Source organism: Camelus dromedarius, chromosome 2 (assembly GCF_036321535.1).
Source record: "Camelus dromedarius isolate mCamDro1 chromosome 2, mCamDro1.pat, whole genome shotgun sequence".
Lineage (NCBI taxonomy): Eukaryota > Metazoa > Chordata > Mammalia > Artiodactyla > Camelidae > Camelus > Camelus dromedarius.
This window is the reverse complement of record NC_087437.1, coordinates 27282688-27354776: the sequence shown is the minus strand read 5'-3', so window position 1 is coordinate 27354776 and position 72089 is coordinate 27282688. Positions and strand designations below refer to the sequence as shown.

Below are 72089 nucleotides of genomic sequence, written 5' to 3'. Positions count from 1 at the left end.
GTTCACATAGTCATATTTTTAGAAAATGTTTAAGTGGAAGATATGTTAGTGTTAATTTATTAAAATGACTGACTCTTTCCACTTAGAATTCCCTACCACGATCTTTCCCTTCTTGTCAGGTGGCATTCAGTACCTGTTGGAATTTTGGGGATCTGACTAATGAGAAGTTGAGTTGGGATCACACTAAATTTGGGTGCAGTGGAATATTTTTAGGTGGTTTGTAATCATCCCAGTGTAGGGATGGCTTCCAGGAATGCTCCTTTTGTCCATGGTGCTGATTCATCATGAACCGAAGCTCAGGGCCACGGATCATATCCGAAGACGAAAGTGACCTACAGCACATGGCAGTGGGTATGTGGTGTGGAGGAAAAACAAGATTTGAAAGAAACAGAGCCAGAAGCTAGTCTCTGGAAAATTCTTCCAACCATCAGATGTGAATTCTCATTGATGCCTCGACAAAACGGAAGTTCTTTCTTGGCAAGAAAACACTCTACAATTCAGTGCATACAATTATAACAGCATTGTACTTTTCCCTCTCATTTTTGATGGGAATTGTGTGAAACAGAATAGAATTCCTGTGCCTGTAGGACATGAACCAGTATCACCATGGATTATATACCAGTTATTACAAACGCTATATCTTACTATGTATTTTGTAAATCACGTAAGTAAAACTAGAGAAAAATATGCAAATCTGTTCTAAAATAATGTAATAGCTCATATTTACAAAGTATATACAATGAGTATATTAAGTACTTGATAGATAATTCATTTAATCCTCCCAAGAATCTTTTTTTTAATTAAAAAAAATTTAATAAAAAATGTGGGGGGCAGTAATTAGGCTTATTTATTTATTATTTATTTTAATGGAGGCACTGGGGATTGAACCCAGGACCTTGTAAATGCTAAGCATGCACTCTACCCGTGAGCTACATACCCTCACCCACAAGAATCTTTTGAGGTAAGTATTACTATTATCCTCTTCCTGGCTTTTATTTTCAAAAGCCAAAACTCATCGTTGAGACCAAAATTAGAGGTGAGAAGTGAGTACTTCTCCAGGAAGCACGATCAAAGAAGGACTTTTCCAGAACAAAACCCCAGGCACTGGAGCAGACCTCAGTGGCTGGGCCCCAGGCCGAAGCCGTGACTGCTAAGTATCAGCAAGGCCGAAGGAAGGAAACACTGGGGCTGGGACAATGAGCAAGTCAGCAGAAATTAGTAGAATATCTAGTAGGATGGGGGCCTGAAGTTATGATTAACTCATAAAAATTTTAAAAGTAAATTTATTGAATCTCTGAGTTTGAGGACTAAGATGTATATCTGCTATCTAAGTTTAACTCTGAAAATGGAACCAAAGAAATAATACAGCTTAGCTTCACCCCCTTTAGTATCTGGGTTAACTCACAAAAGAACATTGGCTTTGAGCCAAAAATAACTGGCTTCAAACCGCAGTTTTCCTATGTATGAGCTCAGTGACCTTGGAAAATTTATAAAATTTCCCTGAGTCTCAGTTCCCTCGACTGTCAAATGGGTGTCATTGCAGGAATTAACTTAGGCACTGCCTTTAAAAACTCCTAGCTTGCTACTGTATAACGGACACTTAAATATCGGTTCCCTTTTTAAAAGAACATAAAACTGAAACACATTTTCTGGAGGAAAGTGTTGCAGAAGCACAAATTACACAGTCCTGTTCCAACACCACCTAGCTAATATGTTTTATGAAGAAATCCAACTGCAATTTTAAAAAATTTTGACTCACCCAACATTTTCCCCCTGCTTTCTAAAACTGGAAACCAAGGAGGTAACGTGTATCCATCTGTGCACCCACACCCTTCTGAATATGAAATTTACATAAAAACCTCCTCAGTCTGTTTATCCAGGCCTCCTTGGCTTTGAGGCAGATATATCTGCTTCAATTAGAACCTAATCCTGCTTACCTCACACTAAAACCAGTGAGAAAGAAAAACAATAGTCCATTTAATTAAATTATGCTAAAGCCTGAATTCAATCCTCAGTGTATTAAGAAGGAAGATTTTGAATATTGATTACTGTTCCCTGCATAAAAACTCCACTACCTGATCCCGGCTCTCTCCCTAATAAAGAATGAAGCTCCCCCTCCGCACCCCACCCCCAATCCTGGCAGTTTTTATTTTATTTAAAAACAAATTAAATCGGTCCAGCTCTAGAAAAAAAAGAATCATATTGTTTCTCCTTTTCCCTTCTTTCAACTGTCTGTTTCCGGCTTCTGGAATTTCTCTGTCCTTACCCCAACCATCTGATGCTAGGTGGCCACTGTCCTCCTAGTCCCATGGTGACTTTTCATTCCTTGGGCAGCATCCTGGATCTCTTTCCTCTCTGCCTGTCCTCTTTGTTCTGCTAACAATCCTTAAAGAGAGGCTGGGCTCTGCCTGGGGCCACACCCTGAGTTGCGCTAGGCATCTCCAATGTTGTTTGCCTAGAAGTTACACACAGGGTTGTGCACAGAAACCTGGGTTAACCGATGCCCTGCTTCTCATCTATCCGATTTGGTGGCCCATGTAGAATCTGCACCCCAACCCAGCCCTGAATGAAGGTGCACAATAAACTTCTGACTCTAGACTGCCCTGTGTGAAAGAGTAAGAGCCTGCTCCTTGCAGTAACTGGCTAAGGAGGAAGAATTGGGTAGACAGATTGGATTCAGAATTAGAGATTAGGGTAGTTACTTGCAAACCTGATCGTACCATGGAATAATCCAGGGAGATTTTAAATAACATTGAAGTCCTAGCCCCATTTCACCTGACTTAGTTGATTTGGTTGGGACTTAGGTTGGGTATTTTTTTTTAACTGTGGTAAAAAACACATAAAATGTCCATCATCACCATTTTTAACTGTACAAATTCAGAAGTGTTAAGTATATTCACATTGTTGTGAAAGAGATCACCAGTTGTTTTTCATCTTGCAAGTCAGATTAAACATCAACTGAACATTAGCACTAAACATCAACTCCTTTTTCCCCCTCCCTCCAGACCCTGGTTACCACCATTACCACTTTCTGTCTCAATGAATTTGATTACTTAAGATATTTCATTTAAGTGGAATCATGCATTATTTGTCTTTTTGTGACTGACATATTTCACTTAGTATAATGCCCGCAAGTTTTGTCCACGTTGTTACAGGTTTCTTTCTTTTTTTTTTTTTTTAAGGCTGAATAATCTTCCATTGCATGTTTATACCACATCTTGTTTATTCATCTCTTGATGGATATTTGGTTTGCTTCCACCTCTTGGCTACTGTGAATAATGCTGCTTGTGAATATGGGTGTGCAAATATCTCTTCAAGACCCTGCTTTGGATTCTTTTGGATTTATATCTAGAAGTGGGATTACTAGATCATATGACAGTTCTATTTTTAACTTTTTGGGAAACCACCATACAGTTTTCCATGGTAGCTGCACCATTTTACATTCCCATCAACAGTGCACAAAGGTTCTAATTTCTTTACATCTTTGCCAACATTTGCTATTTTGTGTTTGTTTGCTTGTTTGTCTGCTTTATAATAGCAATCCTAATGGGCATGAGGAATGATGGTGATATCTCATTGCGATTTTGATCTGAATTTCCCTGATGACTAGTGATATTGAACCTCTTTTCATAGGCCTGTTGCCCATTTGAATATCATCTTTGGAGAAATATCTATCCAAGTCCTTCAGCTAATTTTTAATCAGGTTAATTGATTTTCTGTTGTTGTTTTTGAGTTGGAGGAGTTCTTTATGCTGATTTAGAGCACAAGATAGTTAGTCAAAGAGTGGGTGACCAGGAAGCCAGAACCCAGGCCAGCAGTCCTGGCCATGAGCTTCCAGCAACCAGAACTATGCTGCCCCTGAACAGTACCTGATTCCTGGTTGAGGCCAGTCTGCAATTCAAAAAAGTGTCCCAGGTTGCCAACCTTGCAAAAACCACCACAGCCCCCAAGCCCATCACATCTGACAGATTCTTGCAGTTACTATTCCCTTTCTCCCCTTCCCTTCCTCTGGCTCCCAGCACCAACCTATTCTTCCCATCAACACTGCTCTCAGGGAAAGATTTCATTCATTCATTCACACTAAGGTTTACATGACTCATATGTTCCTACTTGTTAGAATATCTACATTTCAAAAGGGAACAAAATATCCCAATAACAAAATTTCTAGTGATGGAATTTTTTAGCATGAGAGTAGTCACTTCTATAAAATTTTAAATTGCCTTGGTTCACTGTACCATCTTTGAAGCCTAACTCATTACAGACAAATGCATTTGTCTATGTCTATATAGCTCTATATTGATCATTTAACACAGTGATACAGTACTTTTTTAATCATTATAGAATACAGCAATGCACAGTAGGCTCATAGTTTACACTCCTTCTATGCAGAAAAGTGCAAAGTGCCCTCAAAGACATCAAGGAAACATCACCATCATCAATACTCATTGAACACTTATTACATATTCTGTATGCTAGGCATTGTTCTAAGAACTTTACACACATTATCTGATCTAATCCTCACTGGCACTCTATGAGGTAACCACGTGATGAATCACATATTGCAGCTGAGGAAATTAAGGTGCAGGGATGCTAAGCAACTTGTTCAAAGTGGCAGTTACTATTTGAAGAAAACTATGGAGCAAAAAACTATTAAGAGACACCAGGTGGAGCTGGCCTCCAGGGCTCCTCCAAGGACGCCCAGGATTCACAACCTGGAATCTAGTGAAATTGTGAATGGAAAAAAAAAGATTATTTTAGAATCAGATAAATCAGGAGTGTCCAATGTGCCATTAAAATGCAAGAAAAATGAGATCCAGCCCAAATATCAGCAATAAAACTAGACCACAAAGCTGGTACTTCCCAGTCTGGCTCTCTGCATTCGTTCATTCACTCACTCATTCATTCAGCATAAACATTCCATAGAAAATACTCATTTACTGCGCATGGAAAATGTTGGGGATGCCAAAATAAAAAATATAAACATATGAGCAAAATAAATAAATAAGCTCTTTGCTCTCAAAGAAACAATAGTGTTGGGGGAAATGTGTGACATCAAAAGTGTAACATCAGCTACTTAGAGAGGGAGGAGCCAGCTCTGCCTGGAGGTACCAGGAAAACATCACAGGAGAGAAAGAGCAGGAGCTTTCAAAGGAAGTCAAGGCAGGGAAGGGCAATCCGGGAGAGGAAACTGCAGAGGCCAGGAGACAGGGCGTGAGACAGCAGGTGAAGTGTCTGCAGAACTGCAGGGGCCTCATTGCTGATGGTGAGGCTGAGAAGATGGGCAGATTGGGTGGTGAGAATTCTTATGGCAGGCTGAGGATGGACTCTTTCAGGGGATAGTGAGTGTTCTTGGTCACATTTGCAATTGGAAACAGATCAAAAATTTATGTCTGTGGAGAAGGGGTTAGAGCTGGCTAGGCATGCTGGGTGGGGGATTTCAAACATGGAAGTGACCTGGTTAGATCTGCTCTTGGGTGCGGGCGGGATGGGATGCTTCTGAGGAGTAGGGAGAATGGATGCGGTTACAGGGGGTCGGGTTCAGAGGCCATTGCATTAGACAGATGAGAGCTCTAGGAAGTAAACTCACAGGGCTTGGTTACTTGGCACATCAAGTATGGGGTGTGGGTTGTGAAAGAGAAAAAGGCACATCTGCCTTCCTGGTTTCTGAGCTGGGAGACGGAGTAGATGGTAAGGCTGCCCACTTCTTTTCTGCACTAATCATTGCAGGCTGTAACCAATTCACTGATGCAGACCTGGAAAGACTAGCAAGTAACAGTTTCCTTCTCCTCTTCCTGCTTCAGCCCCAGTGCCACTCCCCCAGGCAGAGCCACGATTGTCAGTACTAACTTGGTGCTTTCCTTCAGATGTTTCTCTATACCCATGCTGAACTCAGTTAATTTTTTAAACACAAAGAACGATTCTGCTAAAAGATATCTTGCCAAATTATTGAAATTTCTAGAGAGAATGTTTGCAATCAACTATACCCATCACAGTGTTGGGCAAAAGTTCAGGAAGGGGCACCACTTCAGTGATGATATTTCTTTTAGGAACCACATCACTTGGGAGTTCATTTGAGGCTATGTCACAGATTCACTCCTTGTTACACCACAGTCAGAGGACAAAAAAAATTGCTGCACAACACCCGGGTATAATGAATCAGTAATGAAATTGATAAACCTTTTTTTATTAACAATTCTCCTACAATATAGGTACGTTCATCTCCACAGTTAAATATAAAAATATATTCTCTTTGTATTTAATGCCCTGGAAATGTCAGCAGGATTGTTTGTATGTACATCAGCCTTCAATTGGAAAATCAGCTTTGGAAATTTTTCTTTCCCCTGTGACCTACATAATATTACTTCTACAAATTAAAAATAAGGCAAATGTCATAGGGATGTGAAGAGATGATTTTGAGGCATATGCAACTGCAGCGGCATGGGATCTCTCTCACAGACACACAATACATAAAAGTTGCTCAAATTTTCAGAGGAAAAACAAAGCCTACCTTTTTTTAATGGAGCTAAAATAAATCATATTGCACACACTAAATTGCACATGTTCCTATAGGGAATTCACAGGCTGGGAGGTGTTATCAAGAGCTAAAATGGAATAAAGTAGCCCCATTTAAGGGCTCTAAATCTTTCTAAAGGTACAGAGATAACCTGTAACAAAAGATATATTAGAATAGTAACTAAGCACACTTTGGTGTTGGGCAAGAAAAAAGTCGAGTCTAAATTTGTCAGAAACTTAAGGCTCGTGTTTAATATTTCTAACTTGATGTAAAAATAGAAACTAATATGTAGCAAGTGTTCATTCTTGGTTCATTGGTTTTCTTAAAATGTGCTTCATATTTTAACTATTTCCAGTGTTGAACTCCTCAGTTCATGAATTAATTATAATATGAACAATAATTGTAATAAATAGAAGATATTCATTGAGCATTTTTTATGTGCCAGGCACTATTTGAAGGTGTTTATATCATTATTCCATTCGTCCTTGCAATCCATCATTATCCCTCATTTTAGAAATACGACCATTCCTAACTTCTAGTACTGGGTACTATAGACGCAAGGGCTGATTAATCAGGGTACTGTTTTGGGATGACAAAACATTCAATGGTATCAAACATCTGGGCAAGGGAGCCTTGCCCAAATCAGATACTTGAAGCTGCTTCACGGCTGAGAGTTAACTGCCCAGAGTGGTCAGAGAACCAAATAGAACTTGAGATCTTGGTTTCCCCCCTTGTACACAGAGTCCGAACTTGGAAACAATAACCTTTTGCATCTGAGACTAGAGGTTGCCAGGACGGTGTCCAGCATGGCAGAGAAGAACTGCTTCCAGATCTCAAATTAAGGAGAGAGTGTGTACACTCCTGCGAAGTTGCAGTGAGTAGCTGTGGATACGTGCATGGTCAAGGGTACACACATCATCAATGAGATCCCACTCCAGAGTTAAAAGTTGAATTTGTTGCCATCAAAACAATCAGACAGACCAAACGACCAAAACAATCATATATATATATGTTCCCATTAGAATGCTCACAAAGACATTTCATTAAATGGAAAACCCAGATGTAGAAGAGTCTGCATGGTATATTATCATTTGTTTAGAAAGCAGGTGGTGGAAAGATGATGTATTTACATCTATGCTAAAGTGGTCAGTGAATATAACAGGAAAGTTTCACAAGAAATTACCTCAGAGGAGAGAGCCTGGGAGACTGAACCTCAGGGATAGGAGAAGACTTGGTTTGCCCTGTTCACCTTTTTATTATTTCTCATCTTGTAAACCATGTATATGCATTACTATTTCACTTAGATAGACAACAGATGGGTGGATGGTTGGACAGATGGATGGATGGATGGATGGATGGATGGATGGATAGATGGATGGATGGATGGATAGATGGATGGTTATTGATAGAAAAATTTCTTACATTTGCCCTTTTATATCAATTTCCCCTTCATATTCATCTTCCACTCTTCTCCACCCTGCCCGATGCCCTGAGAGGCTGAACTTTGGTTTCCACTTGGGTTTGGCCAATAGGAGCACCAGTAGCAGATGAGAGGAGAGGAAAGGAGAGTGAGGTCATCTTGCTCCCTATAGGGTCATGGTGGACTCCAGAAGGAACAGATTCTGAGAACACTGCCCTCCCCTGTCCCCCTACTTCTCATGGAGGACTGCGTCATCCCTTGTGATTTCCCTAAACTCTGCCCACACCTCTGTAAAATATCCCTTTATTAAACTCTCCTGCTTAGATGACCATATTTGAGTGACCCAAAGGTTCCTGATGGAACCCTAAAAGATAGATAAAAGGAAGGAAGGGAGGGAAGAAGGGAGAGAGGAAGGGAGGGAGGAAAGAAGGAACTAGAAAGAAAATACATCTGAAAGGGGATGGTCTAGAGGTGTCACTTAACCAGAGAACAACACTCCAGAGTCTGGACCTCAGCAATGCAGATGCATTCACTTGATTTTGCTAGGACTCTGCGAATGGTTCTCTTCCTGGGGGTAGACTCCCACTAACTAAAGTCACAAAAGACTGAAGAATAAATCAGAACACCAGTTTCCTTATTTAAGGCAAAAACTAGAACTTCCAAAGGGACCAGTTGTTCATCTGCGCTGGACAGCACCTTCCTCCCAGCAGAGAAATCCATGGGTAAAGCCAGATTACCCCTCATCCCTACTCCCACCCCCCAGAAGCAGACAGCTGGGGTCAGAGCAGTGGAGTTCAGTGAGACCCATGTTTAAAGGATCAAGCTGTCATCATCTTTTTGTATCCATCTCTGTTTCGGAAATGTCTTTGTATCAGGGAACCAACATATAAGGTTTAAAGGCCAAAATCTCCCTCTCCCAGCAGTTGAAAGCACATTGCTAACTTTTTTCTCTCTCTGACATTCCCTTTTGTATTTTCTTTTCTGATCCTTCTGATTGACTCATTTTCTCTTTAGTCATGCTAATACCATTTATTCTGAAAAGATTTTAGACAGGCTATTATAGTTAGTTTTTGCTTTTTCTTCCTACTTCTTTTTTGAGGGACAGGGAGGTAATTAGGTTTATTTATTTATTTTTGGTGGAGGTGCTGAGGATTGAACCCAGGACCTCTTGCATGCTAAGCATGGGCTCTACCACTGAGCTATACCCTCCCCACCCCTCACTGACTTCTGATTTGGAGAAACATTTTCCTATAGGGTTTCACGTTGCATACACATGCACCCATTTACTCAGGTAATGGTATTTCTCGCGGGTCCACCTTGTGTCAGGAGATACATGTTCCATTCCCTGGAGATACAGTGGAAAACAAGAAAATTTCCCTGTCCTTGTAGAATTCTCATTCTAGTGGTAGAAACAGACAATAGCCAGGTTGACCAACAAATAAATCATATAATACAATTCTAGATGGCGATATGAAGAAAGTAAAACAAGGCAATGGGGTAGAGTGGCTGCTTAAGGGGTGCTGCTTAGGTAGGGAGAGCCAGGATTACCCTGAGAGGGTAATGTTTGAACTGATATCTGCAAGAAAGATGGGACCAGCTACTGGAAGGAGTCTGTGTGCTAGGCATGATTATTCCCCAATAACCATTCCTAGCACAGGGAAGGGCAAGGGCAAAGTCCCTGGGTCCACACAAGCACTGAGTGTCCCAGGAACAGAAAGAGGCAGGTGCTGAAGCCAAGGAGAGAGTGGTAAGAAGACATGTCATGGGGTAGATGGGTCAGACCCCAGAAGAGCTGGTAGGTCAGAGTCGAGTCCAGATTACACTATAAGTGCAATGAGAAATCACCAGGAAGCACCCATCAGGAGTGTGATAGCATCTGATTTACAGTTACATTTATAATCACTGTGTCGGCTGAACTGAGACTCAGTTGTACAAGGGAAAGAACTTAAGAGGTAATTGCAAGAACCCAAGCCAGAACCGATGGTGATTAAGACTAGGGTGACAGCAGACCAGATAGCAATGCGTGGTCAGGATCAGGATGTAACTTGGAGGTGGACCTGGAAGAACGTATTGATAGATTGAAAGTTGCAGAGTAGAAGGTGGTGGCAAAAACCAAGAACAACTCTGGGTTTTGGCCTGAGCTGAGGGGGGACAGGGATGCCATTAACAAGATGGGAAAGGATCAGGATTAGGGAGATGGGGATGAGGAGTTTTGTTTTGGTTTTGTCCATGATTCATCCAATCACCATCATATGATGGTTCACCTCTCAGAGTTCTGGGGGAGACTTGGCTTACATTCTTATTCTTGGAATTCCTTGTTTCCTCCTTTCCCCCCACCATAATATAAGGAACCAGAAAACACAAATAATTGGACTTTTTTTCCTTCCTTCTGTTTCTATGAAAAAGAAACACACGGCAAATAAACCCAAGTGGAATTATTCAATACAGAACTTTCAGGATGCCATAGGGTCAATATGGTTTCAGCCTAATCGTCTGTAGCATCTATACCCTCTGCTCTGCCTGATGGGAGCTGATGGTCTAAGTGGCCGTGGTGATGACCCTGGGACACTGCAGAGTATTAACATGTCTTCTGAATCATCACAGAAAGATGAATTTATGTGCAACATCAGCTTACTGTTAGGTAGACGCTGCCTTACCCATACTATGCTCTCAGCAGAATCCCAAAATGAACTAAAATGCATGGAGATTATTTAACCCAATAATTTTTCAAACAAGTGGAAGGTGACTCCCTCAGGAATTTCAGATGCATGAGAGCTTTTAAAATGCCTCGTCACCCCCAAAGGTACTACAAGGATCCCTTGAGGATTATTTTCTCCCTTGGCTGCTTTCCAACCCACTGAAAACCACCATCTGTGATAAAAGCTCTCCCCAGTGACAGCGGACCTGATCTGCATCTGTATAGGTAGAAAAAAGGTTGAGAACTATGAATCATATTAAATTTACTAGCGTGAAGTAGGGAAAAAAAAAGTCAAAGAGGAAAATTTCTCGTCCATGGTCACTGGATATGTTTGTGTCAAAACCACTAGTCAAACCCAGGTCTCCTGACTCTGCCACTTCCTCTAAAACACATTGAATGTTTATAGAACAAATTTTGAAAGAAATCGCTCTTGAATTATAATTCTTTTTTTTTTTAATTTTTTTAAATGTTTTTTTTTTCTTTTTGGTGGGGGGAGGCAATTAGGTTTACTTACTTATTTATTCTTAGAGGAAGTACTGGGGATTGAACCCAGGACCTCATACATGCTAAGCATGCATTCTACTACTTGAGTTATACCCTCCTCCCTTGAATTACAATTCTTTTAGAAGCAACGATTCCTGTTAAACAAAACATTGAATGGACTAGTATTTCCTGTTTTTGTAGTCTAAGAAAGAGGTTAATTCATGTTTAATTTCTTGCATAAGAAAATATATGCAGAGCTATATGCTGAGTGGTGGAATTTCAAAATATTCTAAGGTATAATTTCAATATAGTAGAATTCTCCCTTTTAGGTGTATGGTTCTAGAAATCTTGAGAAAAATTTTCAGGAATGCAACCCCACCACAATCACCACCCAAAGTTCCCTCCTGCCCCTCAATAGTTGATACCCCCACCTCCAGCTCCTGACAATCACCGATGTAGTTTTAGTCCCAATAGTTTTGCCTTTTCCGGATGTCATATAAGTGAAATCTTACAATGGAATCTGACTTGTTTCACTTGGCAAAAAAAAAAAAAAAATCATTTGAGATTCATCCATTTTGGTGTATGTGTCAGTGGTTTGTTCTACTTTGCGCCTGAGTGATGTTTCATTGTGCAGATGAACCACATCATTGTGCAGATGTACCACAGTTTCCTTATCCATTCACAAACTGGTGGACATTTGAGTTGTTTCTATTTGGGGGCAATTATAAATTAAACCACTATGAACATCTGAGTGCAGGATTTTATGCAGCCGTAGGCTTTCATTTCTCTTTGGTAAATATTTGGAGTAGATGACTGGGACATATTGAAAGTGTATGTTTAACTTTTCAAGGAACTGCTGAACTTTTTCCCAAAGTGCCTGCGCCATTTTGCCTCCTCACAAACATGCATTGGAGTTCCACTTGCTCTGCATCCTTGTCGGGACTTGGTATTGTCAGGTTTTTTTTTTTAAATTGTACTTATTTTAATGAGTGGATTGTGGTATCCCATTGTGGTTTCATTTTGACTAAAGATACTGAGCTTCTGTTCACAGGCTTATTTGCCACTCACATCTCTTCTTTGATGAAGTATCTTAAAATATTTTGCCCCCTTTTTTTAATAGGATGTTTGTTTTCTTATTACTGAGTTCTTTAAATATTCTGTATACAAGTCCTTTATCAGATACGTATTTTTCATACATTTTCTCCCAGTCTGTGGCTTATCTTTTCATTTTTTACAATGTCTTTCAAAGAATAGAAATTTTTAATTTATTCATTCTTTTGTCTAAGAAATCATTACCTGATCTGACGTTACGAAGATTTTCTCCTAGTTTTACATTTTAGACTCTACATTTAGATCTATAACTCATTTCTAATTAATTTTTAATAGGGTATGGGTCTTCTTTTAAAATACCTTTGTTAGAGTAATGTCATAATGACAAAACATTTCTTGTGTCATTAATATGAAAACGTCATTGGCTAGCCTACCTTTCATTCCAATAGAAATGAAGGCAGAAAGGGAAGCTTGGTTTGCCTTCACAAGGATCCCAGGTTCATCGAATTTACATCTAGTCCCCGTAGTGCCCATGGCTCAGTGCCCAGGCATTTTTACATCATTTGAAGACACAGTGTCATGTCTGATCTGGCTTGCTGGTGATGTTCAGCACAAGACAAGTCAAAGTGCTTTGTCTCCTAAGTATGGTAATTCCACAGACTGTTCCCAGTCCAGCTTGGCTTTCCCAGCACTCACCACCCCTTAATCCATCTGTGGCTGCTCATCTTGGAAAAAATCTTAAAGATAAGGCATTCATAGCCCTCTTGGTTGCTTTGTCTACAATCTGCCTTGATTCATTTTTCAAATAAGGACGATGCACAGAGAAGTCAGAAAATTAATAAAGATCTTATATTCATTTCAATCTGAATTTCCTGGAAAGAGACTCTTAACCTGGAAATTTTGCCTTGCTTTACAAAAGCTTAATGAAACTCCTGGCCACCAGGCTTAAAGTGTTTAGTCTTAACACTTTAATGCCCTAATGACTAGTCTATGCTTTACCATCCAAGGGGACAGGACTGTTTTGCTAAGGTGAAAAATATCCACTTTTTTCAAGATCTCACGGGTGAACAAAATATTTATTTTTCTAATTAAACTGAGAAAAAGAGGGGTGGGAGGCGGGGAGAGAATGGTTATGGTAGAAGGAAAGACATGGGAAAGATTCATTCATGTGTGCTCTACCCTGGGGCTGGACAGAAAGAATCAGACCTGAGTAGGGCATGCCTTGCTGCTTGCAGATTTGCTAAAGGACACTGTAGCTGGGAAGGTGAAGAAGAGGAAGGGACCTGGTATTCAGGAGAGGGTGAATAGGGAGACGGACTTGAGCTAGGGCCAGGGTGGATGTCAAGTTCCAGATCACTGTACCTAACTGTACTGTTATCCCATCCTCTCAGCCAGCTAGGGAGACCCACCACTGGATGCAGCCAGCACCTCACCAGCAGCAGACCCGCAGGAGGGTTGCCTGTCTGTGCCCCAGGACTCAGTTCAGCCCTCTGTACCCTCTTCTGTTCCTTTCCATAAAGCCAATCCCAGGAAGATCAGCAGTCCAGGACCTCTGTGGTCCCTCCAGTACTGGAGGGTGGGGCCCTTGACACCTGTAGGCGTAGCAAGCATGAAAGGGAAGTGCTCGTGCCTGGACCAGACAAGACCAGCCTGAGCCAAAGCTCCCATGAGCTAGAGCCGTGTGGGACACAGAGGTCCTGTGACTGAGACGGGTGGCACTGACACACGTGGGCACGTGGGCCACACGTGGGGTTCATGGCTGACACCACACATCCTTCACTCACGTGACCGTCCCAGTCAGTTTCACCTGGCACAACACACCAAGAACCAGAAGGTGGGAAGGGCTTAAATCAGTGCTTCCCAGGAGCTTTCTTCGGAAGGCAAACAGGCAAAAGATTAAGAAAACTTTGAAAGCAGAGACCTACATTTGACTTCCAGGAAGGAGACGGGTGACAGCTGGTAGAAAAACTGAGCAATCAGCTAGAGCAGTGGAGGGCAACACAAGGCTTTCTTTGTGGGGCAAGACTCTGCTTCCTCCTCTCTCTCTGCAGACTGGCTTGCATGGCTTTGACCTTGTGCCTCTCAACACCACTTGGAAATTTCCAGGAAGCCGATTCTGACTGGTCCAGATGTCTATTCCTAATCAATGTAGGTGAGAAAGGGTGGGTCACATAGTACAAACGTGGCAGCCACAGAGTTGATATCTGTGGGTGTTGAGGAATTTCTCAAAGGAAGGGCTGAGGGCTGGGCAGACGCCCCGAAGGTGTACGTGTTACACCATAGTAGCACCTGCAATAGTCATTTCACACTGTTAACTCCTGTTGAGCTCATTGTCTGGCTAATTGTCTTTTCACGTGAAGCCTTGCCAACCCCAATTTCCCTAGGCAACTACATTTTCAAACCTGAAGACATCTTGGGGCTTTCATCCCATCCTTAGAAACTATTAAGATAATCTCGAATCTCCATTTTTGTTATTGTTAGCTATCTCTCCCCAGTCAGTACTCAAATAAAGGTTTGCTATGAAGCTAAATTTTTTTTTACCACAAATGTTTGAGTTCATTCCTTAAATATTCTCACCCAAAGTTCCAAAGTAAATGAAGCTAAATGGCAATGACTATAATGTTGAAAAATAAGGAACAAAATCATCAGATTATAGCTAAGAAAATTTTCTTACTATACATAAGACTGCTTGTTGCTTTCTCTTTTAAGCTTCTGGCTACCATCAGGGCAGTGGGGTAAGATTCTTGAAGTCCTATTTTCATTTATTTATTTTTATTTTATTTTATTTTATTTTATTGGTATGATGCCAAAATTTTGGAAGAGAGTCTATGTTTTTATGCAAGTCACTGATAAAAAAATATGACTGAATTAGTCTAAAGATCTCTCTAGCTAGCATAGCTCTGTAAGTCAACACTCCTTGTTTCTAGAGATTTGACAAGATATAAATCCATCTAATTGTACTATTCTTCAATTCTTCACCTTGAGAATATTTTAGGAGGCTTTGTGATCTGTCCAAATAAAAATTAAGCTATCCTACTACCTGGAACATCTTAACAGAGAAGGAGTAGGAAATCTAATAATTGCCCCACTGTGTCTGAAAAGAAATGAATTAATAAATGAGAAGCACTTAGAATAGAGCTGAAACAGAGTAAGCCCCTCTACGTATCACATTTTTATTAATATTGCTACATTATTTTGATGCAAATCATCATGGAAATTGTCAGTATTTTAAGTATCACACACCCACATAAAGGAAAACATTTATACAATAATAATAGTTGGTAATGACAGACTCATTAGCTACTCCATAGCTTACCATCGCGACACATCTATTCCAGGTTATACCAATGAGGAAAATGATTGCTATCTCCCTACACTAGAACTCTGGTTCATCAATTTTTATTAAAGGAGGGATCTCAGACTGTGTCTTCCTTCTGCAACAGCTCAGGCACCCTGCGGGGTTGAGGTTTAAGTATTAACATAGTCTTCTGATACCAACAAGAAACCCAGAAAAATCGGGGACGTCACACATCTTATTTGCCGTGGGCAGCATCTTCCTCCACTTTCATCTGTCTCTCTGTGGCTGCTCCGGGTAGGAAGCCCGTCTCTTGCACTTCCTCTAAATGCCCCCACAATCATCACCAACCCTGAAAACCCCCGCACTGAATCCTCCCTCCCGGTCCATGGAGGCCTCATCTGTATTCCAAGAGAACTTTGTTTTCTTTTTCTTCCTTTCCCTCAACCCTTTTAATCCTCTAGTTCAAGCAATTAGCTCTACAAATATTAGCTGCAATCAAGGTCTAGCACATGTGGTAATTTTCCCCCTAATAAATCAATCAATTCTTTCTGTGGAGTTTTTTTTTTTTTTCCTCTCCCCTTACAGTCATTAGAGAATGACAATGCTACTGCAAGATCACCAGCAACTTGAATTAGTCAAGGAACGTCAATCAAATTTGCCAGATTTTGCTTTAAAGATGAGGGAAATGGGACAGATTCACAAAGGCCTCTTGTCTTCGAATAGGAAGCTTGATAAACCCTTGTTGAATCTCTCTGAGAGAGGCCTTGGAGGATAATGATCCATTTGGAAGAAAATCAAAATCACTATTACTAGTGACAAATCAGCCAAAACCCAGAAATTCACTAAAGAATCTAAAAATTAATAATTGGAATAATCAACCATCCAGTGTTTCTAGGCAATGCACCGTTATAATACCTAACAGGTTAGTGCAGCAAAGGGAAAAAGAGAAATGATCTAGCAAATGGACACATTTTAATTTTATAACTTGCAAAAAAAAAAAAAAGGTTTTAGTTAGAAGGGAATTAAGGGTCATCTGATGCGTGCTTATCCCTGGGCTTCTCAGGGCTGACTTTAGGGATACAAGTTAGGAAATAAGGAGTGAGGGACCCAGAGGCAAAGCGCCTAGAGCCCCACCTCTCCTAGGATAAAAGCTCAATTTGTATCTCTTCTTACACCCAAGAGTTCAGTTAAGGAAATGGTTTCTCTAGTTAAAAATAATCTGAGAATCGCCTATATGTATAGCTGAGACCACTCTTCATAAATGACTAAGACAAATGCCAGAGAAATGAAAGAATTCTTAACTTAGTGATGCACCTGGAGCCAGACCCTAGATCACACCTTTCTCCCTGGCATTCTTTCCACACCCCACCATGCCACGCTGCCTCCTACTCTTAGGCAGCAAATCTGGTGAGAATCCCCATGCCTTTGGATGGGAGCCCTTTTTTTTTTTTTTTTTTTGAACAACCATAAGGAAAAACCAATGAAACCAAGTTAGTGTGAGAAGAGACATAAATGCTGTATTGGAAGCAGAAACATCATTTGCAATTGTACTCCTTTCTCGGTAATGTTTCTAGTCACACTGAGGAATTATGTCATCATCCAGCACCGGAAAAAAGGTCCTAGGGGAGCGTGGAGAGGTCTAGTTCTTTTTTCTTATGTCACCAAATGTATTGCTATTAAGACTGAGAGAAGCCAAGATTTCAGTAGGATACTTGGTGAAAACTTGCTGACATTAATGATTCAAATTCTCAGAAAGACTGCAAGGAAAATGGTGTCATCACTGTCATTCAAGACATTTAAGATGAAATTTCAAAAGAAGGCTGTCAGGCATAATGACTGCCAGGTTCTATTATATCATCCTCAGAGGGTGGATCACACACACTACGATGCAGCCTGTGGGTGGCTGATGTTGAGGTTTGAAAGGGAGCTGCACAGAGAGGAGGTGAGGTGGGCGCAGGACCCCAGGGGGGCTCTTCACAACCAAGAGAAACCACCGCTGACATTCACATGGCGACCTGGGGTAAAGCTATGATCCACAGCCCGGGCTTTAGTCTTGGATATGCTGAAACTTGACCTCATCAGGACAATTTGACAAGATCAGGCTCTCCACACTGAACAGAATTCAGGGAGGTCTGAGCTATAAATGGCAGTGCCAGTTTATTAATTTATAATGAGAACCTTTCTCCCTAGTGACCAGATGGCCATGTCTGATACAGTCCAGCACCGAGATACCTGCAAAGCCCAATAGTAATCAGAAGGCAGCTGGGTAGAATGGGGTCAGAGCCCCGGTTCTCAACCTTGACTGCACAGTGCAGTCACCTGGGGTGATTCGACACTAAATTCATACTCTAAAATCAAAAAATCTGAATCTCAGGGATTAGGACCCAGACATCAGTATTTTTTAAAATCTCCTCAAGTGATTTCAGTGAGCAACTAAGAACCACTGGCTTAGAGCCAAGAGGTCATCCAGGCCACTGTGAGGCTTTAGGCCTCATTCTTCCCTCATGGGGATCCACAGTCTATATGTCACAGACCAGGAGATTTTTTTTTAAACTGGGAGCAGACATAGGTTTGCCAATTTTTTAACTTGACAAATAAGGACATTAAAAATTCACCTACCATTATTTCACTAAAGAAAGAAAATCTTAACAAAAATTAGGAAGGACACAATTTCAGAATAAAAGATGTACTATGTTATATTCATTTTTCTCATGTTTCTATAGATCAGGGAAAACTTCACCTGTATTTTTTTTTTATTGGAGTATAGTCGGTTTACAATGTTGTGTTAGTTTCTGGTGTACAGCATAGTGATTCAGTGATACATATACATATATACTTTTTCATATTCTTTTGCATTATATGTTATTACAAGATATTGAATATAGTTACCTGTGCTATACAGAAGGACCCTTGTTGTTTACCTATTTTATATATAGTAGTTTGGATCTGCTAATCCGAAACTCCTAATTTATCCCTCTTCCTGCCCTTTCCCCACCCCAGGTAACAATAAGTTTGTTTTCTATGCCTGTGAGTCTGTTTCTGTTTTGTAAATAAGTTCATTTGTGTCATTTTTTCAGATTCTGCATATAAATGATAACATATGCTATTTGTCTTTCTCTGCCAGACTTATTTCACTTAGTATGAAAATCTCCAGGTCCATCCATGTTGCTGTAAATGGCATTGTTTCATTCTTTTTTATGGCTGAGTAATATATATTCCATTGTATGTGTGTGTGTGTGTGTATACATATATATACACACACATATACATACACACAACTTCTTTTTCCAACCATCTGTCAATGGACATTTAGGTTGCTTCCATGTCTTGGCTATTGAAAATAGTGCTGCTATAAACATTAGGATGAGTGTATCTTTTCGAATTAGAGTTTCCTTTGGATATTTGCCCAGGAGTGGGATTGCTGGATCATATGGTAACTATATTTTCAGTTTTTAAAGAAATCTCCATACTGGAAAACTTCACAATAAACTGATGCAAAGTTAAGAACTGGCATGATCTAACTGCAGTTCACACACGTAGTCAGGGGTCAGGGCTTTTCTTCTTAGACAACTTTAGATACACTTGGCTGGGTTTTGTTCATTAAGCCAATGTCCTATGCTAACTACCCCTCTCTTACCATGTCCTTTCTGTAGAGGTATTAATTGTATTGGTTAAGTTGTAGGTAATTTCTGCTCCCAGGCTTTGAAATGTTCTGTCTCCTCCAATTACAGAATATGTTGATTTAATTAGCTTAACTCTCCTTAGACACCTAAAAGTTTCTGGACTGGGTGTGACACATGTACCCCCACATAACCGCTTACTGGGGGCACTGGCACCATTTTGTTTTGCTAGTGCACAATAATGGAAATTACCCTAAATCCCGTGGAGAATTCACTGGGAAGCCAAACCACCTGTGATGAGCTGAATATTCCGTGTGTCAGGTTACATGAAACAGACTTACGTTGTGAAACTACTTTTGAATGCCTCTTTGGAATCCGGTGTATATCCTGTCCTTCTGTGGCCGTGGCGTATGTTGCTGCCTCCTCCCCTGAAGGGACATTGGCATGCTTGAACTGGTTCTATACTTAGTTGTCTGTCTTCACCAAGACAGCCTCTGGCAACTACCAAAAGAGGATAGCTGTGCCAAGAAGTCCAAGACTATACCTCAAGGTTCTCCTCAAAGCACTATTAACCTAGACACTCATTCATGCCAACAATGGTATAGAATCTTCACTTATTAATTTCTTCCAAGCTGCCCCACTTAGAGGTGGATCAAGAGGACAGAAGCTAGCAAAAACACATACTTTCAACCAACTGGAAAAGTTCTCTAAGCACCCAAGATGTATAACTAATGATGGGCCACTCTGCCCTTGTTACTCTCAGCCCAACCCAACCCTCACTGAAGAGCCTGTCATCTCTTCAAAGTCAACGGCTGCTAAGAAAAGCACATAAACCTCAGAATTAGAAGACCTGATTTGAATCCAGTTCCACTACTCTCTTGGGCAAGTGTTTGTTCTTTCTGAGCCTCAGTTTCCTTACCTATGAAATGGGGACAGCAGCATCTTCTTCTTCTTCATCACTTTATATGGTAACTGTGAGAATTAAATAATTTAAGTAAAACACTTAGCAAGGTGCCAGATGTACTAAGTTCTTACTAAAAGTTCACTTTGTAGGTCAGGGCCTAGCACAAGGATGCGGCATAAATAGACACTCGGTGTACACACACACACGAGTCCTATATCTGTCTGCAGAAAGAGGAAGCTCACTGGAAATGCAGAGTTAGAAAGCTGTCACTGAATTCTCAACTCTAGTTTTCAAATCTTGAAAGTTTGACTCAATTCACTTTGCTACTTAATCTTGCTCATGCCTTTGTCTCTTGTCTCCCTGACCCATTACCTCTGCTGGGACCCTTGCTTTTCAGTGACGAATTCTTAGTGCCTTCTGTCTGACCATGATCCGTTATTCCCATGAGAATGCCTTTGTCATCTTGAGAGACTCTGGTATTTCTCAGATCCAGAACCACATTCCCTTGCCATTGTCCCAAAGCAACCAAATGTTTTAAAGGAAAGCATATAGAAATCTAGATATTTACATCTGTATTCCCATAGTTGTGTGTGCCAGGAAAAATTTAAATCATACTCTCTACTGATACACTGGTTCTAAATCACGGATCTGGGAGAAAAGAAGTTAGGGAGGGCAAGCCCCAGCAGTTGGTCCACGGAGCTTCGTGTCCATGCAGATCCAGTCCAGCCCAATATTTCATGCTGCTAGAGTGAACATTTTTCAAAATCAATTAATTACCAATATATACATGTCCTTCCTACCTCTGCCAAAACTCGTCTTCTCTCCCCACCAAAAACAAAACCACACCAATAAATGAACTTCTCAAGTTGCTAAAAATTTACCATAGGAGCCAAGCCTGTTTCTGAAAGTTTCAACTCACCCAATTGGACAAAAGGCAGAGGAAGGGGAGGGATTTATCAAGTTACACGGAGGACTCCATCTGTTATCTTAGACTTCTGTTACCAAGGGACACAAGAGGAGATACTTGAAGGCAGTTGGAAAGAGTTTTATTTTACAGGTTCTAAGTCCAAAGATTTCAAATTAGAGAGAAGCAGCAGCAGAAAAGGAGAGAAAAACAAGCAAGCGTGATGACACCACCTTCATCCTGACATTCTGACATTGAGCCTGTGGAGAAACACCGTCCATGGTTAAGTCGCCTGTTCTAGCTGGGATCTGTCCGCTCAGCTTCCATAATAAATGCAGTTAAAGGGGCAGGCACTTCTCATCAGTCACAAAGGTCTTGTTTTTGAACCTCATCCTCACAAAAGCCACTTCTCATCATGCCAAACCAACAGAAGAAGGTCATTTTTTGCATGGCTGGGGCATTAAGCTTCGTGTGTGCCCTCGGAGTCGTGACAGCCCTGGGGACACCTTTGTGGATTAAAGCCACCTTCCTCTGCAAAACTGGAGCTCTGCTGGTCAACGCCTCAGGGCAGGAGCTGGACAAGTTCATGGGCGAGATGCAGTACGGGCTTTTCCGTGGAGAGGGCGTGAGGCAGTGTGGGTTGGGAGCCAGGCCCTTTCGGATCTCATGTAAGTAACAATTGCATTAGAATTATTTAATACTTTAGGCATGCTCTTCCAAATGTTGAAAGAAATTATTTTTAAGAGCCTTGCCCTGTCTGTTGCAGAACTTTTCAAACAGGTGTGAACGATTCGAAATACCTAGCAGTTTCTTCTTCCTAGTTTTTAGTCTTTTTTGAAATTTTATTAATTATTCCATTCTTTCTATTTTTATTGACAACATATAGTTAATGTGTTGCTACAGAGTTAAACTTTTTGAAAAGATAAGCAATTAAAATTCTTCTTAAATATTAATATTTATGTAAGAAATGATGGGATCTTTTTTTTAAAAAGGGGTGAACTTGGGGAAATAGAAAAGCTGTAAGAGATGATTTCTATTTCGTTCTTTAATAAAGAACCAGTGTCACGGGCTGCTTCGATAACTCTGGCTGCTTCTTCCCCTTGCACATAACTTTTGTTTCCTGTCTACACCCCTATTTTCCCTGCTAGGCCCTTTGCTGTTGATAAATATTCTTTTTTTACCTTAACCAATTTGGATCACTTGACTACAAAAATTTAAAATGATATGCTGTCCTAACTGGGAAAGAATTAGATGCCTATTTAGTATAGAAAATTGGCCACTGATTGACCTTCAAATCATGTAGAGAATACGAGACTGATTTTCCTGTCACGATATTTGTGAGCTGGAAGTGTTACCCACAATATTTACAACCTGTTTATCTTAAGAAGTTCAGAATTTTAAAAAAAATTACCATGTGACTAGGCAACTCATTAAATGAAAATTAATAAGAAGTCATTTGTTGTATCTCTCCCAGCACACATTCAGAAATTATTATTATTTCAAACGGGCTGGTTTGGAACAATCTTATGAAGACACAGCCAGTAAATTACTGCATAAATCACTCTTCAGGAAAGGGGGTTACCAATTGAGGTATTTAAAATGAATGATTACTTCGCCTGGATGTTTTTTTTTCTCCTAGCATAGGTAGAAAGCTAAATTAATTGAATTTATTATTAACATATGCAGTGTCTAATTAAATTTCAATTCTGGTCTATTTATATTTCTGCAACATTCCTTATAACTTCTTAGCAGTCATTGGACACCAACCTTTAAATCACATAGGTTATTTTTTTTCATATAGGTTATTAAGTGATAGGAATTTGCAAAGGGCTCCAGAAAATCCCCAAGAATTAGTCTTTAGCTTTTTAAGAAATTATCAACTAGGTTTGCCAAAGTGAATAGCCACCCTTTTCACTGAATGGCTTTAGTTCATTAAGGTAACGGTGCTGTTAGAGTTGCTTAGCTTTCCTTAGGGGGGAGAAAAGAGAACAAAGCAGAATGTCACACGATTTGCAACTGTATTAAAAAACAAAAAAGGGAAAAAGATGAGTGAAATGATTTAACCATGAGTCATTGGCAGCTAAAGTATGAGTAAAGCTTCTCACAAAAGAATTTAGACAAAAGCAAAATTCCTCTACAGGGAATTTTCTGGAGCCTTTGCATTTTGTACAGTGAAATGAAGATAAACTTATACCACAGGACATGTTTAAGAACAATAATATGTTTTCTAAACACTTATTACACAGTAAGCAGTATGCACATTTCGTCTCATTTAATCCTTACACGCCACATTCCCCTGTGTTTGGTTCAATAAGGGAGTTTTCAATGACGGTGTCCTACACTGGTCCCGTCTATGAAGTTGTTCTAATCAGGTGTCCCTTTGCTTTCAGTGAAGACTCATAGAGCTGGTGGGGTTTAAACAAGCCCCTTGCCTATCCCACAGAACTGCATTCGTCCCCTGGATACTCTGATCATTTTCCCCAGCCTAGTGAGGAAAATCTTACATTAGACAGACAAATCTAGTTGGAGATTTGCTTTGAATAAATTGTCCATTGGCAGTGCCATATTCTCAGTGAATTTTTCCTGGTTCTGCTGTACAGTTTATGTGTGTTATTTTTATGTGCAATGTAGGTATCACTTTTAAAACCCAGATATACAGTATAACGTGAAGATGAAGAATGGACAAGAAAGAGTCAGGCGATGTTCCGTTGTTCCTATTAAATGTTCCCGATTGACCACTCTATCTCTTTTAATTATAACAAAATTCTTCCCTGCCAGTGTGCACAATTATGCTGGGAAAACTTCTGCCTCGTTTACTTGGGCTGATTCTCATCCGTTTACGGGTCAGCGGTTCATTTTCTAGAGGTCACTAGCATTCATACTTAGCACACAATTTCATTCATTATAATGAAGGATTGTTTTCCTTTCAAGGCAACACAACTGGTCGGCTTAATTCTTCCTGCTACGTCACCTGTAAAATTTTAATGATGATGTTTAAATTCTAAATGTAGCCATCAAGACAAAAAATGCCGGTTTTGAGCTCAGGGTGTGTGGGTGGGTTTCTGTTTCGGTTTGAAACTCTGCAAAGCATCATCAAAATAGGATCCCCGAGAGTCATATGGTCTAGATCATTCCTAGGTATGCTGGGCTCTTCATTGCCAAGACAGTTCAACAAGCTGGGGGAAACATATGGAATATTTTTTGTTTGAAAGGTAAAAGAGAAAATTTAATCACAGATCACAGCTTGCAACTTAGTCATGCTTTAAAAAGCATTTTAATTTGGACCTTATCATTGAAAACTTGTAAAAAGCTTAACAGCGATTGAGCTTACTTTGTATACTAGAAAAGCAGAGTTTCTTTTGACCAAATGAGGCATACAACCCGGATTGCAGGGGGAAGGTTGAAACTACCTCTGTGAACAAGCAGGTGGCTCCTCAAACATATTTGGGGTACAATAGTTGTGACTCAAGATCTCTGTGACCCTTGCTGAGAGCTGGCGCTCCATCCCGTGGTTTCCTCCTGTCTCCCACTGATCCCACCTGTTCCAGGTGACCTATGGTCACCATCCTGTACACCCTGCCTCTCTCCCATCACCCTGCCTACACACGGCAGAGCTGCAAAGGTCTTTGATGCACGTCCTTCTAGTAACACTGCCTGTCTCTCCCCCCTTCCTAAGCATGCCGTCTGGGTCGAAGCAGGCATGGTGGGGGGTGGGAGGGACACCTAATGAGTTTGGGGAAGTCATGACCTGATAAGAGGGAAGGAGCAAGGAAGTCACTTGTGCCATTTCACTCAGCATGCATGGCCCCTCCATCCTTTTAGCTCAGGGCCCTACTGTCTACTCTCACACATCAAAATAGTCCAGCCAAACTAACATATATAAAATAGGTAAACAAAATGTTCATACTGTATAGCACAGGGAACTATATTCAATATCTTGTAGTAACTTGTGAAAAAGAATATGAAAATGAATATATGTATGTTCATGTATGACTGAAGCGTTATGCTGTACACCAGAAATTGACACACTGTAAACTGACTATACTTCAATAAAAATACATACATACCAAAAAAAAAAAAAAAGAAAAAAACCTCCAGCCAATAGAGATGTTTTCCTCCCATTGCGAAAATAATGCGATTAGTGGGACGGAAGACAGCAGTGTTTAGGAAGCACCAGTGTGAAGGGGCAAACTGACTTCTCACAGCCAAATAACTGTTTTCCTCCTCTGTCCTTCCCAAAGCGTGATGTTCACACTATTACGCCTTATCACCTTGTATGGTGAGTATTTGAGAATGTGTGCTTCTCTGCGAGGAGACTGTGAGCCCCAAGAAAGCAGGGGCTGTGGGTCATTCATCCCGTTCCTCCCTCAAACCTGGACCTGGCACAGTGCCTGGCGCAGAGGTACCTAATGTTTAGTAAACTGACACTATTGAGATGGAGCAATTTGGGGTGGGAGCAGGGCTCTGCCACTCACTGGAGATTAGACTTTCAACAAATTATGTCACTTTATTGGTTTTCAGCCCTTGCATCTATAAAATGGGAGGTGAAACAGGTGATCTCTAACATCTCTTCCATTTCAAACACTCTGTGATCTATATAATGAGGAGCTGACTGTTCTTGACAAGGTTCTTTCAGCTTTAAATTTGCATGACCCTTCTAGTTTCAGTCGCTTGAAGCCTCCACTGACGGATTTTAGCCACCATTATTAGCAGTGGTGAGTTCTGTGTGCCTTTGCTCTTTGGTTCTCAAAGCTCATGATTTTTAAAGTAAAGTATTCTGAAATACCTGCCATTTATTAGGACCCAGAGGAATTTCATTATCAAAGTGAAGACTCCTTTTTTCCCTGTCATAACCTTTTACTTTTTGTGTAGAAAATTGCAAGTGAAAGAAGGAGAAAATGAAAAATGGGATGGGATGTTTTGGAGTTCTAGGGAGATGGGGCAGTGGGTTCTGAAGAGCAGGAGCAGCCACAAACACACAAATAATTAAAAGAGAATTATTGAGAAAGCAAAAAAAGGAGATCAAAAGACAGGGAGAGGCTGCCCTATTTCCTTCCATTTTTTTTTTTTTTTTCTCTAGAAACTCCTCTTCCATCCTCACTGAAAAACTCCTCTTTGCTGGATCAGATTTCATAAACTGGTAATAGCAAGAAATGAGGAATGACTAGCATACTTAACACTCCAAGGGTATTCTTTACCCAAAGGCAGAACTTCAGCAGAAATTATCCTCGAATTAGAGAGCAATGTAGGAAAGACGCTTTTGAGAAAAGGAACTTCTGATTCTTCTTGGTTAGTGCAGGACAAAGACATTTATTTCGTCCTCCTCCCTGACAACTACCTGCAACACCCTTACCAGAAAAAAATCCACAATATTAGTCTTATTTGAGGACTATAATTTTGCATATATGTGTACACACACACACCACCCCCAACATACCTCCTTCCCTTTAAATTACCCTACACCCTAAACAGCCAGTAAATTTATTGACCTGGGCTTACCTGAGAGATAAAAGAGAGGCTGACAAGGCTGCTCTGAAGTTCTGCATGCCAGGTCCTACCTAAGTGAAACTTCTGGAACTTAACTCTGGTGTGTGAACTTTATCTGCTGGAGGATGACTCTTAAATTGTTCTCACAATTTGCTGCTCTGCTTTCTCATTTAATCTCTGAGGGTGAGTCATCTTCCCCAGGGACTTTCAGACAATCCAGAAGAAAAAAACCACTCATTTACTGGATGCTTCCTCGGTGCCAGGCACTCTGTATACATTATCTTCAACCCTTATATGGGAGGCGTTATGAGGCCACTCCTATTGAACAAACATGGAAACTGGAAACTCCAAGAGTCACAGACCTAGGAGGTAGCAGACCTAGGACTGAAATTCAGACGCCTGTGATGGATTTGCTCATTCCTCTGCCACGTTCTGTCTCCTTACAATATGCAAAAAGGATGCAAAGAGATGAAGAAAATATAAGAGTAGACCTCAGTTTCACCATCTATTTAAAATACTGTACTGAATTGGTGAGGATGTGGAGAAAAGGGAACCTTATAGCACTGTTAGTAGGAATGTAAATATGTGCAGCCACTGTGGAAAACAATATGGAGGTTCCTCAAACATTTAAAAACAGAACTATCACATGATCAAGCAATTCCATACCTGGATATTTATCCAAAGAAAGCAAAAACATTAATTTGAAAAGATACATGCACCCCACTGTTCATAGCAGCATTATTTATGATAGCCAAGATATAGAAACAACCTAAATGTCCATCAACAGATGACTGGATAAAGAAGATGAGATGTGTGTGTGTGTGTGTGTGTGTGTGTATACACACACACATACAATGTAATATATATAAAATATATATGTGTAATATATACACACACACACACACACACACAATGGAATATTACTCAGCCATAAAAAGAAAGAAATCTTGCCATTTGTGACAACGTGGATGGACCTGGAGGGTGTTATACTTAGTGAAATAAGTTACAAAGAGAAAGACAAATACTATGTTTTCAACTATATGTGGAATCTAAAATGCAAAATGAACAAATAGAACAAAACAGAAACAGACTCACAGACACAGAAAACAAACTAGTGGTTACCAGAGGGGAGAGGAACGGGAGGCAAAATAGGTAAAAGGGATTAAGAGATACAAACTATCAGCTATAAAATACTTACAGGTGTGTAATGTACAGCACAGGGAACATAGTCAGTATTTCATAATAACTTTGTATGGAGTATAATCTATAAAAAGACTGCATTACAATATTGTACACCTGAAACTAATACAATATTGAAAGTCAACTATACTTCAGTTTAAAAAAAAAAAGCTCAAAGATGAAAAAATTCTGTTGGTACCTCACAAGAGCTAGTTCTTATATAACCGTGTGATGGTACTTGGCCTTAAGACTTGAACTCATTCATTGCCTTTTTATTTCACATTTCAATGGCCCTGATACCTCAGCCCCAATCTTTGACCTTTGGAAAGTAAAATACTTAAGCCAAGTCTGCTTAATAATCTAGGCTGAGCAAGTCACATGCTTATGGCTAATCTTTGGGTTACAGAATTATAATACCTTGATGTTGACAGTTTTGTATTGAAGACAAAGTTATCTGATTACACACATGGTTAGCTGACTTAAAATCTCTGCCAGTGAAAACATTCACCATATAATCTTCAAAGTTAGTTGCTTTGACGACAACAATTATTTCACCACAGCAAGGACCAGAACGGCAGGCTCCTTCCTGAGGTGACATGAACAGTTTCAAAACAGAAACAGGGACAAAAAAAAAAAAAAAAGCAAGCAGGTACATAGCATTTGATTCACTTCAAAAACGGATGCTTTATTAAGTCAATGGGATAGAATTAGAGCATAAATTAAAATCTCTTTTTTTTCAAAACATGAAAAAATAAAAGCTTATTTTTATTTCTGAGCTATACCAGGGATTTCATAGAGCTAAAGGCGTCATTTTTAAAACACAAAACTCATTTAAATTAAACAATGGCAGATCTGCCTTTCACGGAGCCGTGCAGCTAAACCCCTAGACTGGCTGCGGTGTGACACACTTTTATTACAGGTAGGCTAGCGCTGACTAATCGCTAACTGTACCTGGCAGACTAATTTATGCAGGATTCGTATCTCGCTCCCTCTCTGCGTGATGTAACTGTGGCAAAGCCATTCTCCGGAGTTATTACCCCGACATAATCATACCCTGTGGATTCGGAGCCGTTAAATGGGTTCTGTTATCAGAGACACATATGCACCAAAGCAGCTGCCGCCCCTCAGCCACCGAGGGTGATTAAGACTCACTGATGGGGCTGCCTGCGATAGGCTGGAGTCAGGTAGATACAGCTCAACTGAGAGAAATTCAGGCGCAGTACCGAGAAAATTGTATTTTAAACGGTTCTATCATATCATCAAGTCTCCTCCTTTTAAGTGCCAGGGTCATGGATTTCATTCTCCCTGACCACGTAGCCATCAGAAGCCCGCCTCGATACCTGGGTGTGAGATTAGGGGTGATATTAAAGGCAATGAATGCATCGAGCTTATGTCAGGGAATGTCTTTTACTGGATTTTCATCATGACTGGCTGCAGATGGGCTGAGCGGAGGGGAAAGTCAGATCAAGAGCATTTCTGTAAGAAGAAAGAAATCTCCCCCCTTAAGTCTCTTTAAAGAAAATGAATAGCTGAGCACCACTGGGCCAAATGCAACTTTTTTTCAATGTATCTTTTATGTGAAGGACAAGTTGAGAAGAAAAACAGGATCTCTGAAGCTACCATCACGGCTTTAATCTCGGAAGAAGTGGCGGCCCCATGGCTGCCATCATCATCAGAGGCCACTTCGTTCTGAGAGCTTCACAGATGGGGTCACCTGCATTTCACATCTGGCCAGATGAAGACAAATAGGGTTGATGAGACCTCAACCATTAGATCAGTGGTCTGGAAGCCTGGCTGTGCTTTAGCATCACCCGGGGAGCCTTGAAAACTCTTGATGCCAAGGCTCCGTCCCAGACGAACTGAGTCAGGACCTCTGGAGGTGGGGCCTGAGCACTGGCATGATTTTCAAACTCCCCGAGTGATTCTATGTGCTGCCAGGGTTGAGAACTACCGAGGTGGATGCTAGCCAAGGCAGGTGGAATCAGGTGAGGCCAAGAGTCAGATGCCCTCCTTGTTAGGGGTGGGAGAGGTCATCAGAAGGAAAGGGGAAGGGAGAAGTAGTATTTAGTATTGTTTCCACACAGCTGGGAGGTTTTCTGGTCAAACTCAAGCTGGAATGTTTGGCTTTCATGCCTTTAGCTGTGTATTTCTTGGAAGGGTCTCATACTTCATCCACACCCACCTGGCCTCAGATGGGATGAGAGATCTGATGGATGAGTTTGCAGAAAGAAACTGAGCAGTGAAGATGGAAATAGCTCAGTGGTAGAGCACGTGCTTGACATACATGAGTGTCTGGGTTCAATCCCCAGTACTGCCATTAAAAAAAAAAAAAAAAAAAAGAAGAAGGAAAGTGAGCAAACTTGGCTCCCAGCCCCAGAGGCTTCCTCTCTTTCTAAACATGCCCACCAGTTACAGGAGTTCCCTTCTCACTCGGTCAGGGGGCCAGCCCTGCCCTGGATAGGGAGGTGCTCAGCTGTCCAGCCCTGCCTGTGACTGAGTGGGTGAGGCTGACGAATTCAGTGGACCTTGGTGGATGATCTAAACCACAGACTCCAACACTTTATCAGAAATAAAGCTAGTATTTCCACCTCTGTCTGCCCACCTCCTGTGGAAGAGCTCTGCTTCTTCTAAGGAGACTCTCAGGGGTCCTCTTTGGAGGTGTGCCATCAGCCCAAACATCGTTTGAGACAAGCCAATACAGAGCAGGTGCAAGAAATTGCACAAAGGAAATAGAAACAGGAAGGGGAACAATACATCGGACACTGAGGAAAGTGTGTGACAGGTAGCAAGTAAGTCATTAACTACAAATCCAAAGTTCCTGGATTATGTACAGCAATAGTCACCCACTTGGTCATGAAAAAAAACAACTGAGCTACAAGATAGAAAGCTCACCTGAATTCCATGGAATCTAAGGACTTCTATGGGAGAATCTCAGTTCCCAACATGCAGATATGTGCTCTAACACCTGTGGGCCAAATAACTCCCACCCGCCCCCAGCCATCGACCCTGAGTTCTTAAGTCTCCCACTCTGGGTGGAAAGATAATTTTTCTGCTGTTCTCGTCATGTTAAAAAAATATTTAAGTGATTACAAGAAAATTTACAAAGAGTTTCCACATAAAGAATCTCACAGTGTCTCTCAAAAGTTCTGACTTATTTCTATTACCACGCACATTTACAGATAAGGCAGCCAAGGTATCAGAGGCCCACACGAGCAGTAAATGGCAAAACCAGATTAATCCCAAACTTTCCTCATTCCAAAAGCTACGCTTTCCCCAACTTGCTGTGTTGTCTTTCAGTGAATGCCTGGCTATTCTCGCTTCCCACCAGCTCCCTGCCTTTCTTGCTTTGGTGGCGTGTGATAGTCTAACCACCCAGTACTCTTGGTTAATGCCTAAATGCCTAGGTTCAGACTGGATTTACTGATTCTTGTTTTAAGAATTGTAGGATTAAGGGGGAGAGGTAGAGCACAGTGGCAGAGCACATGCCTAGCATGCATGAGGTCCTGGGTTCATTCCCCAGTACCTCCATTAAAAATAAATAAATAAGCCTAATTACCCCCCCCAAAGAATTGTAGGATTAAAAGATATGACAATTAGACCAGAATCAGTAATAGATAAAAAGTTTCAGGATAAAATATAACAGAAGAACTCAGGAGACAGAGATAAAATAAATTTTAAGGCAACTGAAATGAATGCCATGCATTTAGAAAGATCAAATAAAACATGGATTAATGGCAAGTAATAAAGGAACCTACTTAGCAGTTAGTAAAAACAAATACTTTTTAAATCTTATTCTTATTACCTTCCAATGATCTATTGAAAACCGTATGACTTGACATGTAAGACTCAAATTCTTTGTAAGTTAGAGTTTATGCATCCTCAGCTCAACACCCCCTCACCAAGAAAAAGATCATTGGTTGCTTATGTGCCCAAGCATTCTTCTAGACTCTGAGGACACAGTGGGAATGAGAGAGGGAACTTGTTCACAAACAACTAATAATCTAGAAGAAGTGCTTTTAAATAGCTGGCCATTTGTAAGAGCTGTACAGGCACACCAGTCAAGACGGGAAAGGTTACGTTTTAATAAGAAGTCCAAACATCATAGGTTTAAATCAGCAAAGATTGATTTCTTGCTCACAGTACATGTTCGTCAGAGATTAGCTGTAGGTCCATCCCAGGACATAGCCACCATCTGGATTGTCACCAGCTGTGAAAGAGCTGTGGAGGCTCTCACACGGGCAACTAAATTCTCTGACCCGGAACAGACCCATGCCACTTCCATTTATATTTTATTGGCCAAGGTTGTTACATAGCCACATATACCTTCCAAGGGGCCAAAATGTGCAATCCTATCGTGAGCTCCGAATGGGGAAGAACCAGAACTACACACGGTGGGTTAGCACTAGTGACTACCACAATGACTGATTTTTGTTCAGAAAGCTCCAAGAAGAATTACTCTCTGTCAGGGCAAGGCACAGGGAAATCAGAGGAAAGGAAGGATTAGAGTTAGCAATCACTAGATGGCATTGATGAAGCCATTCTGAGCAAAGGATCAACATGAGCAAATGTACGAGGAGCCTACGGTGGCCAGAGTGCAAAGGATGCGTGAGAGGGAGGAGGAAGCCGGGACCAGGATGTGAGGACCTTTGTTTGCTGTATGGAGGCAGCTAATTTTATCTTTAGGCAATGGGATACCATTTAAGATGTTAAGCATGTATGTGTCAGCACAGAGATGGATTAGAAGAAGACTAATAGAGAGGCAGGGAGGATAGTCAGAAGGCTGACTTCTGACTCCAGTATTGGAGGTCCAGACCAAAGCACTGTCAGAGGGCTGGAAAGTGGGGGGGGGGGGGGTATTTCCAAAATAAACAGATGAAACAATCAACAGAACCTGGGGACAGAGGATGAACCTCAGATTTCTGCTGGATGGATGGTTGTGATAATTTACCAAGATATACAGAGGGGGAAAGTTTAGAGAGAAGATGAAATTCTTCTGGGTCATGTTTAATGAGGTTCACTTACAGGCCAGCAACTAGAGACACCATCAGTTCTGCAGATTTGGAGGTCATGAGTGAGGCCTGGGGTAGAGGTGGACAGGTGAGATTCGGCAGATTAGAAGTGGTAGTTGGAGCCACACCTGAAGATGAAGTTTCCCAGAGAGGGGAACTGAATGAGAAGGTAAACAAAGATGTGGCCTAGAAAACACCAATATTTATGGGTAGAGGAGGAGGGATTTCCAAAGAAGAATGAGAGGGGATGGCCAGTGAGCTGGAAGGAAACCAGCGTGGGGGGGGGTACCATGGGGGAGCAACCTTCAACAAGGAAGTACCAGTCCACAGTCGTGACCACCACAGGGCTGTCCAATGAGAGACAACGAAAGTAGCCCTCTGAATCTTCCATCGTAAGGGCACAGGGGACCTTTGCCAAAGCAGTCTTGAGGGAGTGGTGGGGAAGGGAGGTCCTTGTAGGAGCTGAGGAGGGAATGGAGAGGTGAGGACCCAGGGAAAGACTGAGGTCGGGGAGTAGCTAGAAGAGTCCTAAGGCCAGGCTAGGGGTGTTTACAACGGGGGTGGGGGGTGGTTCTTGAGTATGATTCTATGCTGAGGGGACAGAGCAGGAGGGAGGAGGAGGCTGAAGACAGGAAGGAGAGGGAGGTAACTAATGGATTTAGAAAAGACCCTGTGAAGGTGAGAAAGGCCCAGAGCACAGGGAGGAAGCCAAGTCTTGAACAGGAGAAAAAAAATTTTTTTCACTAAGAAAGGAGGAAAGATTGGGCATGGAGCAAAAAGAAGGGTGGCACTAGGGGACAGAAAAGTTGCGGGAATCCCCCCGAAAGCCTGTGTTCTCTGTGAAGTGGAAGAGAGCGGTTCACTAGATATTTTCAAGTCTTTTGTAAACCAGGCACAAGAGACTAAGGGAAATGGAGCGGGGGTGTGACGGTGCTTCAGAGTGGGGGAGGTTTGGAATATCTGACAAGGGACAGAGAGGGAAAGACTAGAAAAGGCTTTGCAGAAAAGCGGGGGGGGGGGTGTGCTACAGATCAGAAGCTCGGGAGAGTGGGGTCCAGAGGCAAGACACATCCCCCAAGGAGTGGAGCCTCCCACCAAATGATGGCAGGAGGGGGATTTTCCTACGGAGAGCACCCCTGTGCCTGCGTTTCCACTCAAGTCATTAACTCACAGCTTACTCAGCTCTGTTTCATAACAGCAGATTGTAGTAACGAGGGGATGACAGCCTTTCTCCACGCGCTGAGAGTTATGCAATGTGGCTTTTCTTTTCCCCTCTCCCTCCTGTGACTTGGCTGCCTTCTGCTCTATTGGGAGAGTGAACTCGATGACTAGCCTCTTCTAGCTCTGTTTCTGACTCCAAGTCTTGTCAAAAGTCTCTGCTTTCTGGACTTCACAGAAAGGAAATAGAGCTTTGAACCAGGAGTTTAATACGTAAGTTACAAAATACAACTCACCAGCTCCAGGTTACCTTGTATCTTTACGTATTTAGAGAGTATTCTTTTAGAACGCACTGCTCTGGCCCAAGTAATTCCTTTCCTGGGAATTCATCCAAAAAGGTTATTCCTGTTCATCACACACCCCCATAATAAGAAAGAAAAAGGTACGGGCTTGAAATTTGTTCGTGGAAGCATTAGCTGTAATACTAAAATAATGGAAGGCAAACCTAATGGACAGCAGTGCATCAGTTTGATGGAAAACCCATGTAGTTTTCTAAATGACATTTATAAAGACAACCTGTATGACGCGGGAAATGCTTATCTTCTGAGTAAAAAGAACAGAATGTGACCTCAAAAATTCGTAACGATTATAGTAATATGTGAAATGTATATTAAGATAGACAAAAATTTGAAAGGAACAAAAAAAGGGAAGTCTTGCTTTTTATATTGGTGGGATTGTGGGTAAATCTGTACCGTAATTCCCATTTCACTGTTATAATGTTGTTCATTTGTAAGAAAGACCCTCCATAAACAGTTGGACCTTTGGACAAACTGACAGAAACATGGAGAAAGCAAGTCCCTGCTTCCCCTCCCTCCTGCCCTGCTAACAAAAAAGAGCTGTTTCATGTTCAAGTTGGAGATGGATTCTTTCACAAATCCTAAACTTTAAACCTTGTTATTAAACAGCCATCAGTTTCCATCTCATATGTTGACAATCCCCGAAGTATGCTGGATTAAAATTTTTCTTTTAATAAAGAGATTTGAAATTCCATTCCAGTTGCCAACCAGGTCTTTCAACTTCTTAAAAAAAAAAAATCCAAAAACCCACATGGGCTCCTATCATCCCTTTGGCAACTATTCTATCTCCATTGCCCCAAATTCCCTCCCTTCAGCTTCTATAACCACCAGCCCCAGAAACAGCTTATATCAAGGTCAACAGTGACTTTCTGACTCAAAGGACAAATTTCGGTTCTCAATCAGAAACTCCATCACACCTAATACTACCAACCCCCTTTCTTCCTCTCCTTGGGCCCTGGGGTTGCTAACTGGACTGTCCTCTCCCCTTCTTCCTTCCCTCCTCACCTATACAACACTAACTCCCTTCAGTATGCATCACTGGCTTCCACCAAGAAACTCCAAATCTGCTAGCCACACAGGACTCCATCCCTGCATCCTACTCCAGGTAAAATGTACTCACCCAGCATACCCATGTCCACCAGCTACATCGTGCATTCTTCACAGCATCAGTGACCCCCTAAGGAGGTGAAAATTGGTTCTTGGTGGCAAGAAAACCCTTACTCTTTGAAAAGTGTATATGTATACAAAGCACACATATAAATACAATATAGACACCAATATACAATATATCAGTGGTACCAAAATTCCATGGGTGGAGGGTGGTTAGGAGGAATATCTAATAAGACTCCTGGGATGAAGTGCAACAGTGAAAAAAAATTTTTTTTGAGAAATACTGTTCTACATTGTGCCAGCATTCTTAGATACTAGGAAAATAGCAGTGAATAAAACAGACCAAGGCACCTGCCCTCATGTTATGGGGGAAACAAACAAACAGATAATTAAAAATGGACAATTTATCAGATGATGATAATTGCTATGGAGAAAAAGAAGAGAAAGGAAACGGGTGGGGGAATTGAATAGGGGTGATTGGGCAGAAGTTTGCAAATCCAAGTAATAAAGGCTTCCCTGAGAAAGTGGTATTTAAATAAAGACATGGAAGTGAAGGAGCAAGCCATGGGGATCTCTAGGGGAATTTACAGGGAAAGGAAACAGTAAGTGCAAAGGCCCTGAGGTAGGAGTGTTCCTGGCACATCTGAAGTGCAGTTAGGAAGCCAGTGGCTGGAGCACACTGTGCCAAACTGCACAAGGAAACAGGAAGAGATGAAGTCAGAGGAGTCCAGTCACGTACAGCCTAGTAGGCCACTGTAATGACTCGGCACACTCTGGGTGAGATTGGAATCCACCAGAAGGGTTTCAACAGGGGACTGATAAAAACAAATTCTTTTTTTAATGTAACTAGTTGGGGTTTTTTATTTTTATTTTTGAAAGTAATTAATTTATGGATGTTTAGGGGGAGTGCTGGGGATTGAACCTAGGACCTTGTGCATGCTAAGCATCTGCTCTACCACTTGAGCTATATCCTCCCCCCCTAAACCAATTCATTTTTAAAAGATCCCACCAGCTGTTGCATTGAAAACAGACTGCAGGATGGGGGTGCGGAAGCAGGGAGACTGGTTAGGAAGCCCTCGCGGTCATCTGAGTGAGACGGTGGTGACGCGCAGCAGGTGCAGCAGCAGAGACGGGGAGACGGGGTTAGACTCTGAAGGTAGTGCCAGTAGCTTTTCCTGATGGGTTCAACATGAAATGTGAGAGTAAGAGAAGAATCAAGGATGAGGCCAAGGAAGAACAGAACTGCCTGCAACCAAGAAGAAGGCGGCTAAAGAAAGCAAGGGTGTGGAAGAGAAGACCGCGGGTTTGGTCAGGGACACACTGAGATGCCTACTCAATATCCCAGTCAGGATATTCAGTAAGTAATTGGAGGACACACAAGTGTGGGACGCAGGGAGAAGTCCAGGCTGGAAACATCTGCTCGAGAGTACTTCTAGTCAAAGCCATGATACTGCATAAAGCACTAGTGGGAGCGCATGAAGACGGAGAAGAGAAGAGGTGAGGATCAACCAACAAAGTGCATCAAGATGGTAACCAGTGAGGCAGCCAAGCCAGGCGAGGGCAGTGTCTAGAAGCCAGAAACCAGGTAAGATGAGGATAAAGGTTGACCATTGGGTTTGGCACCCAGAAGCTGCTTGACACTCTGGGAAACATAGTAATAGTGCAGTGGGTTCAAGAGAGAAAGTGGAGAAAGGACCGAGATGCTGAGAGTAGAGACAACTCCCTGAGAGACTTGGCTGTAAGGGAAAGAGAGAAAGGGTTTAACAGCTGGAGGAGGACTTAAGTGAGATTATTTTTTTAAAGATGAGAAAATGACAGCATGTTTGTGTGCTGATGGGCCTGATCCAATAGAGGGGAACTGATTATGTGGTAGAGAGAGGATAGAATCCCTCAGCAGTGTCCTTGAGGAGGTGAGAGGGGGTGGCCTGTGAGCAGCGGTGGGATTGGCGTCAGACAGGGGCGCACCACAGCACACCCGTGCTGAACACCTACCGCGCACTGGGTACTCCACACGCTGATGCCACTGGACCCTCACAGACGTGAGAGGGAAGTAGGATCAGTCTCAGTTTTCAGAAAAGAAAATCAAGGTTTAAGGACTTCACGGAATTAGAAAAGAAGCTAAAATACTAGCTTCTTTTGCCTAATTTCAAATGCCTGATCCTTTCCCAGGCTGCCCCACGGGATACCCTCACTTTACAGAGAGAAAGAGGGACAGATCAGCCTGCTCAAGGCCCTGCAGAGGGCCGGAACCTGGGGGCCTGACTCTTGGTCCAGTGCCCCTTTCCTTCTCTCTAACCGAGCTCCTCCTCCCACCAGGCCAAATGGGCACCTTTGCAGGGACTACTGCTCACACCTGGAGGACGCTGCTCACTCCAGCTCTTGTTCCTCCTACTCCTGGTTGTTTTTAGTGAGGTTTATAACTACATGCAGTACAACTCACCCTTTTCAGGTGGACAGGTCTATGAATTTTGACTGTTGCCTAGAGGCATGTAAATACCACCACAATCAAGATTAGAACACTTTCATCACCCCCAAAATCTCCCTTGTGCCCCTCTGTGGTCAGTGTCCTCCCCCACCCCCAACCCTGGGCCACCACTGATCTGTTTTCTGTCCTTATCACTGTGCTTTTTCCAGAATGTCACACATACAGAATCATACAATATGCAGCCTTTTGAATTCAGTTACTTTCAGTCAGCAAAATGCATTTCAGATCCATCCATGCTATTGTGTGCACCAACAGTCTGTTCCTTTGTATTGCAGAGTTGTATTTTATTTTATGGATGGTTTGTCCATTTACCAGTTGATGGATATTTAAGGTGCTTCCAGTTTTTAGCAAATACAAGTAAAGCCACTGTAAACATACACATACAGATTTTTGTACGGACGTATATTTTTAATTCTATTAGGCAAATATCTAGGAATGGGATTGCTGGGTCATATATTAAGTCCATGGTCAGCTTTTTAAGTACAGAAACAATTGGATAGTCATGTGCTAAAAGAATTTAACCCTGGCCATATGTAAGAAATAACTCAAAATGGACCATAGACTTCAATGTAAACCTAAAACTAAAAAAATTCTGGAAGAAAAACATAGGCGAAATTATTTGTGACCTTGCATTAGGGAAAGATTTCTTAGATTTGACATTCAAAACATGATACACAAAAGTAAAAAATTTGATAAATTGGAATTCATAAACATAAGGACAGTTCTTCAAAAGGCACTGATAAGAGAATGAAAAGACAAGCCACAAACTCGGAGAAAATATTTGTGAATTACTTATCTGATAAAGGGCTCATATCCAGCATGCATAAAGAATTCTCAAAACTCAATAATAGTAGTAATGAACAATTCAATAAAAAAATGCACAAAAGATATGAGCAGACACTTTACCAAAAAAGATGTATGGGAGGAGAATAAACTCACAAAAGGATGCTCAACATCATTAGTCACTTGGCAAATGCAAATTAAAACTACAAAATAAACTACACATCTATGAAATGACTACAATTTTTAAAGATTGCCAAGTACCAGCAAGAATACAGAACAACTGAGACTCTCATACATTGCTGGTGGGAAGGTGAAATGGTACAGCCACTGCGGAAAACCCTTGGCAGTTTTTTATAAAGTCACACATACAGGAGCTGGGAGTGGAGGACAGGTTGTCTCCAAAGGGGAAAAAGGAAGCTTTAGGAGCTGTGGAACAGTTCTATATCTTGATTGTGGCAGTGGTTACGTGATGATAAGCGTTTGTCAAAACGCACAGAACAGTACACCAAAAAAAGAGAAATAGTTACAGTGTTAATTTAAAAAGGGGGGGGGGGCGGGAGTAAAAGCAAAGGCAGCGATGCCACTGTGAGACTTCAGGCAAATTACTTAACTTCTCTGTGCCTTCGGTTTCATAAATAACTCCCTTTCACTTGGCAACAGCTAATCAAGTAATTCCTGGAGGCCTGAAGTGACTTGCTGAATTCTTGACAGCCCCTCTGCAGATCAAAATGTTCAAATCCTTTTTCTGTGTTGTAATCCTACACCTCAAAGAAGGGAAAGACCAAGCAGATCTCCAATATCATTAAAGTGACACCTTCCAGTATTTACTCGAAGGGTCTGCTCTCACCTTCCGTGAAGGAAAACTCGTATCAGTGTTGGTTGGAAAATGAAGGGTTATTATCAGAGCTCTGATTGGTCATTACAGATTTGGAGAATTTTCATCAAAGAAACCTCATAAAATATAACATGTAGGGATTAGTATCCTACTGGGTGACTTTCTTGCAAAAGTGGGGATTTTAAGAGACTTCAGAAGAATTAATATGCTCCACATGACAATTTATTTTAGCTTCTGGCTTTTCTTTCCAGGAGGCAAATCAGTGCAACTTCTGCCTTCGTTTTAGGTAGGTAACAACTGTCAATTTTCAGACAGGCTTCACCTAGCTGTCCTCTCAGAGACAAAGAGGTGGCCGCCTCTTCCTCAGGTGGGGAGATGGAAGGAAGCAGGGTTTTTGATAACAGTTAGTCAAAACCAAGTCAATAGCTAACCAAGTGCAAGAATAGCAAGTTGCATTGATTGAACTGCCTCAGCAGTTGGAAGCTCGGGAGGGTGGACGATCATAGACTAATTGGTTCGCTCTGCACCCCGAGAACACAGGGCAGTGAGGACCAGTGCAATCACTGACAACAGAGGCTCAGCACCTGCGAACTTCAACACCCAGTTTGCCTCTTCCAAACAAAGTTGACGCGTCTTCCCATTTTATCTTAATTTATCTTGATCTATCTATTTATCCATCCAACCACCCATCCATCCAATTTCTAATCAATAAGGGCTTTTCAAAACACAACCACAATACCATTAACATAGCCAACAAAATCAATAATAGTTATGTAATAGCATCTAAAACTCAGTCCATGTTCAATTTTCCTTGGCTATCTCAAAAACATTTTTTTTATAAAGTTTTGTTCAAATCACAAATAATATCCATACATTGCATTTGTTAGTATGTCTCCTAAATCTCTTTTAATCTAGAACAGTCAAAGGAATTTTTATGTCTTCATTTATCCTTTCAATTGTTTTTTAAAAGCATTTATGTATTCATTAACTAGATAATGTTTGTGGGGTAGTAAAAAATTTTTTTTCCGACCACACTAAAAGGTACATAATGAGGTATCCCTGTCTCCCTCCCCTGGAAGTGATGTTACCGGTTTCATGTGTAATCTTCTAGAAATGGTGTCTGCCTAGACGAGCATGCCCACCCCCGAGGCTGCTTGGTGTATAAGAATGAGGACCCGAGTTCAAATCTCTGCCACTTACTAAATACAAATTTTGGGCACGTTACATCACCTCTGAGCCCGCTTTTTCCTCTGGTAAATAGATCTAATAATAGTACCTATCTCATGGAATTGTTGAGAGAATTGAATCAGATAAATAAAGTATTTAAAAACTACTTGTTATTACATACATTCTCCTTTGGCTTTTTCCCAAATGATAGAATGATGCACTTTTTTCTTTGTTTGTTGTGTGTTTTTTCATCTAACATCACATTTTGATAATTCCATACCTGTTCTTAAAGAGTCGCTTCATTGTTTGAAATCATTGACTTGTGCAGATGCCAGACTGATAGACATGGGAGTTATTTCCTACCTTTTTTTTTTTTTGCCAAAAAAAAAAAAATGCTGCCATGAATATCCTAGTAATATTTCATTGGATTCATGTGCACAAATATCCACAGGATAAACTTCTGGAAGTAAAATTGCTGAGCTAAAGGATACGTGCTTTTTAATACTTTCTAGGCAGTGCCCAACTTCTCCGAAGGAAGCTGCACCAATTCACACTCCCAAGAAAAGTCCACAAGGGTCCCCACTTCCCAACAACTTAGCTAACGCAGGGTATCTTTACATGTTTTGATCTTTGTAAATATGATTTGTGGAAAATGCTATCTCATAGATTTCATGTGCATTTCTCTTATTATGAGAAGATAAAGGAAATACAGTGCGAGTTAAACCTCAGTAGTCAAATGATCTGCACATGACATGGTGGGGTACAAATGACCTTGTCTGTATTTGTGAAGAGGACGCTCCCTATCCGCCTGCACTGAGCATGTTTTACGTATGTACGTACATAGTTAGTTGTATCTAGCAGTGGTGAAGGGTTTGTTCTGAGCCCTTGTTCGGTGCAACTCCCTCACCTGGTTGCTTTCTGACACACGGCCAGGAGTACAGTGTTGTGGCCCTGGACATGGATTTGCTCCCAACTCACAAGCTCTCTTTCTCTTCTCCCTTCTCACCTCTCGCTACAGCTTTTCCATAAGTGATAGCCATTCCCTTGGCTTTAAATACCAGGATCAGACTAGAGTGAGGCCATTCAGGGACCTAGGACATAAAATTTAAAGAGACATTCACTCTAGGGCCCCAGAGAGTGACTGTCTCCTTAAATTCCCCTATCTGCTTTAGGTGCCTTACTTTCCTGACCCTAGTTTCACCTCCTTAGATACCTCCGCCTTCTCCCTGGACCTCCAGACACGTAAGTCCTACATGTCATCTCCACCTGGATATCTTACACAACTCAAACTTCAAATACCTAAAACACAGCTCCTGCATCACTTCCCACTCCCATGCCCAACCTGCTCCTCCCACTCGTCTATCTAACTTAACAGCATCACCATTTACTCAGTTACTCTAGGAGTTATCCGTGATTTCTTTCAATAAGCTCTATCTTCCATCTCCAAAATATGTTCCAAATCTGACAACCTCTCACCACCTCTACTGCTACCACCTTAGACCACATCCCCATATCTTACCTCTGTAAATATCCCCTGACCGCCCCACCAGGTTTCCCAGCTTCCCTCCTCTCTCCACCCCTTTATACTCATTAGTCAGTGGCCAGAGTGATCTTTTTATATCATGAAGGAGATCGTGTCACTCTCCTACTTAAAACCCTCCAGTAGCTTCCAAATGAATTTAGAATAAAAGCAGACCCCTTACTGTGGTCGACAGATCAGGATCCAGCAGGTGCAACAATCTGACCCCAGCCCAGCATCCCGACTTCCACCTCTGCCTTGTCACCAGGAACTGCCGCCCGCACGGGCTCACTCCTGCCCAGGCTGTGTTCCTTTTCCCTGGACTGCTCTTCCGCAGATCTTTATACAGCCACTTCCTGCTCAACATTCAGGTGTCAGCTCAGGTGTCACTTTCCTGACCACTTCTGTCCACTCACCCAATCACTCAAAGTCCCACTTCCCTGTTTTATTTCTCCATAGCATTATGACTACATGAAAGTGTCTTATCACTGTGCAACAGCCCCTCAAAGCTCAGGGGCTTAAAACAAAAACTCATTAGTTCAGCTGGACGGTTCTCAATTGGATCTCTTCTACTGTTACGGCTGAATGGCAGCTGGGGTTGGAGTCACCTGGAGGCTTTTCTGGGCCAGACTTCTAAGATTCTTCCCTCCCAAGTCTGGTGCCCCGGTGCTCCTGCTGGTGGCCTCCTTCTCCAGCAGACAACTGGACATCCTCCCGGGCAGCTCAAGCCTCCAAGAGAGAAGAAGTGGAAATGGCTGGGCCTTTTATAGCCTAAAATGGGTACGATGTACTTCTATTGCCATATTCACTGGTCAGAGCAGTCATAGGCCAGCCCAGGTTCCAGGAAATTGAGGAATAAATCCTACCTCTTAAAGGGGAAGTGACATGTATGTAAAAGGAGGCAAGAAATTGACCATGGCCACTTTTGTCTGTAAAACATCACATTCATCTGTTCACTTGTTATTTGTCTGTCAACTCCTGTTAGGTTATAAGCTCCACAAGACAATAGGCACCTTGTCTATCTTACTTTATGGTTCTTTTCTAGCACCAGGAACAATGTCTGGCACACAGTAGGTGCTCAATAAAGTTTGGCAAACTAAAGTGGACTGAAGTAAATTTCTCCAGATTGGTTTGGCCAGGTTTGCTGATGCTAAGCATACTGATGCCTCACCAGATAAGAGAAATACCACATTTCTAAAATATTTCATTTCCACTGCAAGCAAGAAAAACTTGCCCTGAACACAAAATTTAGAGAGAGATTTAGCATGTTTTCTAAACGGAAAAAATTTCTTGTATCACCAGAAATTATTTTCCCACAGCTTGTGCTACATCAAAATATTGAAGTTGACTGAAAATACCCCATTCTTAATCTTGGTGTGGACTAGAAACTTTTTTTTTTTTTTGTCACAAAGGAAATACAAAAACCTCCTGTTATTTGAACTCCTCCAGATAGCCCCAAACTGAAAATGTCATTACAAGTTAAAATAGATTAAAAAAAAAAAAGACTACTGAGAAATGTCATTAAAAGTTTGGTGATCAAAATGTAGAGTTCTGGGTTTTAAGGACAGTACTTGTTTATTTAAGTAATTACATATGACCGAGGGCAAAAAGAAAAATTCCTTCAAATCTCCCCCTTTGCTAGTTTTTACTGGTGAGTTTTATAAAATAATCTCATGTTTAAACCTTTTTGTAAATCCTTTGTAAATGAGTAAGTGAGAATGTATTCATCAGAAGGATTTTAGTGGCTTTTGAAGTTAGAATAAAAGGGATTTAATTTTTTAAATTACACTTGCAGATGACCGCTGATGAAATTTCTTCTAATCTTTGTTTTATCTTCAGTTTTCCCAGATTTGCTCAAAGCGATCCCAGTGAGCATCCACGTCAACGTAGTTCTCTTCTCCGTGATCCTTATCGTTTCAACCCTGGTGGGGACAGCCTTCTTCATGTACAATGCTTTCGGCAAGCCCTTTGAAACGCTGCATGGTCCACTGGGGTTGTATCTTTTGAGCTTCATTTCAGGTGAGTATAAAATTCTACCTCTGAAGCCAAATGGGTTTTTCAATGGGTAAAAGATTATCAGCCTACCCAAATGTAAAGCGAAAATACATATACATGGATGGTCACTGTGGCATTATTTACAAGAGCAAAAAGTGGAGAGAAATATAATTATCCAACAATAGGGAATTCAGTAAATGTATTAGGGTAGTTTATTCAAATGAACACAATGCTGGCATTAAATTAATATTTTGGAAGATGTAATCAAAAGGATACATGCTTGTATCAAAAAGGTAAGTGAAAAAAGCAGTATGTAAGATTTTATAAAGATGAATCCAATTTGATTTTATATATAAATATATATATTCTATACTCTCCATATATATAGAGAGAGCCTCCATATATACAAAAATACATATATATATGCAGAGAAAGAGTCTATTTTGTTGGTAGTAGTTATTTCTGAGAAGGAAAATTATGGGTGATTTTCATTTTTTCTCAAACTTTTTAGTATTTCCAAATGTTCCATAATATGCATTTATTTATTCATAATCCAAAAAATGAATAAAAGCCATCAAACAAGAGTAAAGGGCCAGTGTCCCACCCACACATGAGTTGCCATATTCGAGCTTGCAGAGATTTTGTGTAACCTAACGGTAGGTGTATCTGGACAAGGAAAACTCTAAGCGCATCAATAAACACATCCTACTCACTAACCAGGGCTGATGGAAAAGCATTTAAAATCCAGTCAGTGCCACAGGGTGCTTAGCACATATTTACAAGGAGGAGAAAAAGAAAGATGAGAAAATCAAAAGTGTCTACACAACTCAAATGTAGCCATTCTTCGACGGGAGGTCATTGATTTCACCCTACTCCAAAATGTGCAAAAAGACTCAATGCTTTTGTCCTATTCCTGGGAAGCAAGTAATTTTATTAATGATTTCATGGAGAGAGGAGAGAGAATACAACTCACACCAGCCAACAGTGGATTGCAAATCCATATTAGACTCTTTCCTTTTACTCAGCAGCTGCCCTTTGGCTGCCAGGCCCCAGGCCCCTCCTCTCTCTTTGCACCCCTCCCTTCCCCCTGCACAATTCAACTCTAGCCACAAACTTGCATAGCTCCCTCTCTATAAAACAAAGCCCCTTTGTAGTTAATGGGCGCTCACTAGTCTTAGAAGGCAGTGTACTGGCCTCCATCCATTATCACTAGAGCACACTTCTTGGGGTCTCACCCCACCTACATCTTGCTAATCAGATTATTTCCCCAACTAAAGCAGTTCTCCCTCTAGTGCAGGTTCTGCTGATTTTCTCTGTATCTCTCACAAGCAAATAATAGTTTTCAATGGTGCAAAAATGATGACCACAGGGGGTCAGAGTCTAAATCTTTCTCATCTTTCTATCTCTAGCAAAATCATCCAGCATGAGGCTCTGTACACAGTACACAGTACACAGTGCAATATGTGTTCGCTGACTTGAAAACTCAGGGCCAGAAGGAGATGTTGACTTGCTTGCTTATATAACATAGTATAGAAAATCAAAATTCGGATGGGATGGAACTAGCAGGGCAGGCCCACAGAGACGGCAGCACTCAGCCAGAGAGAGTAAGATAAAGGAAGGCCAGGGGCTTTGCAATCAGGGCAGAGGGGCAAGAGCACAGACACAGGATGCCGACAGACAGACCAGGATGGTGATTCAGTTTCACGGGAAGGTCAGGTTCGAAGTGGGTACGGGGATTACTTCACCCCCACCCAGCAGACCAAACCAACCTGGTGGCCCTGGGTGGTGTGCTGTTTTCCTGAAGGCCCCTGAATCAACCAGGGACCAGCCAGACCACAGAATCCGTGCTGCCTTAACAGAGGGAACGCAATGTCCACCAGTGGTCCTTCTACTGGAGTCCCCAGACCAGCAGCATCTGCCTCACCTGGGATCTTGATAGATGAGCAAATTCTCAGACTTTCCGAACCAGAAATTCCAGAGTAGGGCCCTACAATCTGGGGTTTACCAAGCCCTCCAGGTGATTCCAATATAAGCTCAGGTTTGAGAACTCCCTGCTATAGAGGGTTGATTAAACAGGCATTGGAGACAAAAAGGAGACCCTGGGGCAACTCAGATTTGGCAATGTGAGAAAGCAGCCACCATCCTTAGGGCTAAGAGAAGGTGGCACTGTACCCTGAGGAGACAGCGCTGTCACATGACACCACGAGGCAGTTCTGGGAGTGTGGAAAGGGCTCAGGAACCCCCCAGCTGCTGCTGCCAGGAATGGTGGTACCCTGAGGCAAAGCCAGTCAAACCCTCCTCCCCTGCCTGGGGGTCCTCGCTCACCAGGTGCACTCCACTGGCAGAGCCTCCCAGGAAGCAGCTGACCAGGCAGAGCCAGGGTGTGGGGAGCCTGGACCCAGCATCGCCAAGTAGGGAAAAGAAGAGCCGGCATGACGCTGAGACACAACAGCTTATTAACCGGCACGGCCATCTCACACTCCGGCTCCTGCAGGAAACTGAGAACAGCCCATTTGGAAGACAAATGATTTGACAGTTCTAACGGACGACCCAACTAACGCTATTTGAAAAGGGAGATGACTCAGAGGATACAGAATTTAATCCAAGTCCCAGATCTTATCTCAGCCTTTGGCCAAGGCTAAGGCAAAGAAAACCTGAGCACAGAAATAGATGCGGGAACACACAGGCTCTGTGCTTACACTGTCGCTCTTTTATCTTTGAACTTGTTGCAGAAGCAGGTGCTCAGTGAAGGTTTGTGGATGAAGGAAGGAAAGGAAGAACCAGTTCTAGATCTGTGTCCTGCAGAGGATAAAGGCCTGGTGTTTCCAGATCATCTGTGTTTTGTTTTTGTTTTGTTTTTTAAGCCCTAAATTCTTATTTTTAAATACCAAAATTTCAACAATTTTTTTAAAACTGCATGACAAAACATCTTTGCGGGTCAGAAGGACTGACTGTGACCTCCAGGGGTAGCAGGTCACTCCTAAATCACAAACTACCTCATCTCCCTTCAATCCACACACAGTGCCCAGAAGCCCCTGGAGGTTTGGAAATGTTTACCTAGAGTTGTGATATTCAAGGAGACCCCAGCTCTAAACCCCACTTTTGGGAGGGCGGGGGTTTCACAGCCCTTATCACACTCTGAACATAAGCCAATGAATCACACGCTCAGAGGCCTATATTAGGGGTTCCTTTAGTGTCCCCCTAAATCACATTACATTAGAGACCACCCCCCACCAGAAGCTCTCTTCCACTGAGTTTCCTCCCCTATTTCTCTGCCCAGGTGGCCTCCCGCACAATCAGCAGAGAAAAACTCCTTCCTCCTATTTCTTCTCCTTACACTCACCCCTGGGTTCCCCACGATGCCCCCTTTCCTTGCACTGATACCATTCCAGGGCCATTTCTTCGGCTGTCTACCTCCCTGCTAGATGGGGACCCAAGGCATGGCATCCTGGGACATGAAGATGGTGGGAAGGAAAGGGAAAAAACTCTTCCTGCTTGTCCACCAGGGATCTTCCACGCTGCCCACAGCAACAGCGCTGGGAGCATCTCCTTGTCTTTCCTAGTGTGCTGCAGGCCAGACCCTGGGGAGGAACGGAAAGGAAGCCACCCTCTGGATGAGGCCAGCAATGGTTTCGGTCATCACAGCCTGCTTGTCCTTACTGCCCAGTATCCACTTGCCCTCCCTCCTGGACCAGAAGCTCCTTGCACTTCATACGGCCTCCACTTTGGTCCATATCCCTCCGCCTTCGTCATGTAACTTTTCTGCTGCATCATTGTTCCACGAAACCCACTCAAGCCTGTTAATTTGCTCTTTCTCCTCTTGCCAATTATAAACTACGTCTGAGAAGTCTTTCCCCCGAGTTCGGATTTTAGTAACATCCTAATGGTCTCTCCTAGCTCATTTTGGACAGTGATTCTTTTCCCAGACTGTGCATTAGAATCACTGGAAGAAAGTTCTAAACATCCTGAGGCCAGGTCCCACCCCATCCTAATTAAATTGGAGTCTCTGTGTGACCAGTGTCGAGAACCACTGATCTGGGTGCACGTGTTTCATTTATTCAACAAATCCTGACTGAGTGCCACCAGGTGCCAGCCATTATGAGAAGTACTGGTGATACCACAACCAAAACAGGACACTGTCCTGACTTCGTGGAGCCTACACTCTAGTAAGAGAGTCTACAGAAGTGTACATAAGTGATTCGAGCTCACAATAATCTCAGTAAGTGTGATAAATAGGCTACTGTGATACAGAATGAAGGAGAGGGGAGATCAGGTCTCCATATGGTAGTCAGTGAAGGCTACGCCACGTAGCTGAGTTCTAAAGATACAAAGGAGCTGAGGACCCTCAGGGAACTTCCCAAGGAGAGAAGAAAACACACGTGGGGATGCTTGAGAAAAAAGCCAGCTTGCTGTAGGGACAGAAAGAAGGCCTGTGTGGCTGGAGGGTACGCGGTCCTCATCCCACCCCATCCTGCAAAAATTAGAGTGATCAGTTGACGTCAGTTAATGCCAGACCTCAAAAGCCATGGTAAGTCTTTTAGAATTGACTCTAATTGCAATGAGAAGCTTTTGAAAGACCTTAAGGAGAGGTCTGATAACTGATTTACCTTTTAAGAAATATTTGGTGAAAGACTAGGCTATTGCACTGGAGATGAAGAGAGATGAATGGATGCTAAAAACATTTTGAAAGTGGATCCAAAAAGTTTTGCAGGTACCTTAAGCAATGAGTAGACAGTGGTGGCATTAACCAGGATGAATAAGACAGGGAAGAAACAGGCTTAGAGTTCAGGGCAAAAAAGAGGTGGGGAGAGGAGCTTAGCATTAGAAATCAAGTGTTCTATTTAGGGCATGTCAAGTTTGAGATCCTATGAGATGTTCCAGAGAAGATGTCAAGTAGACAGTCAGATAGATGAGTCTGGAGCTCAGAGAAGAGGTCTAGACAAAAGACATAAATTTAGGAGTTGTCAGCATACAGATATTATTCAAAGCAATGAGAATGGATGAGATCATCTAAGAAGAGAATGTAGAGAAAAACTGGCCTAGGACCAATCCCTGAAAAACACCATCAGTTAATTTTTGGGTGGAGGAGCCAGCAAAAGACCCTGACTTGGCATGTCCAGAGAGGAAGAAGGAAAATCAGTGAGATGTGGTGTCCCAGAGGCTACAAGAGGGGGACATTTAAAGAGTACAGGTCAACAGTGAGCCTTGTGAAAAGGAAGCCACCTGTGAGAGTAAACGAGAGGGAGGGGAGGGGCGCAGGGGAAGGCAGAATGGAAAACAGGGTGAAAAAAACTTCCCTCCAGGTTTATAATACAGTAGGAGAGCAAGGGAGACATACTCAGATTAAGGAGGTAGAGAAAGAGAGGGAGCCAAAATAGAGGAGCTGAGGGTAGAAGCAACTAGACCCCTGGTTTCCCACTGGAGCACTGATGTATGAGGGTATGCCTTTTATACCTTCCATGCGAGAAGTTTCACAGACTCTCACCCAGGTGCGCACATCAGAGAGCAGGTTACATGGAAGACTTGCCAGGGACCGATGGTAGCATATCCGAGACAGCTCAGTGTATATGCTCAGAGGAGGCTATGAGATGTATTGGTTCAGGCCTTTTGGAGGTGATGAAAACCACCAAAATGTGGACTTAGTGAAAATTTCTTCTCTTATAATATAGCATCATGTTTGAATTATACCAAGCAAAACAAGCAAAGAAAATGACTGCCTTTCTTTAAGAAGGGGATGTTCCTAATAGGAACATAATTAATTATGCTAATTACAACTATGGCATGGAACATAAATAAGCACAGTCATACGTGAAAGAGGAAGACAGGAGAATAAAGAGCAGTAAGAAACAAAAGAATGCTTACGTCACAGAGCAGTTTCATATTTTAATGAAACATGTTTAATAATATTCTGGCCTCTGTAATAAGTCGAGGGCATATTATTCTGCAACTGGTAGTGAAAACCAGTCTGCAACTTATTTCCACTTCAGTCCTTATGGAGGAGCTGTTGTTCAGAGTCTGAGAAAGACATACAGGAACATGCAGGCATTAGAGCCACAGAGCCTGAGGAAGGGGAGGATTGGGGGTGGGAAAAGTCACCAACGGAAATACTTGACCGGTTTCTCAGTGCAAACTTTAGAAAGACGGCCACAGAAGAAAGAGGAGCAACATTAGCCAGCTCATGATGGTAACAGGCGAGGAATTTTGATACGTAGGGCAGCATCCAAAGCGGCAGAGCCGTAGTGACCGGAGTGCACCCCAGGGCATTCAGGCAAGGACGCAGCGGGACTGTTTACCCCGCTTTGCCCAAGGCGCAGCCGTGCATGACCTGGTACAAACCAGGAGATGCTCAATGTCGTCCTATCACAACTGCAGAGAGATCCTGTCCTGTTCAGAATGTGCACATGTGTCTTGCCTCTGTTTCATTTAGTGCCACAACCCAAGTGCTTGCTACCTCCTCCAAAGCCCACTCCAGAAACCCGCACAAACACGCCTCACTTCTGCCTGGTTCTCTTCTTCTCTCCACTTAACCCCCCCGATTCCTTTGCACTCGCTGTTCCCTCAGTGGGAAATGCTTTTCCCCTCAAATATCTCCCTTCTCACTCCCTGACTTCTTCAAGAGACGCTAAAGTGTCACCTTCTCCCCAAGGCCTCCCCTGGCCACCCCCTTCCCTGCTTTATTTTATTCTCCTGAATATATCTCATGCCCTGATAGACGACAGAATGTATTTATTTTGTTATTGCCTCTCTCACCACTGTCTGTACCACTGGGAGCTCCATGACGATAGGGATTTCTGGCTGCTTTGTTCACTGCTGTATCCCCAGTGGCCAGGACAGTGCAGTAAGCGCACAAGAAGTCTTTGTTGAGTAAAGGAATAAAACAGAAGCAGCTCTACGTATTTTCTAGAAACAAGTCACAGTCTCCTTTTCTGAAAACCAATTCAAATTAGAAAAAGATCACGCTTTAAGAGCATATCTTCTGTGCACAAATCACCCTTCTCACTAAAATGACATTTGCAAAACTCGCAAGATGTGGGCCCCTCAGCTCTCCCATTACAGACAAGGAAGTGGGAAAGCTGAATCCAGCTGATGTCTACTTCATCCGCACCTGCTCTTTGGAAACACGTGACCAAATCATCTCCGTGACGACCTCAACATTTACTCTTAGGTATTAGCTTGCTTTACTTGTCTACATGGTAGCCACTGGTCTCTAAAGCAGTTTGGAACTGGTGTAGCTTCCAGTTGAAGAAGAAATCATTGCTGGAGACCTGACCAATAATAACGAACTTTCTAGTGAGATTTACACAATTTCACACAAAATTAGCATCTACATCTGAAAAATTGTGGCTTTTCCGACCCCATTTGTCATCTCTCAAGACTCCTTAAAGAACAAAATTGATCAATTGATCATTCTGCAGAGGAAACAGAATGCCTCCAATAGTTGTCACTGTAGGAGAGGAAAACTTCCCACTTCCCTTCCAGGTTCTTTGGCTGGCCTCATAATTAACTTGACATTAAGACAAATTAACAGGAGAAAAACAAATTTAATTTCATACGTGTACAGGAGCTCATAAAATATGAGACTCCAAGAATTGACCCAAGCAGGTAATTTTTATCCCTTTCAGACAAAGAAATAATAAATTTGTGAAAAATTGACAAGACAAAGTGTTTTGGGCTTTGGGTAGTAAATTAGTGAAGAAGTAACAAGGTTTGTTTATACAGCCATCTCGGTCATGAATGCCTTATCTCTGGTGATAAGGATGCCTTCCACCCTCCAGGTGCGGGGAGGGTACCCTCCACACGGGGAATTTATTTCCTGCTTTCAGGGAGACAGAAGAGGGTCAGACTGTCCTTCTTGCACTAGCTGTTTCTTAAGTAACTTTACTTCTAAATAATCAATATGTTGAAGTGGTATATTTTGGGGTGGCAAATTCTGCTCCCCCCTCACCCTCTCTAAGAGAGTTTAAAGATGACATGTTAGCTTTCTGGAAATCTTGGCCATTCATTTAAGTGAAATTGAAATTCGAATTCATTATTTCCCAAATGCTATCTTAGTGATAATAGGAGAATACTCCAGATTTTTTTTTTCACCTTTGAGGACACATTTCTACCAAAACCTATGGTACCCTGGACTTCTACGGATCCTGGCAGGATGTTCCCACTCACAAAAGCATAGTCACCCTCAGGAGTCACCAAGGAATGAAGAAGCAGCTTTCTTGCTGGCTGTGACCTTCCTTCCCTATGCTGTAAGGACTGGAGGGGAGAGGTGCCCAATTCTGCAGTCCCAGACAGCTGCCAGAGGAGAATCCTGAGTGTGCAGTGTCTAGCACACTACATATGTTTGTTAATTGACTGATAATTCATGGTGTGACAGCCCTATAACTCAGCTCTCCTATTCAGACAGAAATTAACTCAGTCATCAAAGTCATTAAAAAGAAAAGGAAAAAAAAAAAAACAAACCCACTACAGTACCAGCCAGATGGTGGGGACATCAAACAAGAGAAAGGAAAGTGGCTCGTCTTTGAATAAGACGCCCAGCAGCAAAAGCTGGGTCCGGTGCTGGTTACATACCAAATTCTAGCTTGAACAAGGCTTGGCAGGCTCTCTTAAATCTGCTGTACTCAAACCTTTCTTGGGAGCTGCAGCAGTGCTGGTCAGGTATGTGGGGAATCTGTCCAAGAGGCCCCGGCTGAGTTTGGGCTCCTGGTGGACATGGATAACTGGGCCAAGGAAGGCAGCATGCAGACCCGATCCTAACATCTTTGAGGCCTCGGGCAAGAAAGAGCACGAATGAAAGCCCACGTGCCACGTGTCAAAAGATTTAAAAGTTATAAGCTATTCAATAAAACTTGTTTGATCCTTTTCCTTTGATAAACATCTCTCTGTAAGGATCTGGAAGGCCAGATTCAAATTTAGAATTTTGAGCCCTGGGAATTCCACACCCAAATGTGCTGATGGGAGGAGAAGCGGCCCCTGCCTGTTCACTTCTCTTCCCGTGCCTGGTTCCGCCCACACCGCAAAGGGCCCCAGGCACACACGTGTGGACGCTCCACTGCATATCCGAGCTCTGACCGTGCCCTTCAAACAGTGGTTCCTTGACCACCCTCTGGCCTCAGGGCTGGGCAACACCAGATCCAAATCCATCCCTGGGTAGACCAACCCAGGGAGATGCCTGTGCCAACCCAGGAAATGTGCTCAGGGTTGTGTGGGGAGGAAACTCCTGGGTCCTGGGAGTAAAGACTAGAGTGTGGGTTGGGGACTTCAGATGGACTCATGCCACTGACTTCAAGGATTCCTCATCCCATGGGGAGAGGTGTCAACAGGAGAGAGAGGGCAGGACCCTCTAAATCTGGGACTCATAGCAGGAGTCCCCCTTACTGGGGTCTAAGGGCTACACTGGAAACGGGCTGAGCCCTGTTCTCACCATCACTCACATCCCTTACACACCTCTCTCCACGTCCCCAGCAGTCAGGCCAAAAAGAGAGGCCCTTCCTGGGTATCTTTTGGCCCATAAGCCATAAAGAGTTACCTGTAGTCCCTCATTTCTTTTAGAGCCACAGACAGGCAGAAGCAAAAACATTCTAAAGTCACGGAGTTGTTTCCCCTCACATCTCTTAGCAGTCCCTGAGGGGTTGGCAGAGACGCGGGCTGGGTTTCCATGCTCTGACTCTGAAATGACCAAGGTGACCTCTGGGACAACCCCAGGATCCAGAGAGGAATCACAGCCCGTTCTCTCAACCGCTAGATCGTGTGCTGTTTCGGGGAGTCTGCACGCTTGCAATATTAGCACCAGCAAAGCGCTACTGGCCTTAAGTTACTACCCCAGCAACTCTGACTTTTAAGAATTTGAAATGAAGTCTCACTATGACGCTGTCTCCTTAACAAAGTCGTACCTTTAAAATATTTAACAACTTGAAAAAGGAAACCGAGTTCGAATTTCCCTATCAAGCACGAAGGAAATACAGTATTTTGCTTCTGTCTAAAATTCGCCATCTCCTCACACAAAGAAGGTTCTTATAGTAAAAGCAATGGCATTTTCTCCACAATTTTCAAATAAAGGATAAAGAGAAAACAGCATCGCAGCCTTTTTGTTGGCTCTAACAATAAAGGAATAATACGGTTTTGCCAGGGGAGAGCTCTGGTTTTAAGCTCAGAATACAAAACTAGGCAGACAAATTAAGGAACATTCTCTGAGACTGCTGAGAAGTGAAGTTTCAAGAATATTGTATCATTTGATTACTCAGAGGTGGGTGATGATGAGGAACAAGCTGGTGGGCCAGTCCTAGGTGAGATTCTACTGGAAGAAGTGGAATTTCACCTTTCCTGCTCCCCCCGCCCCACCCCCTGCCCTACCTGATCCAGTCTCTACCCCAACCCAAAGCCAGCCTTTGGGAAAGGAATGGGGGCTGTCACTTGCCTCGTGTCTGGAATGCACTCCCCACACAATCCAGCCCCCCTCTGCTAACTTTTCCTTCAGCTGCTTTCAAGGAACCTTCTATGATGCTGCCCACCCTCTCAGTAATAGCTACCTACACCCCCCTGACTGTTACACTCACTGCGGTTGGTTTGTAATTGTCTCATCTGATTTCCCTGCCTGATTATACTCTCTGTTAGAGCAGAAACCATATGCCTTTTCTCTAATGTTGAAATCTGCACCACTATTCCCATGCTTGGCCCTTAATAAGTCTAATTGAATAAATGAATGACTGAATAAATGAATGACTGAATTAATGCATGGGAACTTAAGCCACTATGTCATGGCTCCCAGGGTATTTGAATTAACCGTAATTGACGGCAAAAGCACTTACCCCTCCTCAAGGAGTCATAAACCTAATGGGAGAGCATGTGGAGGAACCAGGCTCTGTAGTAAGTTCTTTGCGGGCAGCCTACCCGAGGTAGTCCAGGCTCTCCTTGGTGTGAGGTGGGGTGAAGTAAGGGATGAGGATAAGGACTTGCAAGATGAAAAGAAAACTTAAAAACCATAGGGAAAGCTACCAGTTAATAAGCATTTATATGTGCCCATTCTCATAAATGTAAATCTTGAATCATCTTTATTATCCACATTTTATACACAAGGAAATTGAGACTTGCAGGTTAAGATTGCCTACTTTCACATAGCAAGTGGAGGAACCAGGGTTTGAACCCAAATTGGTTTGACCAAGGTCAGAAAACCATCTCAGCAAGTCTCCTACTAACTAGCACCCCATGGTGGCATCCTGGGATGCAACCGTAGCTGTGGAAGCCCTTGGGGTCCTGGCTACCCACGGTGCGCCTGCCTCTGCCCCTCTGGCCACCTGCTTCTGCCCCTCGTGCCACCCACCCACCTGGGGGGCTCCCCTTCTCCGTCCTCAGGGAGAGAGGGACTAGCAGAGTTTCCAGGCCCCACTCAGTACAGCATGACCCTGTCGTGCAGAGATCTCCCCAGACCACGGCCACGCCAGTTAAGATTAGATTAGGCTACCAGCAAGTGATAAATGAGGGGGAAATAACAATAATAGCTTAAATTAAATAGGTGTTTACTATTCTCTCACATAAGAACCTAGAGGGTGAAGTCCAGAGCTGGTTTAGTGGCTCCAGGTGTCTGATATCCAAGATTCCTCTTTTTCTATAATACACGGCTTCCATTTCTAAGGCCACCTGGTCCAAAAATGTCTGCTGGAGCTCCAGCCATTGCATCCATATATCAGCCACAGGAGGGAGGATGGGGAAAAGACAGTGCAGGCCCCTAAAACTGCATACTTTAAGGAAAGTTTCCTGCCCCTACATCCCAGGCCCTCTCAATCAACCAGTGTAGACAGACTTTGTTCAAAGCAGAAACACACCCAGGTAAAAACCGAGTTCTGGTATAAACAAGAACAGACACTCTCCCCCTCAACCCCTTATCCGACGCCACCTTTGCTCAGGGACACTTCTGGGCTGCTGTGGCCAGGTGGGAGCTGGAGGAGGGGGAGGAGTCATGCAACCTTCTGAAGGAAGCCCGAGGGTGTTTCACAAGGGGGCTGGATGACTGGCATTTCTCCTGCATGACCTGTGAAGTACAGAGAAATTGGTTCTCTTGAAGCCACATCATAGCAGTGGCTGCTTTGTAGCCTGATTCCACCACTGTGCTTTTAAGGTGCCCAGCAATTCAGCCTTCTCATCATGCAAAGTGGAGCATCTCCCAGTCTTTGTAAGATCAGCTTGCTTCTACCCCCCAATGAGTCTTCTTACTCAGAGCCATAACCCAGGCACTACCACCCATTGGTTGGAGAATTAGGCTCATGATTACAAACTTGAAATCTATTTTTGCAGAAGAATGCAAATGAGGGTGACAGGAAAAGGTTTTCTTTAGTTTGCATGTAAACCCTCTTCCCTGCCCCTTACAATCAGAAAATATTTGTCCCAACATGTTGTTTGTTCCTTCTGTTGCAGGCTCCTGCGGCTGTCTTGTCATGATACTGTTTGCCTCTGAAGTGAAAATCCACCACCTCTCAGAAAAAATTGCAAATTATAAAGAAGGAACGTATGTCTACAAAACGCAAAGTGAAAAATACACCACCTCGTTCTGGGTGGTTTTCATTTGCTTTTTTGTTCATTTTTTGAATGGGCTTCTAATACGACTTGCTGGATTTCAGTTTCCTTTTGCAAAATCTAAAGACACAGAGACAACTAATGTAGCTGCGGATCTAATGTACTGAAAGGCAAACATTTCTGTGATTTTCACAGTAAGGGAGTAGAATGGCTTTGGTCACCTGGATGTGGTTAAATCTCTCCATCCTTTTAGATTCACAAATTAAAGCACCCCACTCTCTGTGATAATATTTATAAACTATGTTTTAAGGGTACAGGTTGGAAAGTAAGGGGAGCAGAAGGAAGGCTCTGGAAGGTTGTTTGACCTGGTAGGAAATTGCTTTGCCTGGGTACTCAAGTCATTTGACTAGAATGGACAAACTGTTACTTCATATCTACACCACAGCGCAAAATGCCTTCTCCATCAGGGAGGGACTGAAAGGCATGGGGAAATATATTTTTAATACAAATAAATACTATTTCTGATATATCCACACATTTGTTGCCACAGATATCGGAAAACAGAGCTGGAATCACTTTCCTAAAATGATAGTGCATTAAATGAGCATTGATTAAAATATAGCAACGTACTTTTGAAAAAGTCATTTAAAGCACTGTCTTATTCTTCATACCTGTTGGATGGATCTGCAAAATCTGTAAACCTCTAAAAGGAAAAAAGAAGAAACACAGTGCTTTTAACAGACATAATTGCCGAGACCACTGAGAAATCATGAAAAATGATTCTTTCTAGTAAACTGGATGCAAAATGACTCATTGGGGCTGTTGCTTCTAACTTTAGTGCCTTCGAGCACTAATTCCCAATTATGAAAATTATTTTACATTCTGGGATTACGATGGTATCACTGTGTCATCTTGGGTTTTAGTCTATCACAAAGCATGACCCAAGTAGCTTTTTTTCCCCTGAATTACCCATGAAATTGATCTGCAGCTGACCAAAGGCCACAACTGAATCTGGAACTCACCCTTCCTCTGTCCTCCATCTGCTGCCGTCAAGTAAGCAGTCAGGAAGAGGCAGGGAATGGCTGAGAACAAACCACCATACCAGGTCCCTCTCCACAGCTGTCCAGAACTTAGCCCCCATATGAGAGGTTTGGCAAGTGCTAGTGTTAAAAAAAAATTCTTTTTCTTTATTGAAACAATTTACAAGAAGCAAATGACTGTATACCCGAGAAATAACATGCCCTAAAGGTGATCTGTGGCCCACAGGCTGACATCAGAACACACTCTTTGTTTTCGGATGTTAGTCTCTCCACCTTCAATCAAGATATTACAGCTGGAGAATTTCTAGAAGACCACAAGTCAGTCCAATGATAAAGAGGATGCTCGTTCCAGTAAAGGTCTAGTGGAGCCCAGTTCTGGAAGTCTTCACGAAACAGTTCAGTACAGAAGCATCTCGTGGTCCTGTCTGCTCCTTCTAGGAAAGGCAGGAAAGCACAAGGAGCATCACCACCACAGGTAACCGGCCTGAGATCCCGGAAGGCCCCTACAGTCCCATTTGACCCACCCCCCACCTCTCTCTCTCCTCAAAGTTTTGAAAAACATCTAACACCAAGCTTTCTTCTTTAGAAAACAACTCCCTGACTATTCTCCGTTCCGTACAAAGAGAAAACTCAGAGCAGCAGCTGAACATCCAACGACAGCCTAATGGGCAAACTGGTGGGAAGTAGAGGCAGGGACGCTGGTCCCTGCAAATTGGCTCACATACACACAAATAAGACAAGATACCCTCTGGGCCCTCAGAGGAGAGCACTTAAGCTGCCCCCTCTCCTCTGGATGAAACCCTTTGTCCCACGTGGCCTGCGAGTAACCCTTCCAAGAAGGATGTGGCCAGGACTCTCTCCGTGGCTCTCTCTGTGGGGACCAGAGGCTCTGGAATGACAGTCATCGCCCCAGGTGGCAGCCCCGGTCTCAGGTTCTCATGTGGACGCAGGGCCCCCTGCTGGCTCTGGGGCGGCAACACAACGACTGGGCGGGCGGGTGCTCGTTTCCGGTGTGGGCACACCCCTTCACCCCCAGAGCATCAGAGCTTATTTTGCCGTGGGAAAGAACGGCAAGAAGCCCTGAAAGTCAGGCCTTTCGGGACACAGCCTGCGGCAGTGGACGCGCAGACGGGGCACGCGCGGGTTGGGGAGCGCGCAGGGCGCCTTCCCTCTGCGCGCACTTTACAATTTACAAAGGTCTTTTGCTCTTGTGGTCTCATCTGCTCCTTCAGAGCAGCTGCTCTCATGTCACTTGACAAGCATCCAAGGCTCATCAGTCTGGCTGGTGGCTCACAGATTGCACAACCCGAAGGTAATCCCTCGCCTCTCCCGCGGCCCATTTGCAGAGAGAGAGGCCAGGCGGGGAGACTGCCCCTCCCCGTTCTGGTGGACGGAGGAGGGGCCCACACTGGCAGCGTCAGGGTGCACCAGCTGGGAGAGACCCTGGCCTGCCATTAGAATGGACACTGGGCCCAGTCATCCACCTATGGAAACCTGAACAAGTAGCCAGGGAGAGACTCTGGGTGGAGAGAAGGGAGCTTAACCTCTCTCTCAATTTTCCTCAGCCTTTCCCCTTCCAGTAAGACCCAGTAGAGGTAAAAAGGGTGGCTGTCACAGAAACGCTTCAAGACGGGTCCCAAGCCATCCACACTGTTCTTCTCACTGCCTCGCTGCCCCTGATCCCTTCTGTTTAGATCCTAAAAGCCTGTGCTGTTTGGGCGCTCAGGGTGTGATCTGGTGATATGCTGGGGCTCAGCCCCCATTCATCATGGTTCACGGCTCAGGGCCAAAGGCTGGTTCAGCAGCTAATCTCCCTCCTCCAAGTGACAAGGGACAGAGCCTGGTCAGTTTAGAGAATAGATACCTGCTCCTTGAAACAGAGAAAGACTGGGTAGGTGTGGGGCCCTGGCATCCACGATGAAATTCCCCCGCAGGGGAACACCCTCTTGCTGATAAAAATGCTAATGCAAACTCAATAAACATATACTTTGATTTACAGACTTTGTGATTTCCCCCCACACCCCCTTAGATGCCCAGACATACCTGCCGTGTCACACCCAGAGCTGGGGCTCACTGGTCTATTTGAAATGTCTGAATAAGCCCGAAGCCGACTGGCTGTCCCTGTCAGAAACCTCCAGAAAGTGTCCCCTGCAAGCCCTAAAACACAGTCTCAGACGATGGTTGCAGAGACCCCAGGGGATAGCTACAGTGCTCTGGAAGCCACCCAGCAATTAAAAGGCACATGTCTTGAAGGAACGTGTTTCTTTACTACAATCTTAGTCTGAGGGACTTAGGCTCACCTGGAAGGAAAAAAAATGAGTTGCAAATTGGCTGTGTCCTTCAATGAGCACAAGTCCCCTCTGCCCCCTGTGGCCATCAGTCTAATTCGGGAGGAGAGTGAGAGCCGCGGGAGCTCTGCTAGCCTCTGTTCCCTCTCTCCTCCAGGCTGTTTGTAAGGGGGGCACCAAGGAGGTGGCTGGGCCCCTCGAGTAATTCAAGCCCATGCCCCACCAGAGACACACCGTCTCAGGGCACAGGAGCCACCCGCCCTATCATTGCAGCCTCCTCGGGTTCCAATTCGGCATGGACTTTACCTAGTACAAAAAAGGGTATCACACCTAATTCACAGGTACACATTCCAGGATGCCACAGCTCACAGATTTGCCCTTAAATTGCTATCCTTCCATGTAGCCAAGGAAAATGAAGAGTGTCCCTTCACACAGGAAGGACAGGGTCTGATGCACATCTTCGCCAGACACCCCTAGAGAAGCTGGCGTAGACCTTCACGTGCTGCCACACAGGCGCTTCCTTTGCCCTGCTCCTTTGCTGTCCCCCTTTCCTCGCCAGCTCTGTGGCAGACAATGCCGTGTGCTTCCCACCACGTTCCTCAGTGGCACGCAGCTAAGCCACATTTCCTGGCTCTTTTGCAGCTGGTGCCATGGGAATGAGTCTGGACAGACAGGAGGCAGGCTGAAGGGACCCATGCCACTTCCAGGCCTGGCGATGAAGACCCTCCCATGCAATCCTCTAGCTCTATCTTCCCCTGGTACTGCAGCCTTGGAAGCCACGGCATCCAGGTGGCGAGGCTGCAAAACAGAGGCAGGCTTCATGACCTGCCCTGGAGGGTGATGAGAGTGGTAAATAAACTTCCTGTCAAGCCACTGAGTTTGGGTGGTTATTTGATCCTATCTTAGCCTCGCCAACAAAGCCCTGTTCTCCAGTAAAGTTCCGCTCCATGCCAGTGAGACACTAAGTCTCTTGAAATATAACCTGAGGCGAGGGACGCCCTCCACCACCAGCCCTGAGTGGCTGTCTGTGCCACCGCCCTTCCCGAAGCCACAGCCCTGTAGCCACATCACTCCTCACCCACTGAAATGAAGATCAGAGAGTGAATTTTCTGCATAAATATCTAAAGAGTAAATAAATACTTTTGCTTATGCTGGTGTCCTTCAGGATTCTTTCCAAATGACAATGAATCAACCCCTTTTCATTCATTCAGAGAGGTTTTATCTTGTGTCTACAGTGGATCTAGCTGTGCGTGAGGCACTGAAGACGGAGGGGGGATGGAGGGCGTGAGAAAAACATGTTTTCTTGATCTTCACTTGAGAGCAGAGAAAAATGTCTTTCAAGCCTCTCCATCCTTATTTTCTTTTTAAAGCTTCAATTTATTATTAAAGACAGAGCTTTAAAAATTTGTGGTAAAAAACCTAATCCGATGAAATTCCTGAACTATATAAATTGCCTCCAAATCAACAATTGACCTAGAGTTTCATTTCTCACAAAATGGTGTAAGACTTGTGTACTTACTGTTAGTTAAAAACTAAAGTTTTTTTTTAACGTATCTGAAAGAGCCAGGAAAGGGGGGCTCCCATCCCTGTCCAGGTTGGGGTGTCACGTGGGTCGTGCTTGGGCAGGCAGCCATTTCCCCTCCACGGCACTACCTGCCCTCACTGCCCCTCCTGAGGGGTCAGGGCACTTGGAGGAGGGCTCTTCCACAGTCCTGGGTCAGGTGAGTCCTGAGCAAAGCCTTGGGGCCAAGTCCACTGACAGGAAACGTGCTCCCTGTGGTTAGCTGAGGCTTCTCTTGGACAGCAGTGAGGATGACTGCCTCAGTTTCCCCAATGAGACAGTGCTGAAAAAGATGGTACTTCCTCCAGCAGAGATTCTAGGTTGAATCTAGGTGTCTCTCCTCTTCCTGCCCAGCCCCAGCCCTAGGAATTTTCCAGCTAGTTTGGATTCAAAAGCAAACTTACTCTGCATGAATGTCTCTGACTCTGTTTCACCCTCGAACTAGTGACTATTGAACTTAACATCACTTTTTAAGTTCACCTTAGTCCCCAGAGTTTACGTGCAGCTACATGGGCTGGGCAGAGGTGTCTGCAGTACAGAAGTGAAAGCGTGACACAGGCACACGAGAGCAGAAAAGCCAACAGAACCAGGGAAACACTGCCCACCCTCAACGTGCACACACACACACACACACACACACACACACACACACACACACACACACTAACATGAAACTGGGAGCTCTTGGCTTCGTATTTTTTTTCACATTTTAGCAAACTTCATAGCAGCCCGCCCACTTCTGCCAATATGCTATTTCCTCTTTAAAATATATAAATATATAAAAACATAAAACATATTCATGCCATATCAATCCTCTACTCTTTTTCTCAAAGGAAAGAAATCTTCCTAATTTTACTTAATATCTGGGTCAGGGAGCATTTAACATGAGAAACAAAACCCCACTTAAGACATCTTAAGCCAAGAGCAAGAGAGTGAGAACAAGAATGCCTGGTGGAGACAGGGAGGGGGGAGAGAGAGAGAGAGCCACGTGAAAGACACACCTTTGCCTCCATCACATGAGTGCACGAGGGCAGGGCGGCACGTGCACTCGGGCCCCAGGGAGAGGTGGATCAGGTGGAAAGCCTGCAACGCCAAGGTTGCCCTTCCCCTCCCTTCTCTCCTACCCTCTCCTCTGTGTGTGTGTGTGTGTGTGTGTGCGCGTGTGTGTGTCTAAGGCCACATGCCTCTGGCTCCTGTTTCTCCCTATGCCTCTAATTCATTTTCCTCTCTCTCTGCACACTAGATTTCTTTGTTTTCTCACAGCATGAGGGAGAAAACTCCAGCTCTACATTATCTAAAGGATCTACATTATCCCCAAGATCCAGGGCCAATGAGAGAGGCTGCGTGGGGGGTGGGGGGCGCACAGTGTGGTACAGGAGGGATGGAGAGATGGGGGAGAAAGAGAGAGAGAGATTACAAATACTAGAATGATGCAGCCCAGCCTCTGCATCAGATGCCCTTGATCAGGTGCCCATCCTTTGCTCCACAAACTTGAAGTCAGGATGAGTCACAACTGCAGGGAGGGGCAGGGTACAGAGGACAAATATGTGTGTGTGTGTGTGTGTGTGTGTGCGCGTGTGTGTGTGTGTGAGGTCTCCCAGAGGAGGATGTGAGTTTGGCAGTTACCCCAAAATGACCTATCATGGTTGGTTAGGTGATTTTGTACCCCATACATTAATCTTCACCCTGAGGGATCTTTTAGCATCATTTCTTGCCTTGTAATGACTGATGAAATTTCCTTTGCAATTTCTTACCTATTTTATTGTTTTCTAAAATCAGAGGGAGAAAGACTTTGAGACACATTGAGAGAAAGACATGGAGACATGGCTTAACTTCTTCTCTATCTCATTCATAGATATCCCAGTTGACTGAACAGAAAGTACTTCCTTTAAAAAAAAAAAGCCACTCTAGATGATTTCTACAGAATAGGCAAATCGGTTTCATTTCTCGATTTATTCTTTCTATTTTAACGTGATAGACTATTTCTGTCCTTTCTCTGGCCCTCCTCACCCACATCACATTACACCTTTGGCCAAACCCACACGTATATAAAAAGCTGGGTGAGCAAAATGGCCTGAGCAGAGATTGCTGACCGTGTTTACATTTCTCTGCAAGAAGCTCATATCAAACCTTCTTATCTCCCTCCTGCCTTCTTTCCAGCAAGTCTGTGAATCACATTAAACTTCTTTATCTCATGAAACACATGCAGGATCAATAGCCACACTTTTCCGTGGGTTTAAGGTCTGCTGAAGAGAACGGTAGGGATGACTCTGGGCACGCCTGCCCCGAGTTGTTGCAGGAGATGCACCATGAACTCACCGAGACCCGGCCACTGGATTCAAGGCGGCAGCTCTCCCAGCCTTTTGCCTGGGACGCAGTCCTCCAGCACATCCACAGAGCGGCCTATTTTGGAAGGATTCTTAAAGAAATTTCCTTCTGATCCTGGTATTAGATTCACTGCTCTTCTTCCAAAGAATTGTGGTTATTTGTCTCAATCCCCTCCCTACCCAGCCCGTCTGCAGTTTAGTCACCGAAAAACCTAAAGCCACATCTGTGGGTCACTTGCAGCGTCTAGGATTTCAAGGATGTGTCCTAGTAACTAGCCTTATTCCTGGATGGGTTTGGGTTCCAATGATTTGTAAATTCTTTCAACTTATTTATCTATTGTTTCTATTTCTATTTTATAATGTTTTCATGCATTGTATACAACCTTAGAAGTTGCTTGAAGTTTTTTTGAACAAGGTAGGATATAAATTTTACAAATCCAAGTCTTTCCATCATCCTTGGACTACAAGGGTGTAAGGAGAGATGTAAAGGAAATATAACCCAATCCTCAAAATGTTTTCACTGTAAATCAGTTCTGTTTTGTCCACTGCCGAATCCCTGGTCCCTAGAACAATGCCTGACACGTGCTCAGTAAATCTTTGCTGAATGACTATGGCCAATCTTCAACACTTCTTTCTGTCCCAGAGACCCGAGCACTTCGCGTCCTCACTGAAGTTCCAAAACTCAGTCCCCTTCCTGTCATCCTGCATGGACTCTCCTCCCTGTTTTGCATCTGACCATAAATCTAACAGGGCTTTCCCGCCTTCATTTTGGAGGCGGTGGTGATGCTGAGATAGAAGGTCCACTGCGCTGCCGCATCTTCCCAGTTCTTCGCTCGAGAGCAGATGCTGATGCTGGCTGAAGTGAATGAATTAAATGACTCATAAGATATTGATTAAGCTTCAACCTTGTGCCCTGGAGGAAAGACATACTGAGCATTGGCCACTGCTCTTAGAATTTAAATCAGTTTCCTAAAATCACTGAAACTGTGCTGTCACTAAAGTACAGATCATTTTCTCAATACACAAGTTCCAGTTGAACCAGCTTGTTGAAGTGGGAAAGAGACTTGGTTGAAGCCCAGACTCCTGCTCTCACCGGCTCTTTTACTTTTTTTTTTGGCTTTCATCAGTTCTGAAATGTCATGGCATCACCTGACTTTTCCTGATTTGTCTACTTACCTGAAACCAATCTAAATGTCCCCAGACATCCCCAGTGGGTGAACATAAATAACAATCATACTAGATGTAATTTCCATATCTTGATGGCTCTTAATAGTCAGCCCTCTGACAATAAGACAACCAAGGCATTGCTCCCTGCTCTGCCCTCTCACCCAAGTCCCTCCTACTTCATTCTGGAAGTTTCTAAGTCCTCCTGTCTCCTCAGGAGCAAGTCTGCTATTCCAGCTCCCACACCAAGGTAGCTCAAGCCTACCTGCCTCCGAAGCCTCTGGGAGAAGACTGCTTTCCCCAGGCAAAGGAAGTGGTCCTCAGGGATGCTCTGCACCCCTAGGATTCTAGAATGCACGGAGTCTATGACAGAGGGCGGGCATGGCTGGAGAAGAGCACACTCTGTCATCTGTGCCCCCAACTAGACTTGTTTGTGTCTGGGGTGTCACATATCTCTCAAGAAAGCCCAAAACCAGACCCACAAGCTGAGCACGACCCAAATGCCACACGTGTGACGGCATTCTCTCCCGCCACAAGTCCCTCTTCTCTCCTCTTCAGGCACCCAGCTACAAAAGTTCCTTCTCTGACCCCAAAGGTCATGCTTATTGGCTCTTGGTCAATGTCTTTTTTTTTTTTAGTTGAAGTACAGTCAGTTTACAATGTTGTGTCAGTTTCTGGTGTGCAGCATGATGTTTCAGTCCTACATATTCATACAGATATTCCTTTTCATATTCTTTTTCATTATACGCAACTATAAGATATTGAATATAGTTCCCTGTGCTATACAGTATAAACTTGTTGTTTATCTATTTTATATACAATTGTCAGTATCTGCAAGTCTTAAACTCCCAATTTATCTCTTTCCACTTCCTTTCCCCTGGTAACCGTAAGTTTTTTCTGTGTCTCTGAGTCTGTTTGTTTTGTAAATAAGTTCATTTGGTTTTGTTTTGTTTTTTAGATTCCACACATAAGTGATATCATATGATATTTTTCTTTCTCTTTCTGGCTTACTTCACTTAGAATGTCTTATTATTAATACATCTAGAAGGGTCCTAGCCCACGACCTGTAGATTTAGGATTGGATCCAAAGCTGCTGTCTTTAGGGTGGAAAGACAATCCACTCAAAAAATCCCTACAGTCCCTCTCGACTAAAGCAACGAATGATTTGGAGGAACACAGCGCCTCCTGGGGGGCACGGCAGGGCCGGGCAGTGTGGCACGTCACTGGGAGCCGTGACCTTGGCGGTGCAGGGGTGAGCAGAGGGCACCAGGACCTGCCCTAACCCAGTGGTCCCACATCACGGGTACCCGCGAGTCTGTTCTGTACAGGGTCCTGCCACGCAGACCAAAGAGCCAAGAAAGAAGGCAGGCAGGTATTTCAGCCCTCAGTGCACCTATTCATCTAGTTCTAAGGCTTCTTCTTTCTCTTTCTTCCTCGGTTATACTATTACTACCCGTTTTTCTTTAAGCAGTAAAAGGTTTATATCCTTATTTTTTAAATGGCTAACTTTGGAAATTGTAAGCTTCTGCACAGGGCAGCTTCGGGGGCTTTCCAAGTCTGCTCCCTGCTCTGAAAGTTCAAAGCTGTATCTTCAGCACCTTTTGAATTACAAATACTCTAGATTCCAAGTCAAGCTAATCAATGCCTTCAGCTGAGGTATCATCTGAGCCACCTCTCCACCCATTAAAGGAGAGGAGGACTGTTGGCTCAGCAAGGTCACAGAGCCAGAAGGTGGCCAATGCGATGCTGTTTTAGGTCTCTGGGCTGGCCGTGGAGAGACGCTCAGGGACCTGGGGAGGTCAACTCCGTGGGGGCAGCAGGAGGAAGAAAGCACCCATCCCAGGGAGGGGATCTTGTGAGCTGGGAGTTTCCCAGCAGATCACTGAAGGGAAATGGCATGGTTGGATTTACGTCACAGCAGGACATGCTGGGGCCTGTTGAGGAGTGATAGGAACAGAGACTGGGCAACCATCAAGGACATTTTACAGAAACTCACCCAGGAGGTGATGAGAGTCAAGACTCAGGCAGCGGAAGGATGCAGAAAAGTTTAGGAGGCTAAATAGTCAGGGTCTGATGATTGATTAAATGTGCAGAGTAAGGAACAGGCCATCTTTGCTGTATTCAGAGTTCAGTTCAGTTTTATACCGAGGTCTCTCTCCCCTACTGCAGTAACTTGAATAAAATCTCTTGCCATTTTTAACCAGTGTCTGGTGAAATTTTTTTTCTATTATACCACATACAAGCCACCCAAATATTGTGAAGTGGGTGAGGAGTGAGAAGACAGAATGCAGGGCTAGAGCCTCAGAGGTGGGGCAGTGAGGGCAGTCAGAGGAGCCACGCAGGATGTCCAAGTGCCTGGCAGGTGTCTCGGAGGCAAGAAGGAATAGCCAGGGAAACAGATGAGAAGCCAGGTCTTCTGCCTTCAAATCCAGTAGAGCTAAGCTTGCTCGTGACTACACAGAGTGTGGTGTGGATGTGTGCACGTGTGGAAATGCACACGTGGGCACACAAACAGGCAGACTGGGTAGCCCCTGTGTGGGCCAGCGTTAACTGGAGGTGGACATGATTGAAAGCTCTTCCCTTTCTCCAGGAAGTCCACCCTCTCATTTCTTTTCTGACACATGAAATTCTTTTATTAGGAAAAAATATGTTTTATTATGTAATTAGAATTAACGCTTGGTCAAGATGGCAGAGCAGTAGGACCATGAGCTCAGCTCTCCTCACGACTACAACAAAACCACAAATGACTGCTAAATGACCAGCAAAAAGAAAAAGGACTAGAACCTAGCAAAAAAGATCTTCTGCAACTAGAAACATAAAGAGGGAACCACAGGCGTGGAGGGGCGTGCACATGATGTAATCAGGCCCCATATCCCCGGAGTGGACCCACAAGCTGAAGAATACATAAGTGGCAGAGGCCCCCCCAACAGGAGTGAGACCTCTAAGCCCCATGTCAGGCTCCCCAGCCCGGGGTTCTGGCCCTGGGGAGAGAAGGAGACCCCAAGACATCTGCTTTTGAAGCCCAGCGGGACTTAACACCAGGACCTCCAGGGGACTGGGGGAAACAGAGACCTCATTCTCTTGGGAAGCGTGCTCCAGGTCCAAGGGAAGAGGCAGTTATTTCTTAGGAACCTGGGCCAGACCTGCCTGCTGGCTTTGGAAGTTCTCCTAGGGAGGCAGGGGATGACTGTGGCTCACCCAGGGGACAAAAAAGCTGGTAGCAGACATTCCTGGAGTGTTTATCTACATGAGCTTTCCTGGAGGTTGACATCTTAAATGGATCATCAGCACCAAGACCTAGCCCCACCCAACAGCTTGCAGGCTTAAGTGCTGGGAAGCCTCAGGCCAAACAACATACAGGGTGGGAACACAGTGCCACCCATCAGCAGACTTCCTGAGCCACAAACGCCTCTAGACATGGCCCAACCCAACAGAGGTGCAGGACCAAGCTTCACCCAGCAGGATCAAGCTTCGCCCACCTAAGGGTTACACTTCCAACCTCCCTTCCAAGTAGTGGCCACATGATTCTGGCCTATGGAGTGTGAGCAAAAATGACACGGGCAGGCACAGGCTCCTCCTGCCAAGAAAACTGCATAAGCCTCTAGTCCAGCCTCATCCACCAGAGGCAGATACTAGAAATAAGAAAAAACAATCCCAAAGCCTGTGGAAGGAATCCAAAAACACAAGCCAGATTCTATCCTGGGACCAGCTGGACCCTGGCCCTTGGGTGACAAGAGAGGAGTGTACTGCTGGGACGCATAAGATGTCTCCACAGAGGGCCACTTCTCCAAGGTCGAGAAACATAACTAACCTACCTAAAAACACAAATAGAAAGATAGACACTATGAGGCAGCAGAGGAAAATCTTCCAGGCAGCAGAGGAATATCTCCCAGGCCAAGGCACAAGATGAAATCCCAGAAGAAACAAGTGATGAGGAGACAAGCAATTTATCTTAGAAAGAGTTTAAAGTAATGATGGTGAAGATGTTCAGAGAACTCAAGAGGAGTATGGATGCACAGGGGGAAGTTTTTAGCAAAGAGTTGGAAAATATAAAGAATACCCAGAGTTGAAGAATACAATTACTGAAATGAATAACACAGTAGAAGGAACCAAGAAAAGACTAAGTGAGGCAGAAGAACAGATCAGTGAGCTAGAATTAAGGTGTATATGGTCACCCTGGGAGAGATGCATGTCTACAAATTCACCTTTTTTACCGTGTCAACAATTGCTATTGGAGCCTTTTCTAGTGGCCTGTTTTGATTGGGAAGGAGGATGGAAACTGAAGAACTCACAACGCACCGTTCACTCTGAGAGGGTGAAAGAGCTCAGATTTATAAGCTGAGGGCACCAAATGTTAAATTTTGCCAAATTTGCCAATAATAGAGTTGCTTTGCTGAGGTTCTTGTAAGAAAAAGAAACCACTCCAACAAACTGAAACAAAGAAATGGAATTTATTGAAGGAATAAAGCATCTCACAGAATACAAGGACTTGCTGAGCTCCAGGACCCAGGAAAGACTCCAGGATCCCAGCCTTTGTGACTGGGGTCCCTATAGACTCCAACCACTGACAGGATTCTCTCACATTTAGATGATTTTCAAGTCCAAATGCATATTCCCAAGATAAACAACCAAGCCTGTTCAAGACAAGATTCTATGCCTCATTCGACTAGCTATGACTGGTTGGCCAACCAGCAGAAGACCTGGCTTTATCATCTGTTTCCCTGGCTATTCCTTCTTGCTCCCGAAATACCTCCCAGGCACTTAGAGAGATGGAGTCATGTGCAGACGCATGGCTCCGAGGCACCCCCTCTGTGAAAAAGGCAGTGTGATCAGATTCAGGGAAGGTGCGGCACACCTGGGCTTCCTCTTTGCATTACTTCCCAGCTGGGTGGCTCTTTACCCTTTATAAAGCCCAAGCACTTCCCCAGAACTATTCTGGTCCTCACAGTTATCACGTAACTAGGCGAAGCAGAGACTTTTTCACATGATGCAATGATGCTTTCTTCCAGGTGAGGAAAGTGATGTTTACAAAGCTTAGTTGACGTACTCTAGGTCACAAGACTAAGTAGCAGAGGCAAGAGTTAAACCTATGTGTCCTGAGCTGCAAAACCAAATATGTGTGACTACGTGGGTAGGAACGCATGACGGGTGTCTGGATGAGAGCCACCAGAGCTGAAGGAATGTGCTCACCTGTGCTTTCAAACTAAGCTGTTTACAAGAGGTCAGGGAAAATGGGAGGAGGGACCAGAGTACAGATGAAGGAAAGAGAAAGGCAAGAAACAGATCCAGAGGGAGACCTCTGGAATCTGCACATAAATATATCTATAAGGTATCAATGGCAGAGGTTATTCATTGTCCCCCACAATGGCTATTCTCCCTTTACAAGATAGTAAAAACATTCCTAGTAAAATGAATATTTGCCCAGCTAAGGGTTACACTTCCAACCTCCCTTCCAAGTAGCGGCCACATGATTCTGGCCTATGGAGTATGAGCAAAAATGACATGTGCAAATTCCTTGTCGTGTGCTTAAAGGACAAGTCCTTCATTCCTTTCCCCTTTCTATGGTCTGGAATGCAGAGTTAATGGCAGGAGGTGAAGCAGCCATATTGGACCATGAGGTGCAAGCCAAGTATGAGGATGGCAGAGACTCAAAATGGATAAAGCCTGGGTTCTTGATGAAACCACCATACCAATCACTGCCAACCCAGACTTATTTTCAAGTCCAAGAAATAATTTTATTACAGTTATATTGGAGAAATAATAAAATGCCATGCATCATGCGGTATTATAGTAGGCACTGGTAAATGCTAAATATTTCCATGATTCATATGCAGGTTAAAAAAAAAGTTGGTGTATTTTGGCTAGGGAATTAGTGGTAATTTCTATGTCTTCTTTATTTATCTACTTCAAAATTTTAGATGATTATATATCAATAGTGAAATTACTTATAAACTGTATTCCAGTAATTGAACTTTTTAAATGCTTACAATTTATAACACAATTATTCTTCTCCAAGGAATTTTTTTTCTCATAAACTTTTTACCAAAATTTTCTATCAAAAACACAGCCACAGTGACTGTAATTATATATTTTTGGCTCTTGTGTGAGATTTTTCATAGACTAAATTCTTAAAAAAATTTTTTAAATCACTAGTTATGAACATTATTTTTTAACTTTTTATTATAGAAAATTTCAAATATATAAATGATTAGAGAAAATAATATAATGAACCCCTATATACCTATTACAGATCTTCAACTACTAACTCCTGACGAATTTTGTTTCATCTATATGGTCTCATCCACTTCTAACCCTCCCCAGGAGGTTTATTTTGAGGCAAATCCCAGACATCATATCATTTCATCTATAAATATTTTAGTATATATCTTAGGATAAGAACTCTTTTAAAAAAACATGATCACAATACCATCCTTTGTTATTATCAAACATACAGTGTTTAAATTTTCCCAGTCATCTCACAAACTTTTATGCAGGATCCAAATAAATTCCATACATTGCAATCAGTTGATACATCTCTTTTAGTGTATAGGTTACCTGGACCTTTATGGGACAGACTGATGATCTTTTAACTTGTTTAAGCCACTGTTATTTGGAGTCTCTGTCACAGCAAGGACATCCTAACACCCCACCTCTCCACCAGACCTGCAGAGGCCTCAGCCCAGAACCACTGGAGGCCCCAGTTCTCAGGGCAAGCATGTGGCTCATTACCCTTGTCCTCAGGCCTTGGCTGACCCAGACAGGGGCAGGGGCAGAGTCTGGCACCCAATCCTGTCTTGTGCAGAGATGTTTCTAGTCCTTTTCAGGTCATGCATCAGCCAGGGCAGCAATTAGGACTTACTGGAAGTACCAGATTTCCTCCAAGCAGCAGCCCAGGCCTGGCTCACCTAAAGCCTGAATTTCTTTCCCAGGTTGAGAAGGCACTATGATGAGAATGAATCACTTTGTACGTCTGACGAATAAGTGTGGCCATGTTCCAGGAAAGTTTTATTTATGGACACAAATTTGGACTTTGTATAACTTTCACAAATGTTATGATGTACATTATTACATGTTATATAATTACGTATTGTTAAAGTATACTATGAAAGAGTATAATATTTTGTGCCATGAAATAGTGTTATTCTTTTAATTTGTTTTCAACCATTTAAAAATGTAAAAACCATTTTTAGCTTGCTGGCCATACATAAACAGATGGCAGACCAGATTT

The 72089-nt window shown here is 43.2% G+C and overlaps 1 protein-coding gene across 2 annotated transcripts; it reads left to right on the top strand.

Annotated features, from left to right (window-relative positions):
• Positions 1-21306: 21306 nt before the first annotated feature.
• Positions 21307-56648, top strand: CLRN1 (clarin 1). Of its 2 annotated transcripts, XM_010986810.3 has the most exons (5): positions 21307-21559; positions 43819-43998; positions 45003-45027; positions 53158-53171; positions 56383-56648. In XM_010986810.3, the coding sequence occupies exons 1-5, from the start codon at positions 21307-21309 to the stop codon at positions 56646-56648; spliced, it is 738 nt and encodes a 245-aa protein (XP_010985112.1). The 2 variants fall into 2 exon arrangements, with proteins under 2 accessions (XP_010985112.1, XP_010985119.1); XM_010986817.3 differs by lacking the exons at positions 45003-45027; positions 53158-53171.
• Positions 56649-72089: the final 15441 nt, after the last annotated feature.

What these genes read in the sequence shown, in the direction of transcription:
- CLRN1 (XM_010986810.3), top strand. Translation starts at nt 21,307, where the DNA reads ATGCCAAACCAACAGAAGAAGGTCATTTTTTGCATGGCTGGGGCATTA. An exon ending in CAGGCCCTTTCGGATCTCAT is followed by an intron (nt 21,560 to 43,818) that starts GTAAGTAACAAT and finishes TTTTATCTTCAG; the next exon opens with TTTTCCCAGATTTGCTCAAA. An exon ending in TCTTTTGAGCTTCATTTCAG is followed by an intron (nt 43,999 to 45,002) that starts GTGAGTATAAAA and finishes TTTACTCAGCAG; the next exon opens with CTGCCCTTTGGCTGCCAGGC.